Source organism: Bombina bombina, chromosome 8, assembly GCF_027579735.1.
Source record: "Bombina bombina isolate aBomBom1 chromosome 8, aBomBom1.pri, whole genome shotgun sequence".
Taxonomy (NCBI): Eukaryota; Metazoa; Chordata; class Amphibia; order Anura; family Bombinatoridae; genus Bombina; species Bombina bombina.
Genome location: NC_069506.1, coordinates 66,836,316 through 66,908,404, shown reverse-complemented (window position 1 = coordinate 66,908,404; position 72,089 = coordinate 66,836,316).

The window sequence follows — 72,089 nt, the reverse complement described above, 5'->3', positions numbered from 1 at the left end:
GAGTACGATTAAGTCCAGTGAACATTTGTTCAAAATTTGTTCAAATTTAGTGCAGTAGTCCTTATTGCTTGATAAAAGTGTTGGTCTTGTACTCATCCTCAATCCTCTAGGGATGCGTTTAATTCTGTAGTATTCTGCCAAAGTAGATGCATGCAGTTGATAAGACATATTTCTTTTAGCAAGTCTCTCATAATTATTCATATTGACTTCTGTCTGTGGTGTCCTCAGAAAGTCACGAGAGCCCCTTACCAGGGTAGTGATTCTGGCAGCTTCAACATCTGTGTATGCAAAAACCTTTGCTCCTTGAGAATCTAATGTGTCCTCCATGGCAGGGTAGGTGCAGGGATAATAGCAGTAGTAATCCAGAAAATAAGATTGAAATCCAGCACTCAGACCCAAGGTGTGTGCAAGCTAGCACAGGATCACTGCAAGGATCCAAACAGTATCCAAAATCTTCAAAGAATGCAGCAGCACCACTTCTCATATAAAAAATTCCTTTATTAAACACATAGTAGGAGCAGGTAAAATAGAACGACGTTTCGGGTGGTTATCCCTTAGTCATGTTCACATAATGTTTGTTAGACTTAATCACCTTTAAATAGCCATCAGTCAGATGAGACCACACCTTTCACCTTAATTACTTAGATATACATTTTTCTTAGCCTCTATTGCCATCTAGTGGTCTAACCCATATCAAACATACAATTTTATTATACAAAAACATATTTTTAAAAAAAGAGAACAATCACATTTGTTGAAGAGCAGATATCAAAAAATGTCAAAATATAAAATTATAAAATTAAATGCCAGAAAAGGAATTGTATAAAGATAAAAATCTTTTACTTTACAGGAATACACTTAAATCAAGTTCCCTATTCATACCATTGGGGATTAAGCAATCTAATTTATTGATCCAAAATGCCTCACGTTTTTTGAGAAGCAGTTCTCTATTGCCGCCACGTCTAGGGCTCTGTATATGGTCTATCACCTACCCTGCCATGGAGGACACATTAGATTCTCAAGGAGCAAAGGTTTTTGCATACACAGATGTTGAAGCTGCCAGAATCACTACCCTGGTAAGGGGCTCTCGTGACTTTCTGAGGACACCACAGACAGAAGTCAATATGAATAATTATGAGAGACTTGCTAAAAGAAATATGTCTTATCAACTGCATGCATCTACTTTGGCAGAATACTACAGAATTAAACGCATCCCTAGAGGATTGAGGATGAGTACAAGACCAACACTTTTATCAAGCAATAAGGACTACTGCACTAAATTTGAACAAATTTTGAACAAATGTTCACTGGACTTAATCGTACTCACGGTTGAGTATTTGCAGATGGCCATTGATGCCCAGACAGATGAAATCAAGGAGGTAGTCGCAAGCCTCAAACAATCCGCAGGAGATCTCGACATCGATAAATCTATAAAGGAAATAAACATGAAGATTATGGAGCTGAAAAAAGAGCTTGAAAATAAGAAGCGGATCAAATTCAACCGTGATGAGAACGATTACCTTACCGGAGCGGTTTACAGGTGGACCCGGGACCCAACCGGAAGCTCAAGAAACGTCACTTCCGGTGCGGCTCGTCGACGAGAACGGAGGTCACAGAAGACGGCTAGCAGCTCTGACAGCACCATGGAATCCACCTCAGGGGATTCAGATGTCGGAGGAGACGGGGCGGTAGGAGGCATCACCGCAAAACCAGTCCACAACAAGGTGTCACAGGTACCGCCAAGGAAGACACGCTGGGCGAACAAACACTAGTGCTGAACATCTCTAAGGTAGAACTCTCAAATGCCCAATACAAGGTGTTGGAGAAGGGACTTTCTTTTTGTAAACAAGATCATTGTAATTGGTTTAAATTAGATCAGGACCTTTACAAATTTAATAGAAACCTTAAGCTAAAATCCTTTTTTTCCAATGCTTATGATGGGTTTAAAAATCAATTGAAAAATGTTTCTACCCCTGATGATTTAGCTATTAAGAGTCTTGGATTGAAAAATAAGAGTGCATTTGTTCCAACTTGCTATGATTCAAGTATTGATGTTTTCATGAAATTGGTTAAGTCTGATTTGGATAACCTTAAGAAAAAATGTTGTAAGAAGAAATTACGTTTTTTGCCCAATATGTCTAAAGAAGATAGTCAAGCCTTACAAGCAATTTGCAATAATAACGAATTGATTTGCAAACAAGCTGATAAGGGCGGAGCCACAGTTATTTTGGATAGGGGGTACTATATTGGTGAAATTAAATCTCAATTAGCTAACACAGATGTATATATGCTATTAACCTCAGACCCCACATCTAAAATTGCAGTAGACATAAAAAGATGCATCCAGAGAGCATTCCAGAATGGAATTATTAATAATGAAACCAAAAATTATCTTATTAAAGAGGAATACACTATACCAGTACTTTACACTCTCCCAAAGGTTCATAAGAATCTAGGGACCCCCCTGGACGTCCCATAGTGGCGGGTTCTGACTCTATTTTTACAAATATATCCATATACCTTGACAGACTGTTGAGACCATTTGTAGCTCAGGCTATGTCTTTTATTAAAGACACTAATGACTTTTTATCTAAGATTGAGGGTCTGCCAGGAAATATGGATAAATGTATCTTGTATAGCTTGGACATTGTTAGCCTCTACACGTCCATACCACATAGCAGTGGGTTAGATTCTATCAGGTATGCTATTGGCAAAAGTAATAGGTTCACTGCTATGCAACAGCAATTTATTATAGAGTTAATGGAAATTATTCTGCACTGTAATTATTTCCTTTTTGAGGATTCTTATTTCTTACAAAAACAAGGAACTGCTATGGGGTCCAACGTCGCCCCCACCTATGCCAATATTTTTATGAATATTTTTGAGGAGAAATTTGTATATGAAAATGAGCTCTTCATTCTAGGTGGCGCCACCTGGTGGCGTTACATAGATGATATATTTGGCATTTGGTGGGGTGACGTTGGATCCCTACAACAATTTGTGAGTGAATTGAACAGGGCATCAGGATGTATTAAATTTACAATGTCTTGGAGTGAAGAATCTATTAACTTCCTTGATACTAAAATCTATAAAGATGGTTCCCTTCTAAAAACAGATATATTTAGAAAGGATACTGATAGGAATAGCCTCCTACACTTCTCTAGTGCCCATTCACCTGCTTTGGTGAAATCTTTGCCTTACAGTCAAATGTTAAGAGTTAAGCGAATAGTGAAAGACAAAGCCCTGGCTTTGCAGAGACTACAGGAGATGGGCATTAGATTTGTGCAACGTGGTTATCCCCCTGATTTGATTCAGGAGACTATTGATAAGGTGATACAACTACCTGACGAAAGGGTTAATACTGGAAATACCAATAAGAGAAAGGACCCTGACAGGATGGTATTTGTGTCTGAATACAATTCTTGCAGTTCAGAAATACAAAGGATCATTAGGAAACACTGGCATGTTTTGAGTGAGTGTAATCCTGAGGTACTAGCATTCCGCCAACCACCTATGCCAGCCTACACTAGACTTCTTAGTTTAAAAGACAAAATTGTTAAGGCTGACGTGGGTTCTAGTAAGAAATCCAAATTGGGGTACATTACTTCAGAAAGAAATGGCTGTTTCCCTTGTCTTAATTGCTCCAGTTGCAATAACATGATAAAATCTGATATATTCATCCACCCCCTTACGGGACAGAAATTTAAAATAAAGGGCTACTACAATTGTAATGCTAATTTTGTTATATATCTAATTAAATGTCCGTGTGGGTTAATTTATATCGGAGAGACGACCCAGAGGGTGAGAGATAGAATAATTCAACATAAATCCAATATTAGGACAGGAGATTTAAAGGCCCCAGTTGCCCACCATTTTTTGAGTAAAGGTCACTCTATTGCACAACTAAGATTTCAAATAATAGACCATATACAGAGCCCTAGACGTGGCGGCAATAGAGAACTGCTTCTCAAAAAACGTGAGGCATTTTGGATCAATAAATTAGATTGCTTAATCCCCAATGGTATGAATAGGGAACTTGATTTAAGTGTATTCCTGTAAAGTAAAAGATTTTTATCTTTATACAATTCCTTTTCTGGCATTTCATTTTATAATTTTATATTTTGACATTTTTTGATATCTGCTCTTCAACAAATGTGATTGTTCTCTTTTTTAAAAAATATGTTTTTGTATAATAAAATTGTATGTTTGATATGGGTTAGACCACTAGATGGCAATAGAGGCTAAGAAAAATGTATATATAAGTAATTAAGGTGAAAGGTGTGGTCTCACCTGACTGATGGCTATTTAAAGGTGATTAAGTCTAACAAACATTATGTGAACATGACTAAGGGATAACCACCCGAAACGTCGTTCTATTTTACCTGCTCCTACTATGTGTTTAATTAAGGAATTTTTTATATGAGAAGTGGTGCTGCTGCATTCTTTGAAGATTTTTCATAAAAATAACTCTGGTATTGAGAGTCCACAGAATGGCTGCGTTAGGCTCCAAAAAAGGAGCGTAGAGCATTTTTAACGCAGCTTTAACTCTCGATACCAGAGTTGCTTACGGACGCGGCCAGCCTCAAAAACGTGCTTGTGCACGATTCCCCCATAGGAAACAATGGAGCTGTTTGAGCTGAAAAAAAACCAAACACCTGCAAAAAAGCCGCGTTCAGCTCCTAACGCAGCCCCATTGTTTGCTATGCGGTAACCCTTCCTACGTCTGCACTTAACACTCTAACATGTACCCCGAGTCTAAACACCCCTAACCTTACACTTATTAACCCCTAATCTGCCGCCCCCGCTATCGCTGACCCCTGCATATTATTATTAACCCCTAATCTGCCGCTCCGTAAACCGCCGCTACTTACATTATCCCTATGTACCCCTAATCTGCTTCCCTAACATCGCCGACCCCTATATTATATTTATTAACCCCTAATCTGCCCCCCACAACGTCGCCTCCACCTGCCTACACTTATTAACCCCTAATCTGCCGAGTGGACCTAAACGCTACTATAATAAAGTTATTAACCCCTAATCCGCCTCACTAACCCTATAATAAATAGTATTAACCCCTAATCTGCCCTCCCTAACATCGCCGACACCTAACTTCAATTATTAACCCCTAATCTGCCGACCGGAGCTCACCGCTATTCTAATAAATGTATTAACCCCTAAAGCTAAGTCTAACCCTAACACTAACACCCCCCTAAATTAAATATAATTTTAATCTAACGAAATTAATTAACTCTTATTAAATAAATTATTCCTATTTAAAGCTAAATACTTACCTGTAAAATAAACCCTAATATAGCTACAATATAAATTATAATTATATTATAGCTATTTTAGGATTAATATTTATTTTACAGGTAACTTTGTATTTATTTTAACCAGGTACAATAGCTATTAAATAGTTAAGAACTATTTAATAGCTAAAATAGTTAAAATAATTACAAATTTACCTGTAAAAGAAATCCTAACCTAAGTTACAATTAAACCTAACACTATACTATCAATAAATTAATTTAATAAACTACCTACAATTACCTACAATTAACCTAACACTACACTATCAATAAATTAATTAAATACAATTCCTACAAATAAATACAATTAAATAAACTTGCTAAAGTACAAAAAATAAAAAAGAACTAAGTTACAAAAAATAAAAAAATATTTACAAACATAAGAAAAATATCACAACAATTTTAAACTAATTACACCTACTCTAAGCCCCCTAATAAAATAACAAAGCCCCCCAAAATAAAAAAATGCCCTACCCTATTCTAAATAACTAAAGTTCAAAGCTCTTTTACCTTACCAGCCCTGAACAGGGCCCTTTGCGGGGCATGCCCCAAAGAATTCAGCTCTTTTGCCTGTAAAAAAAAATACAATACCCCCCCCAACATTACAACCCACCACCCACATACCCCTAATCTAACCCAAACCCCCCTTAAATAAACCTAACACTAAGCCCCTGAAGATCTTCCTACCTTGTCTTCACCACACCGGGTTCACCGATCTGTCCAGAAGAGCTCCTCCGATGTCCTGATCCAAGCCCAAGCGGGGGGCTGAAGAGGTCCATGATCCGGCTGAAGTCTTCATCCAAGCGGGAGCTGAAGAGGTCCATGATCCGGATGAAGTCTTCATCCAAGCGGGAGCTGAAGAGGTCCATGATCCGGATGAAGTCTTCTATCAACGGCATCTTCAATCTTCTTTCTTCCGGATCCATCTTGCAGACCTCCGACGCGGAACATCCTGCTGGCCCGGCGGACTAACGACGAATGACGGTTCCTTTAAGGGACGTCATCCAAGATGGCATCCCTGGAATTCCGATTGGCTGATAGAATTCTATCAGCCAATCGGAATTAAGGTAGGAAAATTCTGATTGGCTGATGGAATTAGCCAATCAGATTCAATTTCAATCCGATTGGCTGATTCAATCAGCCAATCAGATTGAGCTCGCAATCTATTGGCTGTTCCGATCAGCCAATAGAATGAGAGCTCAATCTGATTGGCTGATTGGATCAGCCAATCGGATTGAACTTGATTCTGATTGGCTGAGTCCATCAGCCAATCAGAATATTCCTATCTTAATTCCGATTGGCTGATAGAATGCTATCAGCCAATCGGAATTCGAGGGACGCCATCTTGGATGACGTCCCTTAAAGGAACCGTCATTCGTCGTTAGTCCGTCGGGCCAGCAGGATGTTCCGCGTCGGAGGTCTGCAAGATGGATCCGGAAGAAAGAAGATTGAAGATGCCGTTGATAGAAGACTTCATCCGGATCATGGACCTCTTCAGCTCCCGCTTGGATGAAGACTTCATCCGGATCATGGACCTCTTCAGCTCCCGCTTGGATGAAGACTTCAGCCGGATCATGGACCTCTTCAGCCCCCCGCTTGGGCTTGGATCAGGACATCGGAGGAGCTCTTCTGGACAGATCGGTGAACCCGGTGAGGTGAAGACAAGGTAGGAAGATCTCCAGGGGCTTAGTGTTAGGTTTATTTAAGGGGGGTTTGGGTTAGATTAGGGGTATGTGGGTGGTGGGTTGTAATGTTGGGGGGGGTATTGTTTTTTTTTTTACAGGCAAAAGAGCTGAATTCTTTGGGGCATGCCCCGCAACGGGCCCTGTTCAGGGCTGGTAAGGTAAAAGAGCTTTGAACTTTAGTTATTTAGAATAGGGTAGGGCATTTTTTTATTTTGGGGGGCTTTGTTATTTTATTAGGGGGCTTAGAGTAGGTGTAATTAGTTTAAAATTGTTGTAATATTTTTCTTATGTTTGTAAATATTTTTTTATTTTTTGTAACTTAGTTCTTTTTTATTTTTTGTACTTTAGCGAGTTTATTTAATTGTATTTATTTGTAGGAATTGTATTTAATTAATTTATTGATAGTGTAGTGTTAGGTTAATTGTAGGTTATTGTAGGTAGTTTATTTAATTAATTTATTGATAATATAGTGTTAGGTTTAATTGTAACTTAGGTTAGGATTTCTTTTACAGGTAAATTTGTAATTATTTTAACTATTTTAGCTATTAAATAGTTCTTAACTATTTAATAGCTATTGTACCTGGTTAAAATAAATACAAAGTTACCTGTAAAATACATATTAATCCTAAAATAGCTATAATATAATTATAATTTATATTGTAGCTATATTAGGGTTTATTTTACAGGTAAGTATTTAGCTTTAAATAGGAATAATTTATTTAATAAGAGTTAATTTATTTCGTTAGATTTAAATTATATTTAATTTAGGGGGGTGTTAGTGTTAGGGTTAGACTTAGCTTTAGGGGTTAATACATTTATTAGAATAGCGGTGAGCTCCGGTCGGCAGATTAGGGGTTAATAATTGAAGTTAGGTGTCGGCGATGTTAGGGAGGGCAGATTAGGGGTTAATACTATTTATTATAGGGTTAGTGAGGCGGATTAGGGGTTAATAACTTTATTATAGTAGCGCTCAGGTCCGGTCGGCAGATTAGGGGTTAATAAGTGTAGGCAGGTGGAGGCGACGTTGAGGGGGGCAGATTAGGGGTTAATAAATATAATATAGGGGTCGGCAGTGTTAGGGGCAGCAGATTAGGGGTACATAAGGATAACGTAGGTGGCGGTCGGCAGATTAGGGGTTAAAAAAATGTATTCGAGTGTCGGCGATGTGGGGGGACCTCGGTTTAGGGGTGCATAGGTAGTTTATGGGTGTTAGTGTACTTTAGAGCACAGTAGTTAAGAGCTTTATAAACCGGCGTTAGCCCAGAAAGCTCTTAACTACTGACTTTTTTCCTGCGGCTGGAGTTTTGTCGTTAGATGTCTAACGCTCACTTCAGAAACGACTCTAAATACCGGAGTTAGAAAAATCCCATTAAAAAGATAGGATACGCAATTTACGTAAGGGGGTCTGCGGTATGGAAAAGTTGCGGATGAAAAGTGAGCGTTAGACCCTATTTTGAGTGACTCCAAATACCGGCGGTAGCCTAAAACCAGCGTTAGGAGCCTCTAACGCTGGTTTTCACGGCTAACGCCAAACTCCAAATCTAGGTCTTAGTCTTTACGTTATGCAGAATCTCACATGAATCAATTAGTGTTGTTTCTTCGAAGACTTGGTTGGAGGATCAATTACCAAAAAGTTCTTTGATTCCTCAGACAAAGGTAACCTTTTTAGGTTTCCAGATAGATTCAGTGTCCATGTCTTTGTCTCTAACAGACAAGAGATGTTTGAAATTGGTTGCAGCCTGTCTGAACCTTCAGTCTCAGTCATTCCCTTCAGTAGCTATGTGCATGGAAGTTTTAGGTCTCATGACTGCAGCATCGGACGCGATCCCCTTTGCTCGTTTTCATATGAGACCTCTCCAGATTTGTATGCTGAACCAATGGTGCAGGGATTATACAAGGATATCACAATTACTATCCTTAAATCCCAATGTTCGACTTTCTCTGACTTGGTGGTTAGATCACCATTGTATAATTTTAGGGGCCTCTTTCGTTCGTCCAACCTGGACTGTGATTTCAACAGATGTGAGTCTTTCAGGTTGGGGAGCTGTTTGGGGATCTCTGACAGCACATGGGGTTTGGAAATCTCAAGAGGCGAGATTACCAATCAATATTTTGGAACTCTGTGCGATTTTCAGGGCTCTTCAGTTTTGGCCTCTGTTGAATAGAGAACCGTTCATTTGTTTTCAGACAGACAATATCACAACTGTGGCATATGTCAATCATCATGGTCTCACAGTCCCAAGCTATGAAAGAAGTATCTCAGATACTTGTTTGGGCGGAATCCAGCTCCTGTCTAATTTCTGCGGTTCATATCCCAGGTAGAGACAATTGGGAAGCGGATTACCTCAGTCGTCAGACTTTACATCCGGGAGAATGGTCTCTCCACCCAGATGCGTTTTCTCAAATTGTTCAGATGTGGGGACTTCCAGAAATAGATCTGATGGCATCTCATCTAAACAAAAAACTTCCCAGGTACCTGTCCAGGTCCAGGGATCCTCAGGCAGAAGCAGTGGATGCATTTACACATCCTTGGTGTTATCAACCTGCTTATATTTTCCCACCTTTAGTTCTTCTTTCAAGAGTGATCTCCAAAATCATCATGGAGCAATCGTTTGTGCTGCTGGTGGCTCCAGGATGGCCTCACAGGTTCTGGTATGTGGATCTTGTTCAGATGTCCAGTTGCCAACCTTGGCCACTTCCATTAAGGCCAGACCTTCTATCTCAAAGTCCGTTTTTCCATCAGGATCTCAAATCATTAAATTTTAAGGTATGGAAATTGAACGCTTAGTGCTTAGTCATAGAGGTTTCTCTGACTCAGTGAATTACAGCTCATTCTAGTAGATCAGTCTCCACTTCGTGGGCTTTTATGAATGAAGCTTCAGTTGATCATATTTGCAAAGCAGCAACTTGGTCTTCTTTTGCATACATTTACTAAATTCTACCATTTTGATGTATTTGCTTCTTCGGAAGCAGTTTTTGGTAGAAAAGTTCTTCAGGCAGCTGTTTTCAGTTTGATTCTTCTGCTGATGTTTTAAGTTTTTCTTTTCATTTATGAGAATAAACTTATATTTTGGGTTGTGGATTAAATTTTTTCAGCGAAAAAATGGCTGTTTTTGTTTTATCCCTCCCTCTCTAGTGACTCTTGCGTCTTGGGTATTGGGTATTGCTATCCCATACGTCACTAGCTCATGGACTCTTGCCAATTACATGAAAGAAAAAATTATTTATGTAAGAACTTACCTGATAAATTCATTTCTTTCATATTGGCAAGAGTTCATGAGGCCCACCCTTTTTTATGGTGGTTATGATATTTTTGTATAAAGCACAATTATTTCCAAATTCCTTTGTTGATGCTTTTTACTCCTTTCTTTATCACCCCACTACTTAGCTATTCGTTAAACTGAATTGTGGGTGTGGTGAGGGGTCTATTTATTGGCATTTTGAGGTTTGGGAAACTTTGCCCCTCCTGGTAGGATTGTATATCCCATACGTCACTAGCTCATGGACTCTTGCCAATATGAAAGAAATTCATTTATCAGGTAAGTTCTTACATATATATTTTTATTTTTTGTAATTTTAGTGCTTATTATTTTTTGTAATTGTAGTTTTAATTTTTTTGCAATGTTAAGTTTTATTATTTCTAGTATTTATTTTTTCTAAACAAGTAATGTTTTTTTTTTTTTAGTTTATGCTTAGGTTTTATTTTTAGTTCACAGGTAATGTTATATTTATTTTATCTAGTTAGTTAGTAAATAGTAATATTGTAACTAGCTGAGGTTTTATTTTTATTTCACAGGTAAGTTTGTATTTATTTTTAAATAGGTAGTTAATAATTGTAACTTTACTTAAGGTGTATTTTAATTATGTTAAAGTTAGGGGTGTTTTTTTTTTTGTAAAATATATTCTGCAGTGCTGGCTCCCCCTTAGCCTTGAAACTCCCTGATCCACTCCAAACAGCTGTCTAACTCTCCCCCCTCTACCTATAAGACACCATCTTAGGTACTGGAAGCGGTCTTCCAGTACCCAGTTTGCTGCAGTTTTTGCTTTTCTATTTTTATTTTTAAACCCCATTTTTTTGTAGTGTAGCGACCCCCCCTCCCAGATCCCTTTCCCAACATTTATGCCCTCCTCTCCCTCATTCCCTTTCACTACAATTTTTCCATAGTGTAGTGGTCCCACCTGCTCCTGCCCCCTCACGTGCTCCCACCCCCTCACGCGCGCTCACAGGACCTCTCACTGGGCCACCCATCTGCCTCCCTGCTATCCCTCCCACGTCACCAACAATCTGCACCATTGCTGGCTGATGCAGAGAGGGCCACAGAGTGGCTCTCTCTGCATCAGTTGCTTAAAAAAGGGTTTTGCATGAGGCCTCAATATCGAGGCATTGCTACAATACCATGAAAGTGGCTGGATGCGATCACAATCGCTTCCAGCGCTTGAAACCCCAGATTACGTGCCAGGCATGTCCTTGATCATTAACGACCAGTTTTTGTAGGACGCGCCTTGCACATCCTTGGTTGTTAAGGGATTAATATAGCTGTGTTGGTCATGCAAAACTGGGGAGTGGGTAATAAAGGTAGTATCTATCTTTTTGAACAATAACAATTCTGGTGTAGACTGTCCGTTTAAGTAACCCCATTACCTAAAAATAACTCACAAACACATAATCACACTAATATATTCAGTACATACACACAACCAAAAAACAAAGCCCCTTGTTGTAATGGGTAACAATAATAATGTTATATAAATAAATCAACATACATTGTAAATGGGAAGGGAAACATAACATTCTTTGCAAAATGTAGAAGAAAAAAAAAAGTTTAAAATCTTAAATCCACAAAATGTGTTTAAATCCTATATAACACAAATGTTAGTTATTATTTAGTCAGTTTAGAATGTATTTGATGCATTTGCAAGCAAAGATCAGCTCCCTACTTTCATAACGGATGGTAGCTTGGCTTCATTTTTTTTAAAAGCAATATGTGCACAGGTGTAATGCTTGAGGGCAGGCGCTAGAAAGTAATATTTATTTGTAACTGAATGACAGTTTGTGGCACAAACAAATGTAAGCCTGTTAAATTGTATATTGTCATTTTTTATGTTTGAAACATGTTTTTTATAGCAAACATTTCCAGTTTCTCAAAAATAATTATAAACAACATTGCCTTTAAAATCATTGGGGCCATCATTTAATTAACCTGTCTTTGGTTCTAGTATTTTGAATGACAGATCCTAATGGCTAAGTACAGATGGGTGAATCTGACATATGAATTTTAGCACAAATGTCCCCCCTAACATTTGTTCTGCATGGCACGTTAGCATTTGAATACGTTTAAACATTAAATGTAACATTTTAAAATTGATTTCCTTTTGAGCATTTAAACATTTTTATTTTATGTTTGAATGTTACATTAAGTAGTAAGAAGTGAATACAGCGCCAACAAGAGGCCAAGGGATAAATATACTCACAGAGAGATAAAAGAAGATTATTTAATGAACCATGTTAAAAAGCATCAGTAATAAAAGACTATATATAAAAAATGTAAAAAGCACATATAAATAAAATTACAAATACAGGAATATCTTACAGAAGCGGCTCAAAGGGCCAAAGCTGATAATTACAATAAAAACAGAGGTAATAACAGGTGATCAGTGTGAGTGGTACACCAGAATAAGAGTGTATACTAATAAAACAGAATTAGCCTAAGTACAACTGTAGCAAGTGCATCAAGCAAAAAACTAATAAACAATAATACAAACAATAGTGTTCAAAATTAGTGTTACAAAAATAGTGTTCCAAAAAATAGAAAAATGCACTGCAGTGCAAAAAAAGGGGGGTAGCAAAATAATTGAGTGAGTGCAAATGGATATAAAAATGCTAGCTACTTAATCCAGTGAGGTTAAGATATAATTAAATAAAATACACAATATGCAATAACATAAAAAATAAAATACACAATATGCAATAACATAAAAAATAAAATATAAAATATAATCCAAAAAAGTGTTCAAAAAGTTGATCAACAAATGTTAGTGAAGAACAAAAATAAGTCAATCAAAACAAAAAAAATGGAAAAAATGGGTGATGAAAAGCAAGGTGAAAGGGAGGAAATTGATTCCTTCCAATGTTAGTTACTTTAACAGATCCAAATTCCTGAGTGTGGTTGCTGAAGTAGCTGATTGGATCCTAGCACCTGTCAGCTGCTCCTATGGTATCCTAAAAAGTGTCCCTGTAAAAAAAGAAATTCACAACATAGTGTATCCAATATGAGAATGAAGTAAAGATTAAAGTAATGCTTACCAATATGTCAACGCGTTTCTGCCCTCAAAAAAGGGCCTTTCTCAAGACTAGTCTTGAGAAAGGCCCTTTTTTGAGGGCAGAAACGCGTTGACATATTGGTAAGCATTACTTTAATCTTTACTTCATTCTCATATTGGATACACTATGTTGTGAATTTCTTTTTTTACAGGGACACTTTTTAGGATACCATAGGAGCAGCTGACAGGTGCTAGGATCCAATCAGCTACTTCAGCAACCACACTCAGGAATTTGGATCTGTTAAAGTAACTAACATTGGAAGGAATCAATTTCCTCCCTTTCACCTTGCTTTTCATCACCCATTTTTTCCATTTTTTTTGTTTTGATTGACTTATTTTTGTTCTTCACTAACATTTGTTGATCAACTTTTTGAACACTTTTTTGGATTATATTTTATATTTTATTTTTTATGTTATTGCATATTGTGTATTTTATTTTTTATGTTATTGCATATTGTGTATTTTATTTAATTATATCTTAACCTCACTGGATTAAGTAGCTAGCATTTTTATATCCATTTGCACTCACTCAATTATTTTGCTACCCCCCTTTTTTTGCACTGCAGTGCATTTTTCTATTTTTTGGAACACTATTTTTGTAACACTAATTTTGAACACTATTGTTTGTATTATTGTTTATTAGTTTTTTGCTTGATGCACTTGCTACAGTTGTACTTAGGCTAATTCTGTTTTATTAGTATACACTCTTATTCTGGTGTACCACTCACACTGATCACCTGTTATTACCTCTGTTTTTATTGTAATTATCAGCTTTGGCCCTTTGAGCCGCTTCTGTAAGATATTCCTGTATTTGTAATTTTATTTATATGTGCTTTTTACATTTTTTATATATAGTCTTTTATTACTGATGCTTTTTAACATGGTTCATTAAATAATCTTCTTTTATCTCTCTGTGAGTATATTTATCCCTTGGCCTCTTGTTGGCGCTGTATTCACTTCTTACTACTTGTGCATATTTTTTGGAGGTTGGTTAGGATCTCTGTTTGGATACAGCTTGGGGATTACCTTAGCGCTTGTACACACACCCTTTTTCACTATTGAATGTTACATTAACCCTTAAACTGCTGAGCCATTTCCACCCATGTGCTAAGCTGTTTTGGATTTTTTAGATGCTGCTCACATTTAGACCCTTCGGTAGATAATTTTTCAGCAAGAAACCCACACATATATAAAAAAAAAATCAGCAGACCATGCAGATTCAGACTATACCACTATTTTATGTATATAAACTATGAAAAATGAGAACTCAACAACAAAAAGCATAAAAAATATATATTCTATAACATTTATCAAAGAACAAGGTTGTAAAAAATAGTGTGTTTTAGTCTGTTGTAAATGACTGATGTGTATGAAGAGGCTCCCATGAGCCTCTATTTTAATAAATGCACATTTATACACACCAGGGGATTACTATTACCCCAGTAATCACCTGGCTATAAAAACCTGTTTAGGAATTTTATTTTAAAGAGGGGCTTCTGGGTGTTAAAACAAGGGGTCATGGGGAGTCTCTAGGTCTTTTTTATAATCTAAGTGCCTAGATCCCCCAGCCTGCAAACAGTGTTTGGATTTTATATTTTATTTTATACATATTGGTACTTTAACAATATACCCCCAAGACAGGTGATGACCTTTCAAATGGTGGGTCTTGGGGTTTTCTAAGACCCCCATCAAGCTCTCTTAAGTCCTTTGGAGCCGTGACATCTACTGAGAGCAAGAGTCAATTATGATCTTACCATCTGCACACACATCAGATTTTAAGTAGCTGTAGTAACTTTTTTTAAAAGGCCATCAAAATGTAAAGTGATTCTAGCAGAACCCACCCAAATAACTAGACAGACTAGCATTCAGGTGAAAACATGAAGTACCCTTTATTGGGAGAAACACACAACATTTATACACAAACTGATCTTGATAACAAGCCTTATCTAACCTTCACGTCTCCCACCATTCCCACCCCTCCAGACAGGCTCGCGCCTCCATTGTGTCCATTGTTCCCCAGTGTCCAGCGGCATAAGGATAGTGTATTCAGGGTGATCCCGGGGGAGCGGCTGCCCTTCCAGGGTGTTGTTGGAAAGCCCTTGGCCCCCAGCTGCTTCATGGCTGGGGGTCAGAGTTATGGGCTATCCAACGTACACCGGGAAGGCCTTTGGGAAAGGTTCCTGAGAGAGCTCACCCCTGAAAATCACCCCATCTCTAGTCCTCCCTGAGAGATCCAAATCCCCAAGAGAGCGTAGCTCTAGGACAAGTAGCCGCTGGAGCAATCTGAGTTAATGGGGACCGGGAATCTGAGCTGCTGTGGCCGGCCGGCAATTCCATTTGGCCAACAATCTGCTGAATAGGGCTCAGAAACCTTGGTTCCCTATGGAGCTCACCTCTGGCAATTGGTCCACCTCATACCCTCCCCATGGGGTACCAATCCCCAAAAGAGTGGAGCTCTGGGGCAAGGGGCCTCTAAAGCGGCCAGAGGTAAGGATCTCCGGAGGATGCTGAATGCGGCGGCCGGCCAGTAGGTCCAGGGCCCGGACAGTCAGAGAGAGATGGGTCGGTCAGAGACCAGCTCTTTCAAGATCAGGTTTACATATAAATCAAGGAAAACCAAAGCTCTGGGAGATCGCAGTTGCTCTGAGGAGCACAAAACCACTGAGAAACAAGAGGGGGTTGGTGGTAGTGGGGTAGGAGTTTAACCCCTGCAGCCCGGCATCCGTGACAATAGATATATATATTTACACCACCCAGCCCAGGTGTGTTCCAGACAATGTGATTGTGGTATATATATATATATATATATATATATATATATATATATATATATATATATATATATAAAGCTAGGGAGTATCATTCTGTACAGTCATGATTTGAGGCATAGTACTGCAGTGTTGGAATTCTGTATTTGAATATTAGAATCGAATGATTCAGCCCAGCAAAGCTAAACTGATTAGTGTTAGGACCCGTCTATTTTGGGACACCTTGTAAGTGGTGACTGGCTTAGCAGAATATGGCCATATTGTGTGACTAAGATCCCAACTTTATTTAAAAATTTAAAAGCATACAGGCAAAAATTTTTGCAGCATAAATATATTTTAATAATATTGCGTGACAATGATCCCAATTTTATTTTAACAATTTTAAGACTATTTAGCAAGCAAAAATATTTTCGCAGCATATATAAATATGTTATAAATATGTGAACTTAAGTGTTTGGATGTGCGCCAATATTGTTGTTGTTTTGTAATTATTTTGGTCACTTTGGCAGCACTCCCACAATATGTATAAATGTTTTTGGTGTGCTTAACCCTTGTTATTGTGTATATATATATATATATATATATATATATATATATATATATGTATCATACTTCAATAGGCCATTATATTTTTAATATAGTAGTAGTAAAACCATGCAGTACGGCCAAGTTCTGATCTATTATGAAGAATAAAACACAATTATCCAATTGTCTTAACCTGTTCTTTTTATATTTTGACACACCTACCTACTCCCCCAAAAATATTATCTAATCATAAAAAAATTGTAAGAAAAAAACAAGCCCTCTCTCTTCCATGACCCCCCTCCAGACTCAACATCCTGCCATTCTCCTCTTAAATAAGCTTCTTGCATACAATTAAAATGTCTAAATATGTATATAATCTGCTTTTTTAAATATATATCCAACGTACATTTTTCCATTTTGATCTCAGGAAATGAGGGAGCCTCAGTTTGTTCTACAAATAACTGGTTGACCATGTCCCTCTTAAAGGGACAGTCAACACCAGATTTTTGTTTTGTTTAAAAATATAGATAATCCCTTTATTACCTATTCCCCAGCTTTGCATAACCAACACAGTTATATTAATATACTTTTTACCTCTGTGATTACCTTGTATCTAAGCCTCTTCTGACAATCCCCTGATCACATGACGTTTTATTTGTTATCTATTGACTTTCATTTTAGCCAATTAGTGCATTGGCTGCCACAAGCTATGTGCATGATCACAATGTTATCTATTTGCTAACATGAACTAGCTCTCCCCTGTTGTGAAAAGCAAATAAAAAAGCATGTGATAAGAGGCGGCCTTCAAGGGCTTAGAAATTATCATATCAGTCTTCCTAGGTTTAGCTTTCAACTAAGAGTACCAAAAGAACAAAGCAAAATTGGTGATAAAAGTAAATTGGAAAGTTGTTTAAAATGATATCATGAACGTTTATTTTGGACTTGACTCTCCCTTTAGATCCCTTCTTTGAGATCTTTTGATCCTATATTTTAACAACAGTTTTATTCCAACAATAATTGATTTATTCCTAAATTCTTGAGATGAAGTCAGAAAAAAAATATGAGCAGATGTGAATTTAATGCTAGGTTTAGTTATTTTGGCTGCCCAATAGCTGAGTTTTGCCCAGAGTCTCGTTAAAAGACTTCCACTTAGGGCAAACAGCTTTATCAGGATCAGCACTCAAATGAGATAGAAAATAAAGGTGCAACAGATATCTTATATAAAATGTAAAAATGTTGATTTCTATATTTTTTTTTCTCATTCATGGTTTTAGCGGTTTTAGTTATTGACACAATTAATCACCTCCATTCTTCATTATCACAATCAATAATGCCCATTTAAGTTTTATGTAATGTGTTACTTCTTGAAATTTTAAAAGCAAATGATAATTGCTGTATTATTGTTTAACTGTAATTTCAGAATGTTAAAAAATAATCAAGAATAAAAAGTCAACGTTTTTGACCTTAACATTTAATGGATAAATATAGCAATTTTACAATTGATTCACTAAATAGCTGCTTTAATTCGTCTGTCAACTTTCATTTAACAAATGTTATGTTGTCTTTGCTATTCCATTATTAGGAATCTACAAGCAGTTTGCTTCTGACGAGTCATTTACAGCGCCTCTGGGATTAAGCTATTGTGCTCAGCTAATTTGAATATATTGATAGATAGTAAGGAAAGGTTAACTACCAAAGTTGGAGCTATATATATTTATTTACCAGTAACTACAATTGTTCTTTTCATTTAGCATAAATTAATATAAATATACTAAAAATAAAAATGATGTGCGTGTGACAGCCAATGTTGTTAAAATAAAATGATACACAATGTTTAATAAATTATGTTAAAGGGGCATTAAACATTGCATAAATGCTAGATAGACTGATGCATTCAAGGAAAATATGTCTGAGAATAGCATGTAGATGTATTTAGTTTCATTAGCTGTTTAATGACAAAATAAGTGTAACGTTTTAGTGTCTATAAAAAAATGGGAGCTGCCATGTTGTAACTTAGGTTACCTTCTCTGCTATGGCCAATTAGAGAAAGTTATAAATAGGTCACTAGAGTGTGCAGCCAATGTCTGTGTGGAATATAACAGTGTTCTGCACTTCCATTTCTAACAGGAACTGAAAAGCTCACAATTTCAGAATGGAATTACAGGAAAAGGGGACACAAAAAATAATGAAATCATATTACAGAGTTTTTTTTTATATATATACGATTTATCATTTTATATTACCATCTCAAAGTGTTTAATGTCCTTTTGATTATGTGTATTATCAAGGCTGGAATAGTCTAGTCCTGAAGTAGCAAGAAATTGAAAAAGTAGAAAAATAAATAAATAATTTTTCCATATTTTAACATTGAGCAGGCAGACTAGTTTCTTTTTTTCTCCAGACTTGTATTATTTTTTCTATTGATTAGTAAACAATAATGATACTCTTATATACAATATATATGTATGTATATATATATATATATATATATATATATATATATATATATATATATATATAAAAACACGTTTAGAATAAAACTTCACAGCAAAATCAGTTAGAACTAATTCATATATGTTCAATAATTGTTAACAATATATTTCTACTCAAATATTCAATAGTAATAATCACAGAGACCAAAAAGGATTCTGAAAACTGGAGTACTCCAGAAATAATATTTTAGAAAAACTTTCATTTGCTTAGTACTATATATAGATAATAGAACCCTTCATACATACTATTTAGAAATATCGGTATTACATAGGGACAGAGAAGTTTTATGTATATTAATAACACGTATGTTAATCATGATTTGATTTATCTATTTATTTTATAAATGTGAATGAAATAGGTAGAATAAATACTGCAAAGGGACAGTAATGCAACTTGATTATGTTTTATAAATACATATAGGCCAAACATTGTATTAGGATAAGGTATGCGGTACAATTTGTACTATATCATATTATACATTTACATTGTATTGCAACAGAAGCAATGCAATTAATACCGTAACACAATAGGCGATACTTGAATAACAGTGACGTAGTGTCACATGATACAAACAACCAATCAGTTTTGTTAGCATCACTAGGCAACATCCACCGAAACTTTTAAAAAATCAATGCAGTAATACCTGATATCTCCCCCTTCGATGTCTGGGAAGCACATAAATGTGTGATACGGGGAGAACTTATGGGTATCAAGGCAGCTATTCTTAAGAGGAAGCGTATTTACTTAGCATCCTTACTATCCAATATAGAAGTTTTAGAACAAAACCATAAAAACTCCCCATCTGACCACACGTTGCTTTTAGCATTACAAGCTGAACGAGAAAAATTATCCTCACACTATAATAAAGAACACAAAAGACAATCACTTAGACTACAACAAACACACTATGAAGGGAGGAATAAAGCTGGACGGTCCCTTGCGCGATACCTTAAACAAAAAGCACACAAATCCTATATTATGCGCATAAAAGACGATAAGAACACAGAACACTTTTCTTCCAAGGCTATTTCAAACACTTTCAGGAACTTCTACCAAAAACTATATAACCTAAAAGACATTTCCAAATCAAATCCTTCAGATCAGATGGTAAAAACCAATGCCATTAATACATATCTGTCTTCACTCCATCTCCCCCACTTGTCTCCCCCTCAAAAAGACCAATTAGAGGAACCCATATCAGCAACGGAAATTAAATTAGTACTAAAGGATCTCCCAAGTGGCAAGGCTCCTGGTCCTGATGGATTTAGCAATAAGTACTACAAACTGTTCCAGGAGGAATTGGTGCCACAGCTTACCCAATTTTTCCGCCATATAGATGAAGTTAAAATATTATCTCCAAGAGCTTTAGAAGCTCATATTATACTACTTCCAAAACCAAATAAATCACTGGATCACCCCTCGCATTATAGACCAATTTCACTCTTAAACTCTGATATAAAAATGTATGCAAAAGTCTTAGCAAACCGGGTGAACCGCCTCATATCAGATATAATCCATCGGGACCAGGTGGGGTTATCCCGCAACGTGAGTCCAAAGATAACACGGTCAGGGCCTTAAATCTCATCTACTTTGCACAAGATAAGAACATCCTGACAGTTTTACTGTCCATAGATGCAGAGAAGGCCTTTGACCGTGTTGATTGGGAATTTCTGCGCCTTACTCTGACCCACATGGGTTTTGGCCCTAAAATGCTAGATAGAATATTTTCCCTATACTCAAACCCTAACGCTAAACTGTTAATTAATGGAACCCTTTCTAAACCCTTTGCTATTTCAAATGGTACCCGACAGGGCTGTCCGCTGTCCCCTCTTTTATTTGCATGCTTTATCGAAACTATTGCGACCAAAATTAGGCAAAATCCCTATATTACAGGTGTGAAGATTGACAAACATGACTTTGTCCTTTCTCTTTTTGCGGATGACATACTGTTCTCATTGACTAACCCAGAAGCATCTATACCCCCCCCCTATTACAAGAATTTGAACTATTCAACTCACTCTCCAACTTTAAAATAAACTCCGCCAAATCTGAAGTGCTTAACATTAATCTAGATGGCAACACGTTACAGTCAGTTAAAAAGATAACCCCTTTACTTGGTGTAGACGGTCTCTACATTACCTAGGAATAGAGTTAGCAGCCTCAGCAGAAGTAACTTTTGAGAAAAATTTCGGTCTGATCAAAAAACATATCATTAGGGACCTTTCATCATGGCTATCAAAAAAATTATCATGGTCCGGTAGAATAAATGTCATCAAGATGCACATTTTTCCCAGGTTATTATATGTTCTTCAGGCACTCCCAATTCCCTTACCCAAAAGTTATATCCCCAGCTTACAGAAAGCATTTAGCGACTTTGTTTGGCACAGAAAACGACCGAGGATTAATGCTAAAATTATGCAATCTCCTAAATCCCAAGGCGGCCTAGGACTACCTAACATCTCTCTCTATAGACAAGCCATCTTTTTACAAAGAATAGTAGACTGGCATATACACTACTACCATAAGCGATGGGTACTCCTGGAACACTTAATATCTAACACCTCTCACTTGGGGAGACAGTGCTGGAGTTTGGAGACAACAAAAAACACTCATTCCCAAATACCACCCATGGTGACAGAAACCTATGCTATATGGGAAAATGCTCTGTCCCACAACATCTATATCTCATCCAAGCCATCTCCATTAACATCCCTCATTGATAACAAACAATTCTCACTTGGACCCAATACCATTCACATCATACCAGATAGTAACATTCGTGATCTCACTATACATATGATTTCATCCAATGAGAAAGTCCTCTCTCAACCTGAGCTAGTGGAAAAGGGATTCATATACTTTCGTAACTGGTATAGCTATCATCGTTTACATCAATACATTACCCGCCATGAACACTATAGAAACATGCTAAGACCCTTAACAAATTTCGAAGTTCTTTGTACTCGAACCCCCCCCCCTATCACACACTCTCTCAAAGATATATAAATTGTTATCCACTAACCCTCCAGGCTATATACCCCCTTTTATGGAGAGTTGGGAAGATGACCTGGGTGTTATTGTTCTCCCACAAAAATGCTTATCCATCTTTCAGAACATAACTAAATCATCAATCTCACTTTCAATAGTGGAAATTAACCTTAAACTACTTCACAGGTGGTACCTCACCCCTCTAAAACTCCACCGCTTATTTAATCACAGACCAGACCACTGTTGGCGTTGCGGCCACAAGGGCAGTGACGCGGCGCACATGTGGTGGTGGTGTAATACGATTCAGACTTTCTGGAGAACCACCATAGCGGAGATGGAGAAAATTTTAGAGACTACTTTCCTCCTAGACCATTAATATGGTTGCTAGGTTACCCACCTAAAATAAAATACAAGCCCTATTATAAATTATTTTATATTATGACAAACAGTGTCAAATACTTAATAGCCAAAAATTGGAAAAGTAGAACTGCCCCATCATTAGAAATGTGGTCCCGCCGGGTTTCGGAATTTCTAGATCTAGAAGAATACTTCTACATGGTAAACGATAAAATGGATACTTACGCAGAGATTAGTGCCACATGGGATCACTATTTAGAGACGGATTCTAGCAATAAGTTATATCCCTAAATAGACTATAGCAAATCCAATTTCATATACTAACTAACCTTAAAACAGATATATATTTTCTAAAAACTGAACTCAACATACTTATGTGGACAGGGTCATGCAGCATCTTCCTTTTTCCCAGATACCCTTCTTCGGGTATTCCCACTTTCACCCCCCCCCCTTTTTTTTTTCCTCTTCTTTTTCCTTTTTCTCTTAACCTCTATTTAATAGTAATATCTTACACAATCTTAGAGTATACTGAGGTTTATTTATTTTTTCTGTTATTGTTGGATATTATGTAAAACTCACTGACAGGATTGTTGTACCAAAGGGAGCTGCGTCTCCCATTTTGTAGCAAATATTCCCTTTTTTCTTTCAATAAAGTCAGTTAAAAAAAAAAAAAAAAAAAAAAATATATGCAGTAATAATGCCAGGTTCAATTTGAAGTCCTACTACCTCTGATGAAGAATAACTTATTTCTTCGAAAACCTGTAAGGATTTTTCTGTGGGACACCTGGCTTTTATTCACTCACATAGACGTATTAGTTACATGGTACACGGACAGTGTGGATCACTTTCGCCTCTCACGATTGGCCGCAAATGTGCAGGGGGCGGAATTGCACAAGCATTTCACCAGAAATGCTTGTGCAATGTTAAATGCCAACAGCATTAGCTATAGCGCCATTTGATAAATCAGCCTCGTTGGCTCAGCGGATGCTCATTTGCTTGCATGCTGAGAGTCACTCCACACACAGTCACAGGCTCCTCTGCTGATAGAGAGATTGTTCCTTCCATGTACTAACTCTTGTTTTGATACCTCATGTATAAGCGATATAAAAGCACACACAAAAACCCCACACTCACATACTTAAACCTCAGTCGTATGATTGAGGTTTAAGTATGTGAGTGTGGTTTTTTTGCGTGCTTTGATATCGCTTAGGTACTTTTAATAAACTGAATCACACTATTATATGCCCTTCTGCTTCTTTCCCGATTCGGTTTGTCGGGAGAGCCTAGACACTTCATATTGTGGGACAGAAGTTTCTCCCTACTCCAGATTTTCGACAATGTGGGATACGTCTCTCTCTCCTTATACTACGATTCCCTTACCTCATATTATTAAGGTGGCCTCTGTGAGTTGATTGATTGACTTTTTTCTATTTTCTTCCAAGTCTTCCTAGTTTGGAGTCTTTCATTTTATATGTATTTTGGGGCACTGTATAGTTTCCGATCATTATGTCTATATGCATATCACTTGTACTCATATTTTTATGTTGTAACACTCTATATATACGAACAAGAGTACTTTTATATGTATATGTTACTAATACTGTAATCCTTTGCTCACAAGTAGTGGTCATAGATTGTATTATTTAGTTCCTTATTGTAGAGGCGTTCTGTTTTTTTTTTTTTTTCTTTCTTTACACATTTTTTATTATAGCTATATGCTGGTAGTTTTGAGAATCTCACACGCATAGCTATTTCAACATTGTGGCTGCCTCTCTTTCTCATAGTTGATATCCAGACTTTGGGGTATATTTATTATACAGCGTAAACCTGTAAACAGTGAAGGTGTAAACCTTCAGATGCTGTTGTGTGTGTGTGTGTGTGTGTGTGTGTGTATGTATGCATGTATGTATGTATAAATATATATATATATACACCAAACAAAATGTTTCATTAAAGCTAATGTTTACATTCTCATAACGTGCTCATTCAAATGTACAAAGACCAGAAAATTCTAAATGTTACGTTTTATCAGTGTTTACCCATGTTTATACATAACTTCATTAAAGACATCACTGATTCAATTCCATAAAAAATCATTGACGATATTAATGAACTAAGCCGGAATAATGGCACAATAAATGCTGGATATAATGATTAATTAAAAGCAAAGATTAGCGGGGGCGGAGCCGGCATCCGGGAGGAATGGCCGCACTATAGATGAGCTCTGATGTTCACCTTCCTAAAAATCTACATATCAGGGGCATATTAGAGCTATTCCACTGACCATGTAGAACTGGTCTGAGGTCAAACTCTACAGAGAAGCATGTAACGCTTAGACATAATGACTACACTCTGGATGAGGCCAGCAAACTTCGATCCTACTTTGGGGCCTACTAAACTGCCGCCATTTTGAATCCCTGACAGGCTGTAGATAGACCGAAGGTGAATGGGAAGGATCAGCGCAGCTCAGGAGAACAGGCACAGAGACACGGACGCTGCATATAGCATCTGCCTTTGACCATAGGAGGACAGTCTTGGCCGCCTAACATAGGACCATTACCTGTATTCCCCACAACGCAACACCCGGAGAATTGTTACATAACATTAACATAACAAGGAGAGAACACAACAGCGCCGGAGGCGCAAGGAATCCCCCCGCACCTAAGTATTGAGGAGTTATCTCACAGCGTGACCGCCTGATCTGCCCTTTGCATCCCGGCAGCGGATTGTAACGCTAACCCCGTAGGATTTTCACCCGTTCTTACACCACCTCAAGAAGCCGCTTCAGGCGCGGCTAGGCTCACAACTCAGTGACCGGTCACCCTTAGCTCACCGCAGACCATCTCCTTGTAAGTAACCGCAGCATAGTCTGCTGGGGACATACACATCTTACTTGCACTAAATGTGAGCACACTTATTTGGGGGAAACATAGGATTAAACGAGCCATACCCTATTAACTGCAATTTTTTTTTGGCTTGGTGCCATTTGAAAAGATTCTTTATCTGTATAGTGGCGCGAAAACGCCATCTTTAGTTCCCATATAGCACAGTGTTGCTCTGTATTAGATCGGCTCTCCCCATAGTTTCTCACGGCCTGAGACAGTAAAGATTGCAGCCCAGATTAAATGAAGGGTTTTGTTTAAGTGTGGGTCCTAATCTATCAAGGCAGGGGTAACTGCTATTAATCTGCCAATTACTCAATCATTAGAGACTAACCACTTGGAACTTTTCCCTGTGCACTTGCCAACAGACATACTGTGCAGCACTTGCTCTCTGCTTACCAACTCTTAGCCACTAACTTAGAAGAGGCGGAGACCCTAGAGGGAAATAACCAGTTACCCTTGACAGGGAATACCATCTGAATCCACAGTTCCCTTTGGAGTTTCTGCAACCACCTAATTATCTCTACACCTGTCATAATCTCTAGAGACTGTGTACCACTCTAGCCACTTGCTGTATATGTGAGGATTTCTCATCTTAATAAAGTGTCCTTACAGTAACCCTACATAAACTATACACAGACTGCGCCCTTGCCCCCTCTCCCCCCTTTCCCGCGTCCACCCCCAGGATGCGGGTCATATCCTCACTCCTTTTGCCGGTCTCGCCCGGAGGTGGCATAGCCCCAGGAGAGGGGGAGTCACTCATCTATACTGCAGACTGGCAGTGGATTACTGGACTTTCCCATCTATACATTGGCATAAGAAAATTATGGGCTAGGGCGCCTTGCTTGGGAGGAGTGGGGGTGGCGTCTCCCCAAACTTCATCTATATCTGGTTCAGCGACCTCAAGCTCATATCATTAAATACAACTTCCTAGTTAACCTAGGAAACGCTCACCTATAATATGGCTCATTCTATCAAAAGAAAACCAAAGCACCAAGAAAACCCTAAGAGGACTCTTACTGATCGTTTTCACAGTAAAAACCTCTCGGACCCTGACCTCTCAGGGGAAGACTCTAGAGATTCTGCGACTCCAGCTGCAGATAATCCCAGATCTGAGGTATCTCGCAAAGATAAAACAACACTATCTCAGTCAACCTTCTTAGAATCTATTAGAATCTTAACTGATAAGATGGATACTCACTACTCATCCCTAAGGCAAGAACTCCGCCAATCTGTCAGCGAATTGAAAAGAGAGATCTCTTCCCTGGGTGAGAGAACTGAAATTCTTGAGAGAAAGCATGAGGATCTCGCAACTGACCACGCCAACCTTTTGGCCTACTCTCAGTCATTGGCAGAGCAAATGTCTGATCTTGAATCTAAACTCGCAGACAACGAAGATAGATCCCGTCGCAACAATCTCAGGATCCGTGGCATCCCGGAAGATGTCCCTGCATCAGACCTCCAACAATATTTGACCACACTGTTTAAGGTTATTATGAACTCTTCCACAGATCAGGATCTCCTGATGGACAGAGCACACAGGTCCACACGCCCCCGTAATTCCGTATATGACACTCCCAGAGACGTCATTGTACATCTACATTACTACACCACTAAGGAAAGGATCATGAGAGCCTCCTTCACCAATAAACCCCTCAAGGAACCATACAACAAATTGCAGATCTTCCCAGATTTATCCCCATACACACTGAACAAGAGGAGGTCTTTCCATCAGTTCACCCTAGCCCTCAGACAAAACAAGATTAAATACAGATGGGGATTTCCTGTTAAGTTGCACGTACATTATAAAGATTCCTCCCATACAGTCTCTTCTATGGAACAAGGTATGAAGCTCCTCACCACTTGGGAACTCACTGGCTCTTCTGGTCTACCTCCCAGGAAAAAGGGAAAAACGGGTGATCTGAACCCCTCAGCCTCAGAGTGGCACTCCAGGGTTCCCACTCCACCATCCCAAGACTCAGATCTCCCCTGAGATTCTCTTCAGAGTTATCCCCTACACTGATTGCCCTTCGCCTGGTTCTTTGCGAGAACATTTCTTCCGGAAACCCATCTAGTCTACTCTTCGGAGGATTTTTCAGAGAGGGGAGTGCACATACGGGTACACATCTTACTCTTCTCTCACTCCCTCATCCCTGATCCTCTCAGTAGGATGCTTGTTCTGAATATCCAACGGACAGGTAAGCCCAGAGCCCACATACGGGTACACACCTTACTCTATTTTTGGCTCACGGCTTCCTACTTCCCTATATTATTAAGATAAAAGTTTACTGTGACAAACTTATAGATCACAAGTTTATTCATGTGTTGTTGAATATCAGAAATGTTATTTACTTTTTTTGGTTTATGCTATTAAGTTACTGCATTTAGCCTCGGTTTAGTGCTAAAGAAAACTCCAGGTTTAATGTATACAGGCCTGATACAGACATTGTTTATGTAATATTATGTACCTTATTGCACCCTCTTTATCTTCACCACAATTTTTCTCCATAGAGGGCCTAGTTCATCTTTCCCCTAACGATATTTGCCCTTTATTGTCCTCTTTCACCAGTATATTTATATCAACTAAGAAGCTCTGTTAGAGCATATGCCGAGATCATATTCACTAGTAGATTAATGGCCAAGTCCCTAGAGCATAATCTCCTAATCCATGTGGAAGCATACAAGATAGCCTTAACAGAGAAAGAACCTGACTGCCATATATCATATGGAACATTATTTATAACTCTCAAATAGAACCTAATATACTGATATATAAACGGGTTTCTATGGAAATGCTGTGCCCTATGGATATACCTTATGTTGTTCATCACTATACTCTGAGTGAACCCTGTCCCTGCCTTTTGACTGAATATACAACAAATTGTTTCTTTGATGTATGCCCCTCTGTTTATAGAAGGTGACCTTTGTTTACTCCCTCCGCTTTCCGAACTTGACATTTTACAGGACTCCGCCCCTCATTCCCCCCCCCCTTATTCCACTGTGAGCGGCTCTCACCCGCTGAACTTCCTTTCCCTCTCCCCGCTAACTTGGTCCAAAAGTGGCCAAATAAAATCTAACCCCCAATTGCCTCAAACGTTGTCCCTTTTCCAGGTTAAATAATTGTATAAACTGCAATTTGGGGACCATTTCCATCATATATAAAAAAGAGGTTCCATTTCCATTACCATCTATTTCCACTCAGGTTATACTTGTCTAATAATTGTACTTTGGTTTTCTGGATTCTGGTTGTAAATTTCGTTGTTTATATTGCCAGTGAAACGAATACCTGACACTGTTCTTTATCATATAGATATGGTTCTGATTTTCTTCCAGAGATGTACAAATTTCATGCCCAGAATGGTTTTGTCTTCATCTCTCTGATATGTTTTGGGGTATATAATTACTGATATATCCTTATTGTCAATGGATGAATATTTACTGTAATGTGCTTTACAACCTCAATAAAAATATATTAAAAAAAAAAAAAAAGCAAAGATTAGCCTGAGAATTATATTAATTGCTTTAATATTTTTTTTAAAAAGTGTAAAGTTTTAGGGCCCATAAAGCAACGAGTGCGCCATGTTGTAACCCAGGTTTATTTCTCTGCTGTAATCAATCAGGAACAGCTATAAAAGGGTCACTAGAGTTGGCAACTAATGACTGTGGAATATAGTAAAAATTAACTGAAATACATTAGACACAGCACTCCATTTTAAACAACTTTCCAATTTTGTTTAGTTCTCTTGATATCCTTTGTTAAATAATAATCCTAACTGAGCTCAAGAGCATGCACGTTGTTTAAGAATATACAAAGTTGCATGGAGCGCCATTCACTGGAGTTAAAACTTGACTTTTATTTAATACTGTGTTAAAATACACATCTATGGATAATGTCCATACAGGTAGAAAAAGAAGAAAGAGTCCATGAGAACTGGCAAAAAACGGCTGACGTGTTTCGGCTCTCGCCGTACTCCTAGCCGTCGGTTAAAACACTCAATTAGCTGACTATTTAAATGAACTGCCTGTTCTTCTATTGAGTGATACTCTATTTGGGTTCACATTAGTTTTTATCCTTTACCAGTCTACTACATTCTAATTGCTTGGTAGTGAAAAATGCACATCAGGGGAGATAATAAATAAATAAACAAACAGATAAATAAACTCCTGAAAAGTGATGAATGTTAAATTTTGAAAAAACACTAAGCCAAGTTACTGCTGTAATATTGGCTTGTGACAATACTACTTGTTAATACTCTATTTTTTCACTATATAATGGGGTATATCATACTGCTTCAACTCTATAGTTTTTATTTATTCTTTATTTAAATCATCTGTGTCATTCCTGTCCTAATTAGCTGACTATAATCGACCCAACTCCATGTACTCTGTATTGACCTATTCCTAATTAACTATGTCATTTGTGTTTAATATGCTTGAAACACCGAACATCTTATCCATTCTTACATTTTGTCCCGTGTTCAATTTGGGTATATTTCTAACGTTTCTTGTACCAGTGTGCACTAATATAAACTCCACAGGCTTGTAATGTCATTGGTTGTTTAGACTGAGTTTACCAAAAGTTGATTAAATCGTATTCAGAATTGAGTCCATAAGGGTTTTTAGCCTTAAGATCCAATAAGTTTCTCATTCCCCCCAGATATCTTTCCCTATTACCTGCCCTTTTTGGGTTAGAACTTTTTCAATAACCGTCCACTTAAAGCTATTCACTTTTTTTTTTATTAGCATTCACAAAATGGTTAATTAGCAGAGCAGTTAAAGGGCCTATCCTGATATCTGACAGATGTTCCTTGATCCTAGTCCTCGCTTCCCTACTAGTGAGTCCTACATATTGTAGGTCGCATTCCACACATGTAATCAAATCGATAACTTGTGGAGTGTGAAGCACAGCCTCTTCTGGAAACTTTCTGTGGCCATGGTATAGAAAAATCTCTTTCCCAATTCTACTTTTTCACATGCCACACAAGAGGGATAATTACACTGATACATACTGTTGAAAGTCAGCCAAGAGGAACCATCTTTTTGGGGTTCTTTTAGCCTAGTGGGGGCTGCTCTGTTACCAATTGCTTTACTTTTTTGTATAAAAATCTGCAACCTTGTTGGATCACAAGTGCCAGATCATCATCTGCTGCTAACATTGAAAAAATGTTTTCTGACTATTTGACATATCTCTGAATATTGTTTTGAGTATTGAGTAGTAAAAGATAATTTGGGACTAGATGTTTCATATTTTGTGGCTAGAGTGTGTAACTAATGACTGTGTGGAATATAGTAAAATGTTATTTAGATACATTAGACAAAGCATACCATTTTAAACAACTTTCCAATTTTGCTTAGTTCTCTTGATATCCCTTGTTAAAGAGTAATCCTAACTGAGCTCAAGAGCATGCACGTTGTTTATCGCCATCTTGCAGGAGTGTTTGTTTGCAAGCACTGCTGCCATAGAATTCTAAAAACACTCTCAAGATACTATCAGCCTACATAGCTTTACTATTTGACAAAGGATATCAAGAGAACAAAACAAATTTGATAATAGATGTAATTGGCAAGTTGTTTAAAACTGCATGCACTGTCTTAATCACAAAAAGTTTAATGTTGATGTTATTATTCCTTTATGTTTAATTTTGACTTTACTGTCACAGTAATGTTTCTTAAATTTTCTTGTATAATCTGGTGAACAATATTTCATCTAATGTTAATTAAGTTATGTTGTTTTGTAAATTATTTTCAACTTACAAAAATGACTGTTGCTCTTTTTTCTGTTTAATAAAATATGTTAATGTGGGCCAATTATAAAAAAAAAATCCTTAAACATCCTTAGACACCAGCTTTGTGAATTAACATGAAGACGTTGCTATGAACTGGAAATGTTGCTTTTGCTAACTGTGGCTACCTATGAATAATAAAAAAGCAAATCAGCCGTATACTATCTTTTAAGTACTTCCAAATGCCTACTTTGATTACTTTCAAAGTTGAGGCAACATTAAAAAATACTTTTTGATTTTATATAATAAGCAAGTTGAAAAAGTTGTTCACGTTGATATGAACAAAGTTAATATGTTATAGTAAGGACCCCAACAACATTTATTTCAGTTCATTACCCAAGGGAGCTATTTAATCTTTTACGTGTAAGCACTTACACTGTTAATTCAAATTAAAGAACACCCGCAAAGACGCTTTTTGAGTCCACTGGCACTATATTTTTTTCAGCACTCGGGTAATGGTTTAACAGAAACAATTGTTTTTATTTGTGCATTGTGTATTCAATTAAATTGTCTCTATTAACAACTCCATGCCAATGTCTCTCCTACTCATTGCTATCTTAATATCTTCCTATTGAGTTCATGTCAGGAGGAAAATTGGATTCTAGTAATGACAGAATTAATTTTCCCTCAAATCTAAGCTTAGATTTCTTATCAAGAGAGAGGAAAGGGTAAGCTCTTCAACACTTATAAAAGCGATGAAACCATTTTCCACTCAATGCATCTTTTGTGCTCACTGTCGTGTGGTACTGTAAAGCACTAGGGAGAAAACAACATTAGCTCTATCTGTGTTCAAAAAAACATTATAGTCCATGAATAGGTCAGAAATAATATAGTCTTAGAGAAGATTATTGAACTGTTTCTTTTGTGTACTAAATTCAACGGATATAATGTTTTTATTGCATCATTTTTTATTCATTTTTTTTTTAGTTTATCTGAAATAAAAAAAATTTTCTGCCAAAATGCAACTTTTTTTTCACAATTATTATTATTATGATGATTATAATAATAACATGATTTTACTTCAAAGAGATCATGTCAGACTAATCTAATTGACTTCTTTGACTATGTAACCAAATTATTAGATCGGGGTGGAGCAGTTGATGTAGCATATCTAGAGTTCAGCAAAGCATTTGACACAGTCCCACACAACAAACTAATTCACAAACGGTATCTCTTTGGTCTGGATTTAAAAATTGTGAACTGGGTAGAAGGCTGACTTAAAGGGACACTGAACCCAAATTTTTTTCTTTCGTGATTCAGTTAGAGCATGAAATTTTAAGCAACTTTCTAATTTACTCCTATTATCACATTTTCTTCATTCTCTTTATTTATTTGAAATGCAAGATTATAAGTTTAGATGCCGGCCCATTTTTGGTGAACAACCTGGGTTGTCCTTGCTGATTGGTGGATTAATTCATCCACCAATAAAAAGTGCTGTCTAGAGTACTGAACCACAATAAAAACCTTAGATGCCTTCTTTTTCAAATAAAGATAGCAAGAGAACGAAGAAAATTTGATAATAGGAGTAACTTAGAAAGTTGCTTAAAATTTTTTAGACATGTGCAGCCGTGAAAAATTCGGTTTGGATCGATTCGAACCGATTCGAATTTCAGTTTGGATCGATTCGAATTCGGAAGAAATCGAATTAATTCGTTTAGGATTCATTCGGATTCGTGTGAAATTCGGTTCGGTTCGATTCGGTTCGAATCGATTCGGATTTTCGGAATTTCGGCACTGTTAATTGGGATGTGTTGTGTATTACACTAGTATACTGTACAATACTAGTATAATACATGGCCATCCGAATCCATCCAAATAAATTTGAATCAATTCGGATTTATTCGGTAGATTCGGCACTGCCGCAATTCGGAAATTCAAATCGATCTGAATTCCGAATTCGACAAAATTTGTCCGAATTTCGATTTGGATCAAACCGAATCGCACATGTCTATTTACCATATTTATCAGAGATATCAGTGAAGGGCTACAGAGGAAAGTATGTCTGTTTGTAGATGATACAAAAAAATTGTACTACACTTAGATGTTCTGGGGGGTGGGGGGGGGGTGATGGGTTAGACAAAATGAGAAATGATACAACAATTGGAAGATTGGACAAATTACTGGGAACTAAAGTTTAAAACTGCAAAATGTAAAAATATGCATTTAGGGAAGAAAAATGCAAACATTAATTACAGACTCAATGACACTTTACTGACTGTTACAAATGAGACTGTTACAAACAGGACTTGGGAATTATTATTTCAGATGATTTAAAACTTAGTAAACAATGTAGTAATGCAGCGAGTAAGGCTAGCAGAATGCTTGGGTGTATTGGTAGAGGTATTTGCAGCAGAAATAGTAAGGTTCTTATGCCACTTTATAGATCATTAGTTAGGCCTCATCTTGAGTATTGTGTGCAGTTCTGGAGGCCATATCTTTAGAAGGATATAAACAAACTGGAATCTGTGCAAAGGAGGGCTACCAAAATGGTACATGGTCTAAAAAATAAAACGGACCAGGATAGGCTCAATGACCTAAATATGTATAGCTTAGAGGAGAGAAGGGAAAGAGGTGATATGATTGCAACTTTCAAGTATATTAAAGATCTTAATAAAGCTGAGGCTGTGAGTATTTGACATAAAAAGAAAAAAAACAAGAACAAGGGGTCATGATCTCAAGCTGAAGGGTAGTAGATTCAGGAGTCATTTGCAGAAGTGCTTCTTTACAGAAAGAGTGATTGATTCATGGAATAAACTACCACAAGAGGTGGTAATGACAAACACTGTGGGGATATTCAGAATGCTTGGGACAAGCATAAGGCTATCCTACAAACTAGATAAGTGTATACCTTTATAAAATATTGGGCAGACTTGCTGGGCCTATGGCTCTTTTCTGCCCTATTTTCTATTAAAAATAAAAATAAAATTCTATCAATATATTTAGTACAAAGGGAATATAGAAATGTATAAAATACTAATATTTAAAATGTAATTTTAGCATTACATTTTAAAATATATGTCCAGAGTCAATGGATATAATATAAATACTTAAAGGGACAGTTAACACTTTGTAATTACAAGACATTGCTGTTGTGCTGCTAAAGAATAACAAATCAGCCAAGTCTTAACATTTAGGAAATAAATATATATATATATATATATATATATATATATATTTTCAATAGCTAAACGTCACCCACTATTATTCACCCACTTATTTGGAGGAGTCAATCTGGGCTTTAGTCAGCAGAAAGTCAGGAGAGCCACAGTCATAAAGTCAGTGTAAAATACATTTGTAGTTGTTATCATATTAGAGGCAAATATCTAGCAGAGTTAGTCTTGAAAAGTTGAGTATTAGAAACTTCTCAATTTTCCGAGCTAAATTACCTGAAAAGGGGGCAAAATAAATTAAAGGGACAGTAAATTAAAAATGAAACTTGAGAACAAAGCCAATTTGATAATAAAAGTAAAGTGCAACATTTATTACATTTGCATATTCTATCTGAATCATTAATGTTTATTTTTTACTTTTCTGTCCCTTTAAATTTATCATAAAATGTTTAGTTATTATTATATTAAAATGTGTTTATTTTCACTCTTCCAAACCGGCTGAAGTGTGTACAGCTTATTTTATCATGCAGTTTCTTTGACAAACATGTTGCACAATGCTTAGATCAGTTAAGGAATTTGTTAACATTTGTGATTGGCCAAAGCAAAACAGACAAAATGAACTAGATTATTAGGAATTGTATTCCTGGGGCCCGATCCGATATGCAGCATCGCCCGCAAAAGCCGGTGACGCCGAATTTTGCAGGGGGTTTGGTATCCTATATAAGGCGTAACATAGAAGTTACGCACGTATATTTCTGCCTTCGCCGTAGTTTTTTGGGCCATAGGCAGGTATACCAAACCCGCGCAGTTTGGTATCCAATATACAGCGTAAGGACTTACATGGCGAAAATGGAGAAATCTTACTCCATTTTCACCTCGCCACAAAATGCAGCCATAGTAAGCCTTATGCTGTCTATTGGAGCCCCGTAACTCCCTAAACTACCTGATAAATAAAACCTAACACCTAACGCATGCGCAATGTTTATCTACCTGTCAACCGCGATCCCCCGCCTTAATCCCTAATAAAGTATTTAACCCCTAAACCGCCGCTCCCGGACCCCGCTGCCACCTACATTAAAAGTATAACCCCCTAATGTGATCCCCCTACACCGTCGCCAGCTACATTACCTACCCCCTAAAGTGAGCCCCTACCCCGCCGCCATCTACCTTACCTACCCCCTAAAGTGAGCCCCTACCCCACCGACCATCTACCTTACCTACCCCCTAAAGTGAGCCCCTACCCCGCCGCCATCTACCTTACCTACCCCCTAAAGTGAGCCCCTACCCCGCCTCCATCTACCTTACCTACCCCCTAAAGTGAGTTCCTACCCCGCCGCCATCTATTTTAAAAATATTAACCCCTAATTTAATCCCCCTACACCGCCACTGCCTATATTAAACACATTAACCTCTAATCTAATCCCCCTACATCGCCGCCAGCTATATTAACTATATTAACCCTAATTATATTAGGGTTAATATAGTTATTATATTATATATATTAACCCTAATTATATTAGGGTTAATATAGTTAATATCGTTATTATATTATATATATATTAAGTATAATAACCCTATCTAACTCTAACATCCCTAACTACATTCTTATTAAAATAAATCTAATTAATATTAATATTATTAATTAAAATATTCCTATTTAAATCTAAATACTTACCTATAAAATAAACCCTAAGATAGCTACAATGTAATTAATAATTATATTGTAGCTATTTTAGGGTTTATATTTATTTTACAGGTAACTTGGTATTTATTTTAACTAGGTACAATAGCTATTAAATAGTTAATAACTATTTAATAGCTACCTAGTTAAAATAATTACCAATTTACCTGTAAAATAAATCCTAACCTAAGTTACAAATACACCTACACTATCAATAAATTAAATAAACTACAAATATCTAAACTAAAATACAATTAAATAAAGTAAACTAAATTACATTATTATTATTATTATTATTGTATTCTGATTTATATAATATGCATATATGTATATCAATCGCTCCATGCACCATACTAATAATTGTAAAATAATTTATAGTTTTTCTATGTATGAGCCTACCTAAAGCATACAATGTATAGTGCACTTTTTCTGACGATATTCCATTAGGGGATGCATATTAATATCATATATCTCCTATATTATTAACCTATACTTTGGCATAATTTATTACTAATATTCTCTTGTATTATTGCAGTGTACAATTGAAGGCAGTATTCTAGTATAGGATTTTCCTTTTTACTTTATATGTAATGCCGATAGATAACAGGCCTAATTGATTATGTACATACTGAATATAATATGTCATTTAACAATGAGAATTAACATATATATTAATTAATTAATTTTATTCTTTGCAATGTATATGTTTGGAATGATAACAATATTATCCATTTAAATTAATGACTCACTGGATTTAACTGGTCTGATTTCCAATATAGTGATTCTAAAGGTCTGTCCCTTTAATAATTAACTACCTGGGGCTCATACACCTAATGACAAGGGTGTGTTATAAATAGGCATGTAAATGTTGAACAAATCATGTCCATGAATAAGGCTGATATTTGCTGAAACACGTAGGACGTACTTCTATTTTGCTCCAGGTTGCTGGGACAATTTTTGTATTTTGTGTTTTACCTTTTTTATTTTGCACGGTTTTCCAATAAATTTACAAGTTAAACATACACCTGGGAGGTTTACTGGATTTTTTTCTGTATTACTTGCTGTCTACCACCAGCTAAAACCTCAGCGTTTCCAGGACAGAAGGCATAGTATCCGGCTTATGGACCGGCAGATGGCGTCATCACAATACGCCTGAGTGTGTTAGCAGGCATCTACAGAGGCGGGAGTACTTCACGAAGCCAGAGTTTTGTTTCACCGCAAAGTTCAGCAAGACGGCAGCCAGAGGTGCTTTGTACCGGCCCGGGGACCCACGGAGTGGTGAACGATCCGGAGGCTGAATAGGCTGTTTGAACATTTGCTTAGAACTACTACGCTGGTGAGTCTGGATAAAAGTATTTTACATTTCTTAAGGATTACGGCCATTGGGTATATACCGCATTGTCTTGAGCTGTCTAAAAGGGGAGTGTTTGTTTTTTGTCTACTTGCTTTGACCGGCTAATTTTTCCCCTGACGGATCGACTGGCATATAACCTCACTACCTAACACACAGTGTCCGGAGCTCTTTGTTTATACTTCATACATAGTTTTGATAATAGAGAGCTAGCATTATGGATAACTTGGAAAACCGTGAACTTTATTCCCTTAGACCTTTGTCACATATTGAAATGGACAGACTTACGATTGAGGATACTTTTGTCAATCAGAAGGAGACTTTATCTATGAGTGACATATTTTTACATATGGAACGTACTCTCATTAAAGAATACAAAACATGGTGGGACAAACGTGCCCTAGAGAAATATCTTATAATGGATCTAATTCCCAGGGGGTTACGTCTAAATAAATATCCCACGTTTCAGATACATGACTCTACCTTTATTGCTAAATGGAATGCCATCTTAACGAACTGTTCAAGGAGACTAATGGAATTAATTATATCTCACAAGGAAACTGTCTTGCAAAAAACTAGAGATGAACTGTCTGAATTACAAACACAACTTAATGATTATGTGTTGCACCCCAAGTATGGGGATATGGACGCTTTGTTAAAAGAATCCATAGATAAGTTTAAAGTAGAGTTGGATAATTTTAAACTAAAAAAATTCATTAGAGACAGTGAAGATCATACTAATGACAGGGTCTACACTTGGCACACACGCAGTAATCCTGTCACTAACAATAGATCTAGATCTAGATCTAGAAATAGAGTCAGGACAGTCTCACCAGTTGAAAAGCATGTAACATTTATAGAACAACCCTCTGATGAGAATACCTTATATCAGGGCAATACTGAAATATTTAAAAGCATACTGCCAGCACCAAGTGAACAAGTTGTAAAAGTACAGGTAACATCAGGATTGAACCTATAGTTACCAGATACATTAGTAACAGTAATAAAAACACATCTAAAAATACTGATGTGGCAACATCAGATGATTTGAGGAGGCAGGATTTTTTGAGGGATAGTGATACTTCTAGCCATACACCACAGCAACATACAAACATGAATGACAACACTAATCAGCAGGTTTTTCAGGCAGATCCCAATACCAGGGAAAGAGGAGGAAGTGTAGGAAGAGGAGCAAGAGGCAGAGGGGTAAGGAGGCAAAAGAGAGGAGGAAGAAACAAATATGCACTATGAATGTAATTAATATTTCCAATCAAGTTCTTAATAAAGAGGAGAAGGAGGTTTTGAGTTTTGGTTTAGGTTATGTACCAACTAATAAATTTAATTTGTTTAATATCATTGTAGACGTAAATAAACTGGTTCATGATCTCACATTAAGGAAATTTTTTTGGAATAAGGATGAAATAGACAATACTAGGGATCTAAATTCTAATCACTCTAGTGTTCCTCTACCAAAGATACATGACATAGTAGATTTCACAGAAGCATGTGACCTACTAATGGCGCATGATTTAGCCAAGGAATCTGTGATAGATGAAATCCCACTTAAATGCACACATGGAGGATACACACCAAAGTCTATATTCTATCCAACTAGAGATAGGGGTCCGTTTTTAGAAGCTTTTCATCATAGAATTGAAGAAGATCTCATTGCACTTTCTAAAGACACTAAACACCCCTATCCAAATTTAAATGAAAAACAATATAAAGCCCTTAACAATTTGAAATCTAGGGAGGATATTGTAATAAAGAGAGCAGACAAGGGTGGATGTGTGGTGGTGCAGGATAGACAGTCTTACTTAGAGGAAGCTTGAAGGCAACTAAGTGATACTGATGTCTATGAAATCCTTAGATTTAATCCAACTGAGAGATTTAGGCAACAGCTTGAATCACTGTTGGATGATGGATTGGAGATGGGGATTATAGACCAGGGCACTGTAGATTATCTCTATGTTTTAAATCCTGTTACCCCCATATTCCATCACCTCCCCAAGGTTCATAAATCCTTGGAGGAGGTGAAGGGAAGGCCCATTGTGGCGGGTATAGGATCTCTTTTTGAAAATATTTCGACATGGATTGAATCTTTACTTCAACCAGTGGTATTTAGTCTCCCATCATATCTTAAAGACACCAAACATCTTTTGGGATGTCTAAAAGAGATATGCTGGACTGATACAGCAGAATGGCTGACTATAGATGTAGTTAGTTTATACTCCACTATTCCTCATAAAAAGGGTCTAGAAGAAATTTCATACATGCTGGACAGATTCAGTAATTATGATAGTCATCTTAAATCTTTTGCGATCCAAACTCTAGATTTTTTATTAACTCACAACTTTTTTCAATTCGAGGGAATTTTTTATCTCCAAAGACGTGGCACAGCGATGGGGGCGAAATTTGCCCCGGCTTACGCCAACCTATATATGGGTTGGTGGGAAGCATGCCACGTCTTTGGAGATTCAAATCCCTTCAGGGATTGTATTACTATGTATAAAAGATACATTGATGACCTCCTGTTCATTTGGACAGGAGGTCAATCTAGACTAAAGGAATTTATTGAATACCTCAACTCTAATGACGCCAATTTACAGTTTACTTATGAGAGTAGCAAAGTATCTATTCCTTATTTAGACCTTTTACTGATGGGTCAAACTGACACCCAACAGGTAAAGACAACTTTATACCGAAAACCAATTGCAGCCAATGCCATATTACATGGCCGAAGCAATCATCCAAAACATATGGGCTTTGGAATTGCTAAAGGACAATTTATAAGGCTGAAACGGAACTGTTCCGATAATGAAATCTTTACAACAGAGAGCATAAGAATGAGAAATGATCTATTAGAGAGAGGATATCATATAAAAACAATTGATCGAGCTCTCTTAGAAGTCAGTAGACTAGATAGAGAAACCCTCCTTCTAGACAATAAATGTTTAGTCAACAAACAATCCTTTGATAGCTCCAAACCTACATTTGTAACCACATATAGTGCACAGTTTAATGCAATATGTGATATTGTGAAAAAGCACCTTCCTATCCTGACTGCTGAAGACAGTCTTAAAGATCTGGTACAAAAGGGTTGTAATTTTGTTTCCCGTAGAGCTTACACAATTGGTAATGCTGTTTCTCCGAGCTTACTTAGAACCATACATAAACCAAGTAATAGCTGGTTAAATGTAAAAGGGCATTATAAATGTCATTACAGCAACTGTATTGCCTGTGGTTTCACAAAAGTCACTAAGAATTTCCAATCATATACCACACAGAAGGTTTATGAGTTGGATACTTATACCAATTGCCGTTCTGTCTTCATAATCTATTTGATAGATTGCGTGGAATGTAAGAAACAATATATAGGGTGCACCTCCAGGGAATGTAGAAACAGGATTAGAGAGCATCTAAAAAACATTGAGCATGATATTGAATGCTCTGACCTTGCTAGACATTTTATACATGTCCACAACAAGATGGTGAACAGTCTGAAATGGCAAATCATTGACTTTATCAAACCTGCCATACGTGGCGGAGACAGAATATCTAAACTCTCACACAAAGAGGCTTTCTGTATTTTCAAAATGAAAACCAGGATCCCAGATGGCTTTAACATAGTAGGTGATGTCATTAATTTTTGGAGGCATTAAATATACAGGAATTATACATACGATACTTTAATATCTATTGTTCTGCAGAAATTGTGCCCTTTAATTTAAGAAGGTTTTGGCCATACAATAGAGATGGATACATGAAAACACTGCTCAGATAGGTCTATAGTCATACCTTCTTGTAAAGTGCTAGTAGAGTGTATTAGATTATTTATTATTTTTTGCTTTAAGGAAATCTGGATGTTAGAATTAACAAATATGTATTCTGATTTTTATAATATGCATATATGTATATCAATCGCTCCATGCACCATACTAATAATTGTAAAATAATTTATAGTTTTTCTATGTATGAGCCTACCTAAAGCATACAATGTATAGTGCACTGTTTCTGACGATATTCCATTAGGGGATGCATATTAATATCATATATCTCCTATATTATTAACCTATACTTTGGCATAATTTATTACTAATATTCTCTTGTATTATTGCAGTGTACAATTGAAGGCAGTATTCTAGTATAGGAATTTCCTTTTTACTTTATATGTAATGCCGATAGATAATAGGCCTAATTGATTATGTACATACTGAATATATGATGTCATATAACAATGAGAATTAACATATATATATTAATTAATTTTATTCTTTGCAATGTATATGTTTGGAATGATAACAATATTATCCATTTAAATTAATGACTCACTGGATTTAACCGGTCTGATTTCCAATATAGTGATTCTAAAGGTCTGTCCCTTTAATAATTAACTACCTGGGGCTCATACACCTGATGACAAGGGTGTGTTATAAATAGGCATGTAAATGTTGAACAAATCATGTCCATGAATAAGGCTGATATTTGCTGAAACGCGTAGGACGTACTTCTATTTTGCTCCAGGTTGCTGGGACAATTTTTGTATTTTGTGTTTTACCTTTTTTATTTTGCACGGTTTTCCAATAAATTTTCAAGTTAAACATACGCCTGGGAGGTTTGCTGGATTTTTTTCTGTACTATTAAATAGTTAATAACTATTTAATAGCTACCTAGTTAAAATAATTACCAATTTACCTGTAAAATAAATCCTAACCTAAGTTACAAATACACCTACACTATCAATAAATTAAATAAACTACAAATATCTAAACTAAAATACAATTAAATAAACTAAACTAAATTACAAAAAAAACAAACACTAAATTACAAAAAATAAAAAGATTACAAGATTTTTAAGCTAATTACACCTATTCTAAGCCCCCTAATAAAATAGTAAAGCCCCCCAAAATAAAAAAATTTGCCTACCCTATTCTAAATTAAAAAAGTTAATAGATCTTTTACCTTACCAGCCCTTAAAAGGGCCTTTTGCGGGGCATGCCCCAAAGAAAACAGCTCTTTTGCTTGTAAAAAACCCCCACAATACCACCCCCCAACATTACAACCCACCACCCACATACCCCTATTCTAAACCCACCCACCCCCCCTTAAAAAAACCTAACACTACCCCCCTGAAGATCTTCCTACCTTGTCTTCACCCAGCCGGGCAGAACTCTTCATCCGATCCGGGCGGTCTTCAATCAAGCGGCAGAGAAGTCTTCCCAACCAATCAGCCAATCGAATTGAACTTGAATCCGATTGGCTGATTGAATCAGCCAATCAGATTTTTCTACCTTAATTCCGATTGGTTGATCGGAATTCGACGTACGCCATCTTGGATGACGTCATTTAAAGGCGGCGGAGGAGCGAAGAAAGAAGATTGAAGATGCCGCTTTGCTTGAAGACCTCGCCGGATGGAAGAAGACTTCTCTGTCGCTTGATTGAAGACATCGCCCGGATGGAAGAAGACTTCTCTGCCGCTTGATTGAAGACATCGCCCGGATAGAAGAAGACTTCTCTGCCGCTTGATTGAAGATATCGCCCGGATCGGATGAAGAGTTCTGCCCGGCTGGGTGAAGACAAGGTAGGGAGATCTTCAGGGGGGTATTGTTAGGTGTTTTTAAGGGGGGTTTGGGTGGGTTTAGAATAGGGGTATGTGGGTGGTGGGTTGTAATGTTGGGGGGTGGTATTGTGGGTTTTTTTACAGGCAAAAGAGCTGTTTTCTTTGGGGCATGCCCCGCAAAAGGCCCTTTTAAGGGCTGGTAAGGTAAAAGAGCTGTTAACTTTTTTAATTTCGAATAGGGTAGGGAATTTTTTTTATTTTGGGGGGCTTTATTATTTTATTAGGGGGCTTAGAATAGGTGTAATTAGCTTAAAAATCTTGTAATCTTTTTTAATTTTTTGTGATTTAGTGTTTTTTTTTGTAATTTAGTTTAATTTATTTAATTGTATTTTAGTTGAGATATTTGTAGTTTATTTAATTTATTGATAGTGTAGGTGTATTTGTAACTTAGGTTAGGATTTATTTTACAGGTATATTGGTAATTATTTTAACTAGGTAGCTATTAAATAGTTATTAACTATTTAATAGCTATTGTACCTAGTTAAAATAAATACCAAGTTACCTGTAAAATAAATATAAACCCTAAAATAGCTACAATGTAATTATTAATTACATTGTAGCTATCTTAGGGTTTATTTTATAGGTAAGTATTTAGATTTAAATATGAATATATTTATTGCTTTTAATATTAAATTTATCAATACATTTATTGGACAAACAAAAAGAGTACATCTTCAGGAACCTGGCACCACCTAGTAGTAATCTAGGGGAAAAATTAAGCAACAAGTCCCGGAAACAGCTTGTACCAAGTAAAAATTTAAACCTATAATCCATAACGTATTACTGAATAGAGAAAAGGGCTCAGTTAGATAAATGAAGATGTTGGGAGTACAATGTGTCTACCAACACAAATAACAAACAGGAGAAATAACCCCAATAGTACCCCATCCTGCCTCAAAGAAAATGGACATTATTATTAAGAACTTAAAAAAAGTATAATAAAAATGTGCTAAATATTTTACATTCCAATGTTCTTTACATGATAGAAAATGTTCTTTGTATTTTTAAATATATATATATATATATATATATATATATATATATATATATATATATACACACAGAATATACACATACACACACACACACATATATACATATATATATATATATATATATATATATATATATATATATACATATATACAAATAAATACGTTTCACAGATGTCCAAAGTCCAGTGAGTGCTTTATTCTGCTTGTTGATTTTATATATATATATATATATATATATATATATATATATATATATATATATATATATATATATATATATACAGTATGTATACATACAGGTGTTGAAAAAGTTGCCCAAGAGCTAGTGGCCCCATGAAATTCTACCTAATTAAAATAAATACAAACTTGCCTGTAAAGCTAGATACAATTTAACTATTAGTTATATTGTAGCTATCTTAGGGTTTATTTTATAGGTAAGTATTTTTAATTAGGAATAATTTAGGTAATGATAGTAATTTTATTTAGATTTATTTAAATTATATTTACGTTAGGGGGTGTTAGGGTTAGACTTAGGTTTAGGGGTTAATAAATTTAGAATAGTGGCGGCGACGTTAGGGGCGGCAGATTAGGGGTTAATAAATGTAGGTAGGTTGCGGCTACATTGGGGGAGGGAGATTAGGGGTTAATAAACATAATGTAGGTGTCAGCAATGTTGGGGGCAGCAGATTAGGGGTAAATAAGTATAATGTAGGTGTCGGCGATGTAGGGGGCGGCAGATTAGGGGTTAATAATTATAAGATTAGGGGTGTTTAGACTCGGGGTTTATGTTTGGGTGTTAGGTGTAAACATAAAATGTGTTTCCCCATAGGAATCAATGGGGCTGCGTTACAGAGTTTTTTGCTGCTTTTTGGCAGGTGTTAGACTTTTTCTCAGCCGGCTCTCCCCATTGATGTCTATGGGAAAATTGTGCACGATCACGTATGACCAGCTCACCGCTGACTTAAGCAGCGCTGGTATTCGAGTGCGGTATGGAGCACAATTTTGCTCAACGCTCACTTCTTGCCTTTTAACGCCGGGTTTGTAAAAACCTGTAATACCAGCACTGTAGGTAAGTGAGCGGTTAGAAAAAACTGCACGTTAGCACTGCACAGCTCACAACGCAAGACTCATAATCTACCCATTTGTATACAATTATATACTAATAAATATTTTAAACTTCTCATATCTAAAAAGAGAATATTCTTGTTCATGTGGCAGCAAGCTGAGGCAGGAATAATTACACACATACATATATAGCCAGGGATATACACACACTCAGATATTTATGCACACACACACAGATACACACAAACACTCTCACAAACACTCTCTCACACAAGCTCTCTCTTACACAAATTAACTCTAACACAGGAAAACAGGTTATAAGGGAGGTGCTAAAAGCCAAAGGTATCAACACTTAAAAGATTTATATATCTGAATTTATTAAAACACATATATAGATAAACAACACATATAAAAGGGACGTCTCCCCAAAGAATATAAAATCAGATAATATGCACTGCTTAATGCTAAAATCCTAAGCTGGTTTAAAATCTGAATATATACTTCATCTAGCATCCACAGGTCTAAGAGCTCTATTGTTAAACCACTTGGTATGTAAAACACTAGTAAGCATATGTGACAATTCGTGACAAATAATCAAGTCTCTATTCCATATAATAACTTAAGGATAAAAGTCAGTCTTCACGATAGTACATCTTCCGTTATGAGAAAATCAATAAATAACCACCAAGCTGCCAATCAAAAACAGTTGCTAAACACTTTTTCTTATTTCTTTTCGGAGGATTTGTATTCCAAAAAGTTCTTACAGGAACATGGAGTGTTACTTCAGCCAATAGAATGCGAGCTCAATCTGATTGGCTGATCCAATCAGCCAATCGGATTGAACTTGAATCTGATTGGCTGATTCAATCAGCCAATCAGATTTTTTCTACCTTAATTCCGATTGGCTTATAGAATCCTATCAGCCAATCGTAATTCTGTGTTAGGACGTCGGAAGAAGAGGATGGATCCGCGCCGGAGGTCTTGAAGATGGAGCCGCTCGTCGTCGGATGGAAGAAGATAGAAGATGCCGCTTGGATGAAGATGTCTACCGGTCCGGATCTCCTCTTCTGCCCGGATAGGATGAAGGCTTCTGCCCGATGATGGACTTCTTCAGCCGCCACTTGGATCAAGACTTCAGCTGGAGGATGGACGTCTTCAGCCCCCGCTTGGGCTTGGATCAAGACATCGGAGCCTGGACCGATCGGTGATACCCGGCGTGGTGAAGATAAGGTAGGAAGATCTTCAGGGGCTTAGTGTTAGGTTTATTTAAGGGGGGTTTGGGTTAGATTAGGGGTATGTGGGTGGTGGGTTGTAATGTTGGGGGGTATTGTATGTTTTTTTTTCCAGGCAAAAGAGCTGAATTCTTTGGGGCATGCCCCGCAAAAGGCCCTTTTAAGGGCTGGTAAGGTAAAAGAGCTTTTCTATTTTTATTTTAGAATAGGGTAGGGCATTTTTTTATTTTGGGGGGCTTTGTTATTTTATTAGGGGGCTTAGAGTATGTGTAATTAGCTTAAAATTGTTGTAATATTTTTCTAATGTTTGTAAATATTTTATTATTTTTTGTAACTTAGTTCTTTTTTATTTTTTTGTACTTTAGTTAGTTTATTTAATTGTATTTATTTGTAGGTATTGTATTTAAATAATTTATTGATAGTGTAGTGTTAGGTTTAATTGTAGATAATTGTAGGTATTTTATTTAATTAATTTATTGATAGTGTAGTGTTAGGTTTAATTGTAACTTAGGTTAGGATTTATTTTACCCGTAATTTTGTAATTATTTTAACTAGGTAACTATTAAATAGTTCTTAACTATTTAATAGCTATTGTACCTGGTTAAAATAAATACAAAGTTGCCTGTAAAATAAATATTAATCCTAAAATAGCTACAATTTAATTATAATTTATATTGTAGCTATATTAGGATTTATTTTACAGGTAAGTATTTAGCTTTAAATAGGAATAATTTATTTAATAAGAGTTAATTTATTTCGTTAGATTTAAATTATATTTAACTTAGGGGGTGTTAGGGTTAGACTTAGCTTTAGGGGTTAATACATTTATTAGAGTAGCGGCGAGGTCCGGTCGGCAGATTAGGGGTTAATAATTGTAGGTAGGTGGAGGCGACGTTGGGGGCGGCAGATTAGGGGTTAATAAATATAATATAGGGGTCGGCGGTGTTAGGGAAGCAGATTAGGGGTACATAGGGATAATGTAGGTTGTGGCGGTGTACGGAGCGGCAAATTAGGGGTTAAAAAAATATGCAGGGGTCAGCGATAGCGGGGGCGGCAGATTAGGGGTTAATAAGTATAAGGTTAGAGGTGTTTAGACTCGGGTTACATGTTAGGGTGTTAGGTGCAGACTTAGGAAGTGTTTCCCCATAGGAAACAATGGGGCTGCGTTAGGAGCTGAATGCTGATTTTTTGCAGGTGTTAGGTTTTTTTTCAGCTCAAACTGCCCCATTGTTTCCTATGGAGGAATCGTGCACGAGCACGTTTTTGAAGCTAGCCGCGTCCGTAAGCACCGCTGGTATTGAGAGTTGCAGTGGCAGTAAATTATGCTCTACGCTCCCTTTTTGGAGCCTAATGCAGCCCTTCTGTGAACTCTAAATACCAGCAGTATTTAAAAGGTGCGGGGGGAAAAAAGCCAGCGTTAGCTACGCGGGTCGTTACCGACAAAACTCTAAATCTAGCCGTAACAGATTTATGTTCAGTCAGATGTCTACCAGATACGGACCCTCATCCACCCTTTAAACATTGGATTTTATTAAGCTGGGGAATCAGGCGGCTGGTATCGTACTTCGCTGCTCTAATTTAAAGGGACAGTCTACACCAGAATTTTTATTGTTTTAAAAGATAAATAATCCCTTTATTAACCATTTCTCAGTTTTGCATAACCAACACAGTTATAATAATATACTTTTAACCTCTGTGATTATCTTGTATCTAAGCCTCTGCAAACTGCCCCTTTTTTCAGTTCTTTTGACAGACTTGCAGTCTAGCCAATCAGTGCCTACTACCAGATTACTTCACGTGCACGAGCACAGTGTTATATATATGAAATATGTGAACTAACACCCTCTAGTGGTGAAAAACTGTTAAAATGCAATCTGAAAGAGGTGGGCTTCAAGGTCTAAGAAATTAGCATATGAACCTCCTAGGTTAAGCTTTCAACTACGAATAACAAGAGAACAAAGCAAAATTGGTGATAAAAGTAAATTGGGAAAAAATTTAAAATTACATGCTCTATCTGAATCATGAAAGTTTATTTTGGCCTAGACTGTCCCTTTAACCACCATGTGCCCTTGGAACCCCGCAGTACTGCAGGCTGTGGATTACCGAGGGAGTGACGCATAGCGACAGAATCAGGCTGGTTATGTCTTTGAAACAGGAGGTGAAGGAATAAATAATGCAACCACTTTCACATCTATAGCCGTTGCCACAACTCCTGAGGGAGAAGGAGGGCTGGACCGGAGCGAAAGATTATGCAGAGAACCTAACTACCGATGGAGTACATTGCATTACTCTTGAAAGAGCTGTCTAATCGATTAGACCAACATTTCTCGGCTTGTATTGATGCACTGCATGATGGAGCCAACTTACCTCTCTCTGATTCACATGATCAGTGCATAGATGTCTTTGCAGCCCGGTTCAGCGCTGTGGGGCCCCAGTGTTGTTCCCGGGCGGAGCCCATATGGAATTGGCAGCACTACAAGGGAGAGCGATTGAGCATAGCATGGCTCTCATTGAGGAGGTACTGGAAATAGCTGAGATACCTCTTCCAAATAGCTTTGCAGAGGCGATGACAGATGGAGAAGCAGATCCAGTTTCAGAAAATGTGCAGCAGCATGACCATCTAAAAAGTCAGGTCGGTCTGTTTACACTCCGGGTGGACAAGAGCGTACACAGTACACAAATATAAGGAGTCGATGTCCTCAGACGGCTGGGATATTCTTATGTCTCATCGCTATCCACATGGGATATGAATGATTCTGCTCCCCAGTTCACTCAGAGTACATTGGTTATTACAATAAGATCTGGGGTAGGGTAAAGGAGTCTTATCCTTATGGAACTGTCACCACCAACTTGAGACTCTGACTAATTCAAATTAGATCCCATAAATGATGATCTGAAGATCGGAAATAAAGGGACTAATTCCTTCTCAACTGTTATAATAAGGGTTTTGTCTCTGTGGAGCTATGGTACAATAAATATTAGGCTAAACGGTTGAGGGCTGTTATTAAAATCTGGGTATGAGGGTTATTGTTCTATGAGTGTGTATGATTTCCATTCCCTACTGCACTATAACAGTTAAACGTATATTTCTAGTTTGCTGAGGAGAGGTATATAATTACTCTTTTTATTATCCCTTCATATTATGAGTAACCTTCCCCCCACATCCCTAGTGTCTGCTCTGAATCTCCCCTTAGGGCAAGTCATACAAGACATTTTGTGTAGCTCAGAATATAAGTGGACATCAGTCATTTCACACAATGGGAGGCCAATAGAGAGAACTATGCTGGTTTTATTTTATTCTACTAGCCCAAAAGGGAGGAATTATTTTTTGATCTTTTTGCAATAGTTACAGTACTGTTCCTCACCTCATAACTAATGTGATCATGCAGCATATCTGTAGTAGAGATAGGGTACTTTCATTAAATATACTAGGGGTTACAAAGCTAGTTGCGATTTTGGGGTTGTATTCTTCAAACGGACCTACCTTATCCTGAGTGCTACCCAGATACATTATTAGGTTGGGAACAATATGCAGTGCCTGCTACTCAGTGCCATTTACAAATGTTATTCTTGTTTATTTATATATCTGTATGTATGTGCATGAAGGGAAATATCCGTTTGTATTAAATCACTGGTTTTAGTCTTTGCCTAGTTAAGTCCCTCTAAGGTGGCTCTCCCTAGCTCAGGTGAAAGTTTTCTCATAATTCAGTTAAAATATTTATAATCAACGTTTGTTCTTAGTGTGGCGTTATATAGTCCTTACTACTTTATACCATTTTCTCCCCTCCTCCCCCCTCACAGGACTAAGTTTTCTTAGTCCCTAGTCACCCTCTTTGGTGACTATTTAGCGGTATTAACCCGCTCCTGGTATTAATTGTGTCTTATATTTACTCCATGGAAGCTAATGTTACAATTAATATGTTATACAGTACCTTTCTGAGAAAAATGAACCTTTCAACTAAGACAATTCTCTGTGTATTCTGGATTACAGTTTCATCCTAATAGGCAGCGGATCCGGATAAAGAGGTACTACAGTAATATCTTACAAAAAACAAAAAATTATAAGGTATCAATGTAAATCACTCCATATATATGTTTGGGACAGTTTAGCATTGCAGTATGTTATGCTTGATATAAGAAAGATTATCATGATCTACTTTTGTTATTAGATGTGATCACCTGGAAGCTACTTATGTCTCTGTATATGCTTGATTATTGTATTGCTAAAATACCTTAATAAAAAATTTTGATTTAAAAAAAAAATATATATATTTAAAACTCACTTTGGGTTTAGCGTTGTTGATCTAAGGAGTGTCGGGTAAGCAAGCAAGCAATAAGTATTAGTTGTCTCTTTTTTTATCAGAATGCTCCATTTAAATCTATTGGGAGATAAAGTTAATGCGGTCATGATATCCAAAGTCCTTAAAGTTAGTGTGCATCAGGTTTTGCTTGGGCGCAAACTCCTTACTTTTAGCTTGTAATACGCACACTAACCTGCACGCTTTAAAATCTTACTTCTAGCAAAGTTTGTGCTCGAGTGAAAAAAAAAGTCATATTACCACTTGTAATCTAGGCCATTGTTACCATACCCAAAGAGCAATAATACCCACAGCCCACATGTCAGTCTAACATGAGGACTGTAAGTATTCTTTTGCTTTGTGTAGCCGTCTTAAGTGAAAAAACAAAAGGTATTGGTGTTTTCATATAATTGAAATAATTTGTATAACACGTTGAAATGTATTAAAGGGATACTGAACCCATGTAATTTTAAGCAACTTTCTAATTTACTCCTATTATCAATTTTTCTTTGTTTTCTTGCTATCTTTATTTGAAAAAGAAGGCATCTAGGCTTTTTTTTCTGTCAGCACTCTTGACAGAACTTTTTTATTGGTGGATGAATTTATCCACCAATCGGCAAGAACAACCCAGGTTGTTCACTAAAAATGGTCCGGCATCTAAACTTAGTATGGTGTCTTAATGTTGTCCTTGCAGCAGTCCATTAATAGTATTTCATTATGGGTAGACTTGATATATCTTTTGTTTTGTAATCTCACACATATATGTACTTAAATGTTTGGTTAATAGTGCAACACACAAAGATCTGGATTTGCACTATGTCACAAATAAACCCAGATCCAAAACAGCTGAATGCCCCTAACCATGGCAAATGCCTTAATGTGCATGTCTAATTTGTAGCTGCAAATTCTTCTCCAGCATTTAATATATGCCAAGAAATCTTACATCTTTGAGTAGCTCCAACCTTGGGCTGTCATGTGTAGGGGGGTTTTAACGGAGCTCTTAAAAATATAACAATTTTCTCTGTGCTTCCAAAGTGTTCTCTGCCAGCTTGTCTAGCTATTATGGAATATCAGTACCTAACCAAGTGTTTGTAATGCTTTTTTTCAGGATTACCAGAACGATCTTTATTGTGTAATTTATCAAGATACCTAAAGGACTCCAGCTTAAATTTTAATTCCTTTAAAACATTAAATTCAGTTTCCAACACAACTGAAAGATATATTTTCTGGTTCAAAATGGACTGAAAAAAAGTAACTGCAGTGCTCAGAATGCAAGAGTAATTTATTTTTCTAACCTCAAAGACAAGCTCCAGATTTATTGGCTAAATCTAAAGTAGTAGCTTCTAAATCTTAAATAGTGTCTCTGCATCCATGTATTGACTCGATATTACACATATACATACACCAGATCACTGCAGCTTATGCTTTATTTGCCTTCTGACATCCCTGAATTATTTTTAATCAAATAATTTCTAGCAAAGTACTAGATACTGATAAACAGTAACTTCTGAAAAATATATTAGCGTATGGTTTCTCATTATCATCATATTAAAAATATTTGAAAACTGTGCCAATTTCTGTAACCATTTCCTGGACCTATGTTTTTCAGGCTTAAAGGGATACTGAACCACTTTTTTTTCTTTCCTAAATTCAGATAGAGCAGGCAATTTTAAACAACTTTCTAATTTACTCATATTATCAATTTTTCATCATTCTCTTGGTATTCTTATTTGAAAAAGATGGAATGTAAGCTTACAAGCCGGACCGTCTTTGGTTCAGCAGCTGGATAGCACTTGCTGATTGGTGGCTAAGTGCAGTTACCAATCAGCAAGCGCTATCCAGGGTTCTGAACCAAAAATGGCTTGTAAGCTTTACAGGTTAAAAAAAAATAAAAATGAAGAAATGAACAGCAGCCAATCAGCAGTGCTGAGGTCATGAACTCTTTTACTGTGATCTTATGAGATTTGACTTAACTCTCATCAGATTTCATAGTAAACTTCCTTACACTGAATAGGGAAATAAGATGAGTGTGCACGTAAGCTCGCTCCTTCTGCTGTCCCGGGACAGACATACTGATTTGTTGATTAGAAGCCCTTCACAATGGGATGTGGCTACTGAAGAACTTTTGAGATAAAATATCTTTCTTTTTTACATAGAGATGTTCAGGTGATATTTTCTAGTCGGCTTTTTACAGCTATGCTGCATCGCTTTCAAGTGTTTAAACATTTGGGTATGCCGGCCCTTTAAGTATATATGTTGTACAAAGTGACATTTTAAGAGCAGAATATCAGAACATAGAAATCCTGAAGATGGAGTATGTTCCCATGATGTATCAGTTCATTTTGAGAAATATCACAAAAAGGGTCTGAAAGGACTTAAAAACAAAGGTCCTGGAACTGTTAGAAAGACATATTACAGGAGGGGATCCTTTTTAACCCTAGGAAAAAGAGAAACCTACTGGATACATACATTGGGCACTGTTGATCCATTGGGTTTAAATAAGGTATTTGATTGTGCAGCCTTTTTGTGATATTCTTCAGAATAAGTAAATATAGTGATTTTAGTTAAGTTGGGATTGAGACACAAGGAAAATAGTGAATATGGTTTTACTACTTAATAGTAGGAGAAGGAAATTTATTCTAAAAAATGTTATTGTATTTAATTATGTTTCCTATTTTTTATATGTTTGTTCTGACTCATTTTTTTAATGCATTAAAGGTATATTAAACCCATCCAAAGATGGGCCGACTCGTAAGCTTAAATTCCTGTTTTTTCAAATAAAGATACCAAGAGAACAAAGAAAAAATGATAATAGGAGTAAATGATAAAGTTGCTTAAAATTGCATGCTCTATCTGAATCAGAAAATAAAAAAAAATAGGTTCAGTATCCCTTTAAGCCTGGAAGAAATAGGTCCAGGAAATGGTTACAGAAATTGGCACAGTTTTCATGAAAAAACATACTCTAATATATGTTTCAGAAGTTACTGTTTATCTCTATCTAGTACTTTACAAGAAATTATTTGATTAAAAATGATTCATGGATGTCAGAAGTCAAATAAAACATAAGTTGCAGTGATCTGGTGTATGTATATGTGTAATATAAAGTCAATACATGGATGCAGAGATACAATTTAAGATTTAGAAGCTACTACTTTAAATTGAGCCAATACATCTGAAGCTTGTCTTTGAGGTGCAAGCGCTACCCAGGTGCTGAACCAAACATGGGCCAGCTCCTAAGCTTAGATTTCTGCTTTTTAAACAAAGATACCAAGAGAATGAAGAAAATTTGATAATAGGTGTAAATTAGAAAGCTGCTTAAAATTGCCTTCTCTATTTGAATCATGAAATAAAAAATGTGGATTTCATATCCCTTTAATTGTGAATTTTATGGGATATATTTTCAATTTAATTTATCGAAGTTTATGAGCCCAAGTTTTTATCCAAGTTAGTAAACAAAATCTGTGGACGATGGGAGCATAGAAAAGTCTAACAGTAAAAAACGTGTAATGTAACACTGGGGAACAGGCATGTGTTAAAAGCCATGTATGTTTATAAAAGAAGAGTGTTGGATGCCTCTGACTAATCAGGAAGTGCCTGAAGGAAACGCTCACTCGCCCGTTTGTGCCGTTGACAATTTTGCTTTTAATTGCAGCGTTTGCATATTGAGCTCTGGTTACATGAGAGTGAGAGGATGGTATTATCTGGGACCCTACACAAATGAATTCTTGAGAAAGACCGACAGTGTCAAACAGGATAGTGGATCTGAGCATATTACCTGAGGGAGACACAGGATTCTAAAGAAGTCCACATGGGACATATGGTACCAGTCTTAGAAGAGTGTTTGATTAATTCACCTTGGCTACAAATGAGGTTTCTTCTTTTGAGTGAAATTATTTTAGTAAATAAAGTAAATAAAGAGTGTTTTTTTACATTTACTTTATATACTGCATTTAGATTAGCTCCTTCTTTTCTTTGTGTTACTCTAGAATATGGTTTTTCATTTCATATATGTGAACAAAGACCTTGAATTTATCAAGATTAAAGTGAATGTAAATTTTTATGAATCAGTGCCTGGTTTCATTCATCAAAATTTAAATTTCACTGCTTTTTTTAAAAATACTTACCTTTTCTTTCTGCAAGCAGCTCCAGCGCTTCCTCCGCCCGTCACAGGCCTCTGCCGGCATCAGAAATGACGATTCCGGCCTTCCACCAATCACGGCGTTGCTTTAGGCAATGATTCCCCCGGGGGGGAAGCCATGATTGGAGGGTGCCGGAATCATCATTCTTGACGAGGCTTGCAGAAAGAAAAGGTAAGTATTTTAACAAAACCACTTTAAAGTTTCATGAATGAAAGTGGCCCTGTTTTAAATAGGATTATTAAAAACCGGGCACTCATTCCTCAAACTTTACATTCACTTTAAGTATTTTATTTAAGATTGGGAAGAATTATTATGCTAGTTCTGAACAATGAAATCACAATTAATCAATTTGACTACATGGGGCCTTAAAGGGATAGGAAATGTTTTTTTTTCTTTCTTTCATGATTCAGATAGAGCAAGCAATGGTAAAACACCTTCTTATTTACTTCTTTTATCAATTTTTATTTGTTCTTTTGGTATCTTTTGTTGAAAAGCAGGGACATAAGCTATTTGGAATAGCACTAGATAGCAGCACTATTTATTTCATGTAAATGGCAAGAGTACACGAGCTAGTGAAGTATGGGATATACATTCCTACCAGAAGGGGCAAAGTTTCCCAAACCTCAAAATGCCTATAAATATACCTCCACCACACTCACACCTTAGTTTTTACAAACTTTGCCTCTTATGGAGGTGGTGAAGTAAGTTTGTGCTTGATTTCTATGATTTCTTCCATGATAAGCGCTTCTAAGCATTCTGAAGCCCAATTCCTCTCAGAGTACAGTGTTTGTCAGAGGGATGTGAAGAGAGTATCGCCTGTTGATTTTTATGGTTTCACTCATGGTAAATCTTTTCAAGGGTTCTCTGTTATCGGTCGTAGGGATTCATCTACTACCTCCCTTTTCAGATTGACGATATATACTCTTATACAATTACTGCTGCTGATAGTTTCCAGTACTAGTTTGGCTGTATGCTATATGTGGATGGGTGTTTTTCGGTAAGTATGTATCATTATTTTAAGACACTCTCAGCTATGTTTGGCGCTTTTTGTTTTAATATAAAGTTTTAAATATATCTATTTACTTATTTTTGCCATGAGTCAGGTCTATGTGTATTTCCCTTTGCAGTCTAACAGTTTCAGTATGGGAATCTTATTTTAAGTTTTAAGTTATTTTTTACCTGGGGTTTAGTCCTTTTTTTTTTTTTCAAATTTGACTTGCTTTTCCTTATTTTCGCTGGCAAACTAGCCGCTAGATTTGGAGTTTTGTCGGTAACGACCCGAAAAACTAACGCCGGCTTTTTTCTGGCCGCACCATAAAAATAACTCTGGTATTGAGAGTCCACATAAAGGCTGCGTTAGGCTCCAAAAAAGGAGCGTAGAGCACTTTTAACGCAGCTTGAACTCTCAATACCAGAGTTGCTTACGGACGCGGCCAGCCTCAAAAACGTGCTCGTGCACGATTCCCCCATAGGAAACAATGGGGCTGTTTGAGCTGAAAAAAAACCTAACACCTGCAAAAAAGCCGCGTTCAGCTCTTAACGCAGCCCCATTGTTTGCTATGGGGAAACACTTCCTACGTCTGCACCTAACACTCTAACATGTACCCCGAGTCTAAACACCCCTAACCTTACACTTATTAACCCCTAATCTGCCGCCCCCGCTATCGCTGACACCTGCATTTTATTTTTAACCCCTAATCTGCCGCTCCGTAAACCGCCGCTACTTACATTATCCCTATGTACCCCTAATCTGCTGCCCCTAACACCGCCGACCCCTATATTATATTTATTAACCCCTAATCTGCCCCCCACAACGTCGCCTCCACCTGCCTACACTTATTAACCCCTAATCTGCCGACCGGAGCTCACCGCTATTCTAATAAATGTATTAACCCCTAAAGCTAAGTCTAACCCTAACACTAACACCCCCCTAAGTTAAATATAATTTACATCTAACGAAATTAATTAACTCTTATTAAATAAATTATTCCTATTTAAAGATAAATACTTACCTGTAAAATAAATCCTAATATAGCTACAATATAAATTAAAATTATATTATAGCTATTTTAGGATTAATATTTATTTTACAGGCAACTTTGTATTTATTTTAACCAGGTACAATAGCTATTAAATAGTTAAGAACTATTTAATAGCTAAAATAGTTAAAATAATTACAAAATTACCTGTAAAATAAATACTAACCTAAGTTACAATTAAACCTAACACTACACTATCAATAAATTAATTAAATAAACTACCTACAATTAACCTAACACTACACTATCAATAAATTAATTAAATACAATTCCTACAAATAAATACAATTAAATAAACTAGCTAAAGTACAAAAAATAAAAAAGAACTAAGTTACAAAAAATAAAAAAATATTTACAAACATAGAAAAATATTACAACAATTTTAAACTAATTACACGTACTCTAAGCCCCCTAATAAAACAACAAAGCCCCCCAAAATAAAAAATGCCCTACCCTATTCTAAATTACTAAAGTTAAAAGCTCTTTTACCTTTACCAGCCCTGAACAGGGCCCTTTGCAGGGCATGCCCCAAGAAGTTCAGCTCTTTTGCCTGTAAAAAAAAACATACAATACCCCCCCCAACATTACAACCCACCACCCACATACCCCTAATCTAACCCAAACCCCCCTTAAATAAACCTGATCGGAACAGCCAATAGAATGCGAGCTCAATCTGATTGGCAGATTGGATCAGCCAATCGGATTGAACTTGATTCTGATTGGCTGATTCCATCCATCCAGAATATTCCTACCTTAATTCCGATTGGCTGATAGAATCCTATCAGCCAATCGGAATTCGAGGGACGCCATCTTGGATGACGTCCCTTAAAGGAACCGTCATTCTTCAGTTGGATGTCGCCGGAAGAAGATGGGTCCGCAGTGGAGGTCTTCAGGATGGAGCCGGTCGTCATCGAATGAAGATAGAAGATGCCGCTTGGATCAAGATGGTTGCCGGTCCGGATCGCCTCTTCTTCCCGGATAGGATGAAGACTTTGGACCCTCTTCTGGACTTCTTCAGTGGATGTCTAGCCCCCGCTTGGGTTGGATGAAGATATCGGAGCCAGGACCGATCGGTGATACCCGGTGAGGTGAAGACAAGGTAGGAAGATCTTCAGGGGCTTAGTGTTAGGTTTATTTAAGGGGGGTTTGGGTTCGATTAGGGGTATGTGGGTGGTGGGTTGTAATGTTGGGGGGGGTATTGTATGTTTTTTTTTACAGGCAAAAGAGCTGAATTCTTTGGGGCATGCCCCGCAAAGGGCCCTGTTCAGGGCTGGTAAGGTAAAAGAGCTTTTAACTTTAGTAATTTAGAATTGGGTAGGGCATTTTTTATTTTGGGGGGCTTTGTTGTTTTATTAGGGGGCTTAGAGTAGGTGTAATTAGTTTAAAATTGTTGTAATATTTTTCTTATGTTTGTAAATATTTTTTTATTTTTTGTAACTTAGCTCTTTTTTATTTTTTGTACTTTAGCTAGTTTATTTAATTGTATTTATTTGTAGGAATTGTATTTAATTAATTTATTGATAGTGTAGTGTTAGGGTAATTGTAGGTAGTTTATTTAATTAATTTATTGATAGTGTAGTGTTAGGTTTAATTGTAACTTAGGTTAGTATTTATTTTACAGGTAATTTTGTAATTATTTTAACTATTTTAGCTATTAAATAGTTATTAACTATTTAATAGCTATTGTACCTGGTTAAAATAATTACAAAGTTGCCTGTAAAATAAATATTAATCCTAAAATAGCTACAATATAATTATAATTTATATTGTAGCTATATTAGGATTTATTTTACAGGTAAGTATTTATCTTTAAATAGGAATAATTTATTTAATAAGAGTTTATTAATTTCGTTAGATGTAAATTATATTTAATTTAGGGGGGTGTTAGTGTTAGGGTTAGACTTAGCTTTAGGGGTTAATACATTTATTAGAGTAGCGGTGAGCTCCAGTAGGCAGATTAGCGGTTAATAATTGAAGTTAGGTGTCGGCGATGTTAGGGAGGGCAGATTAGGGGTTAATACTATTTATTATAGGGTTAGTGAGGCGGATTAGGGGTTAATAACTTTATTATAGTAGCGCTCAGGTCCGCTCGGCAGATTAGGGGTTAATAAGTGTAGGCAGGTGGAGGCGACGTTGAGGGGGGCAGATTAGGGGTTAATAAATATAATATAGGGGTCGGCGGTGTTAGGGGCAGCAGATTAGGGGTACATAAGTATAACGTAGGTGGCGGCGCTTTGCGGTTAGCAGATTAGGGGTTAATTATTGTAGGCAGGTGGCGGCGACGTTGTGGGGGGCAGATTAGGGGTTAATAAATATAATATAGGGGTCGGCGGTGTTAGGGGCAGCAGATTAGGGGTACATAAGGATAACGTAGGTGGCGGTCGGCAGATTAGGGGTTAAAAAAATTTAATCGAGTGGCGGCGATGTGGGGGGACCTCGGTTTAGGGGTACATAGGTAGTTTATGGGTGTTAGCGTACTTTAGAGTACAGTAGTTAAGAGCTTTAGAAACCGGCGTTAGCCCAGAAAGCTCTTAACTACTGACTTTTTTCCTGCGGCTGGAGTTTTGTCGTTAGATGTCTAACGCTCACTTCAGAAACGACTCTAAATACCGGAGTTAGAAAGATCCCATTGAAAAGATAGGATACGCAATTTACGTAAGGGGATCTGCGGTATAGAAAAGTCGCAGCTGAAAAGTGAGCGTTAGACCCTATTTTGAGTGACTCCAAATACCGGCGGTAGCCTAAAACCAGCGTTAGGAGCCTCTAACGCTGGTTTTCACGGCTACCGCCAAACTCCAAATCTAGGTCTAGGCTCGCAAGGGCGCAATAATGCTATTATTTATTGCGTCATTTTAAGCGCAAAACTTTATGGCACGAATTTTCATATACAGTGGCGCACGTTTTGTAATTTGCTGCATCTTTGTTGACATTAAGTTGTTGGCGCAAAGTCATGCTTGTTATGACACAAGTTGCGTCATTTCCGGATGTTGGTCGGCGCCAACATTTTTTAATTACTATTTGCATTGTGCGTCATACTTGCCGCCAGATATTTTTTAGTTATTTTTTACCCCACTTGCTTTATGCTTTTGCTCTCTTTATATTCTAGAGCAGTGCTTTCCAAACTGTGTGTCGGGACACATTAGTGTGTCGGCAGCAGTGTGTAGGTGTGTCCCTGCATCAACACAAATTGTTTAGAATTAAAAAAAAAAAATGGTTTCTGACTTTCTGCCTGAATGCTACGCATATCATGTAGTTGACACGTGATTGATACCTAGTGGGTCACAGATTATCTTAACCTATTGGCGCAGCTCAGCGGCAACTGAAACTATTCCCATTGGCGGCTTTGGCGGCACATTAGCTCCTGACTGCACGTGTAGTCTCCTCAATCGGCTTGTGACTACATGTGTAGTCAGTGAGTGGGACAGCAGTGCGTTTGCAGTGAGTGCCATAGTCTGTCAGACTCACAGAGCTCTAAGGGTGGCATCTTAAATGCTGAGCTGAAGTCAGAAGTCAAAGGGTTGTCTTTTTTTGCAACTAGCTCCCAGTAGTGCATTGCTGCTCCTGCTCTTGATATATGGATAGGAAGTGGAAGCTTAAAAATGCTTGATGATGAAGTGCAAGTGTCTTTATCTAACATTCCACCAAATATTCAGAAACTGTGTTCATCCCAGCTATTGGTGTTATTAAACTTTTTTTTATTTCTTGAACATACATACTGTTACTTGTAAATACATTTTATTATTATATAATTTATGTATCTGTTCGTATCTCTTAAAACAAAATAGTTTAACCTCCTGTTTGCTAGTACAACTGATTTACTGTGTCGCAAAATGATGTTGGTCTAAAAAGTGTGTCACCAACATGAAAATTTTGGAAGCTCTGTTCTAGAGGGCTATGCTGTTTGCTTTTCTGCCTATTTAGCATATGCATTTTTTTCCCATTCCTGAAACTGCTATATGAGGAAATTGGATATTTGTTTAAATGTTATTTTTTTCGTTTACATTTTTGCAAAGATGTGTCAGTCTGATCCTGCCTCAGAAGCTACTGTAGGAACCATGCTGCCTGAACACAGTTCTACCAAAGCTAAGTGTATCTGTTGTAAGCAAGCTTAGATTATATCTCTGGCTATATTATGTAACAGTTGTCATGATAAGTTTTTGCATGCCGATAATGTTTCTTAGTACTAGTACAGCACCTGTTGTTCCCTCAAAATCTAATGTACATGATATCCCTGTTGATATAAAAATGATATTGCTGATGCAATTCAGAAGGCTATGTCTGCTATTCCACCTTCTAATAAACGGAAAAGGTCTTTTAAAACTTTTCATAAGTCTAATGAAATTTGTAATGACCGACAACATTTCCTGCCATGCAGTGCTCCAGATGCCTACCTAAGTATCTCTTCAACAAAGAATACCATGGGAATGAAGCAAATTTGTTAGTCAAAGTAAACTAGAAAGTTTTTCACATTGTATGCTCTATCACAATCACAGGTTTTTTTTTTGTTTGTTTGTTTTGGGTTTCATATCCTTTTAAATTTGCAAATAAGATGAATATTTGCAGACAGGAACTATCTGGAAAAAAATCACTAACTTATAAAGCCTGGAAGGGGTTTATTCCAAGTGATAAAAAAGGAGCATTTCCACCATATGTTGCATAGTATATTGTTTTAAATAGAACATGCTTTAGTTGAAGTTTTTATGTGTCCTTTAAATAATTTTTCAAATAGGTTTTTGAATCTTTATAAATAGAAAAAAAGAAAAAAGAGGTACTTATTATTAGCACTATTGCCTCTAAAAATTATTGTATATAAAACTAATGGAATTAATAAAAGAATATAGAGGAGATACATTAATTAAATTAGGTAATGATATTGATGAACTAGAGCTACAGTTGCAAAAATACAAATTAGACAAAGACTATCTGGAAAAGGAATTAAAGATAAAAGAGATGATGAATAAGACTAAAAAAGAACTAATAGATTTAAAAAAGAAAACATTTGAAAGAGATAGAGAGGATTATAAACAATTTGAAGGAATAGAGGGAAACAAATATTTTAGTACACATTTTTGGAGAACAAACAGATCTATAGAAAAAAGTGGAGTCAAAAACTCTGCCACTGTTAGTGAAATAGAAATAGATCAAGAACGGGATGGTAATACACCTTGGAGAATATCTCACCATAACCATAGACGATCCATTGATCATTTTCAAATAAACACTGATAAGATGAACCAACATAGAAATAAAATATCTGCACCTCACAAAGGTATTAGAGACACTAGGCAAAGTGAGTATCACAATTCCAACGAGTATGGTCGTGACAATAGGACTAATAGATATAATAAAAATTATGAAAATCAATACAACTATAGACAAAATATCTATCCAGCAAATGAAAGACAAAGAAGTCATTATAATCATTGGGATAGTGATCATAATAATAGAAGATTTCACTATTATGAAAATAGGAATGTACATTTTAGGAATTACGATAGACAAGATAATGAATATAGGAATTTTCAGCCCCAAAATAAACCAAGACGGAATGGGAATTATGAATCCTATAATAGGTTTGAACCATTGAGACATTTAGATACAGAAATTAGGACAAACAAAGGCAATCAAGAAGTATATACAGATAAAAAAGATTTTTTAGAAGTAGGACAAATGACCAGAGAACCAATACCCCCAGATAGGGAAAACAGGAATCAAAGAAAGAGAAAGGAATCAGAAAGAGAGGATCAAGAGGAAAACTATTATGTAAAACCAAAAGACAAGAAAAAAAAGTAGAAAATTCTAAATATAAAAACCCAATAGAAAAGAATACATTAGGACTACAAGATGAGTCGACCAATGAAAATATAAGTTATAAAGGTATTTATAATTTAAGTAAAATAAGTTTAAGTCAAGAACAAAATGAAGTTTTAAGCAAAGGTTTATCCTTTGCTCCTAGTAAGAAAATTAATAAATTTAATACCTATATAGACGTGCAAAAATACATCAGATCTCTCACTTTAAAGAGATATTTTTCAAAAACACCAGTTGAAAAAACAATTATAGAAGATAATATTCAACAGACAAATAAAATAAAACAGTCAGGCCTCAAAAAGAAATCAACATTCTATCCTAAACATGAAAAAGGCCCATTTCTAGAGACCTTTGAGAAGTTGGTAACAGATGACTTAAAGAAAATGAAAGAACCAAAATTGAATCGGAATGATTATAATTTAAACAAAAGAGAAAGAGAGGCACTAGACACTTTGGAACAAAATAAAGAGATAGTTATCAAACCTGCAGACAAAGGAGGGAATAGTTATACTCAATAAAGAACATTATGATAAAATATGTAGAAATCTTATAGATGACACCAAAACGTATAAAAAATGTGTAAGGAATCCAACTATAAACTAGAATTAAAAATGATTCTTTCTGAAGCAAAAAATAATGGCATTTTAAATGATAAAGAATTAGAATATCTTCTACCACAATATCCGAAAATTCCTCTATTTTATATTCTACCCAAAATTCATAAATCCATAATAGATCCCCCTGGTTGACCAATAGTATCAGGTATAGGGTCATTAACTTCAAACCTGTCGGAATATGTCGATCTCTATCTACAAAAATATGTAACAAAATTGGAGAGCTATCTTAAAGATTCAAAAAGTGTAATTAGACTCTTAGAACATAATACATGGGATGAGAACATGTGGCTTGTTACATGTGACGTAACGTCACTTTACACATGTATACGACACAGAGATGGTTTAAGGGCAGTAGAACAATATCTGGAAAATGATAAGGAACTAATAGTACAACATAGAAATTTTATTTTAGAAAGTATTAAATTTATTTTAACGCACAATTATTTTTACTATGAGGATAATTTCTATGATCAGATATGTGGTACCGCGATGGGGACCAGGTTAGCTCCTAGTTACGCAAATCTTTTTATGGGTTCTTGGGAAACCGATTTTTTAATAAATACAGCAATTGGAGCGAACCTGGTCTCCTTTAAGAGATACATAGATGATATACTACTGATATGGAGAGGTAGCAAATCTCAGTTTGAGTCCTTTTTTAATAAGATGAATGAAAATGATATGAATTTAAATTTCACATACGAGATTAGTAAAGAAAAGATAATATTCCTGGATTTAGAAATCTTCATTGAGAATAATAAAATTAACACAAAAACATATTTTAAACCAGTCGACAGTAATAACTATATACACGCAAAAAGCTGTCATTTACATACATGGAAAAATAATATACCAAAGGGACAAATATTACGTATAAGGAAGAATTGTACTAACGAAAAAGATTATCTTGACCAGTCCACTATCCTTAAAAATAAATTTACAGAGAGAGGTTATAAAAGTGACGCTATCGATAAGGAGATCAGTAGAATACAACAGATAAACAGAATAGACATTATACAAGGGTCAAAGAAAGAAATAATAAAAAAAGAAAAGAAACCATTTGTGCCATTAGTTACCCAATATAGTAACAATCATAAGGAAATAGAGAGGATAATAAAGAAACATTGGAATATTTTAAAACTAGATGAGAAATTAAAAGGTGTGATAGGTGAAGCTCCAAATATAGTCTATAGAAGAGCAGATAACCTAAAAAATAAATTAGCACCAACAGATTTAAGAAGGAAAAGACATAAAAAAATGACAAAGATCTTCTTGGTAAAGACCTAAAAGGTTTCTTTCCATGTCTAGCTTGTAAAGCATGCAGACACTCTGAGAAAAAGAAAAAATTATATTAAAATGTTACTGGTAAAGAATATGAAATTAAATCCTTAATAAGATGTACAGACAGAAATATTATCTACCTTATCAACTGCAAATGTGGAAAACAATATATAGGAGAGTCTACAAGACCCGTGAGAGAAAGAGTGAGAGAACACATTTTATCAATAGAAAATGCCACAGAAAAAAGAAATGAAGATCTCCCTGCACCAAAACATTTTTTAACTTACAACAATTGTAATCTAAAGCATTTTAAATACATAGCCATTGATAAACTGGACCCAGATTGGAGAGGTGGTGATGTACAAAATGAGCTTCTAAAATTAGAATATAAATGGATATATGAGTTAGAGACCAAATACCCAAAAGGATTAAACATAGATTTCCATTGACCCCCTTTTTACACTAGTATTCATTTTTTAAAAGAAATTTTTAAAAAAAATTTAATAAAATTTTATAAATTAATATAGAGATTTAGAAAATAGACATAGACTTCCATTTGATTCTCCTTTTTAACACACTAATTAAAGTTATATAAAGTAGTTTATATTAATTTTATTTTAATAATAATTTATGAAATTTTAATAAATATATTTTATTCAATATTATAAAGATTATTAAAGATTTTTATGTCAGACCATTATTTACATCATTTTGAAGAACCACCAAAATGGCAGACACACAAATTAAATCAAATATTAGTAATTCATAATTAGTTAGAATCCATAAACAATGTTAATAATAGATATCCATACTCATATGAAGCTTTTTTTAAAAAAAGCTTTTTATAAACTTTTAAAAATAATAGAGACAGAAAACATGTAGTTGCCACTGCTACTACTGTAGCTTAGTGGTGAAATCAATACCCCTTAAACCCATAGGTCATGAGTTCAATCCTTGACTTTGACAAAATTTAATTACCTTTTAAAAATTTAATTTTTAATAAAAATTATTTATAACTTGATCTCTACTCTCTATTTTTTACTCTTCTTACTTTCAAAAGAATATATTATGTGAAATAAACTCATTACACTATAAGTGGTTAACCAATTGTAGCCGAAAATAACAGACTTAAATCTTTAAGGTTCTTGAAAACGATCAATTTATAACACACTTAGGTGTAGCATAATGGAGAGAGCATCTTCCTCCCAACCAAAAGATCACAAGTTCGAGACCCATCTAGGAAATTATTTTTGAAAAAACTTTTGATAAATACTTAAATAATTAAGTTAAAGAATTTTTGACAACTTGTTATCAACATATAACTGCTAGACATTTCTTTTTGGTTTTTGTTTCTATTTTCTCCAATACAACACTAATAGACTAACGCTTTTATATTTTTTTATATATTTTTTAGTAATTAACACATATATAATTATACAATTAGACACGAAACAGAAACTCATAAATACTGGACAAATGGGGCAAACAGCATATCGCTTGAGAAAGGCTGCAGTAGCAGCTGAAACACGTATCATTTATTCTTTTCCAAATTTGTAAGAAATCGATAGTCTGGGGATATCCGCTTTGAGGATACCGAGTCACTTTGAACAAGAGAGTGACGGAAGACTACTGAGGACGGACCATCCTGTGTTGAGAAACATATTGCCGCCAGCGTGATTTGAGACGCTGCCAAAAAGTAAGCGGAGGTCTCTGAATAATCATCGGATACTTGGAAACACGTCCCTGCTCCAAAGTAAGACTTTTTTTCAACTTGGATTTAACCAAAAATAAAGGTTAATACTACAAAGACAGCTTTTACCGGTAATAGCAGAACACAATTTCAGAGACTTAAAATATACAATTTGTCCCTATCTGGATATTATAGTAACATTGGAAAAGGAACTTTTTGCCTCATCTTGTCACAAAGTAAAGCAACTATCCACAATTTCTACTATCCACAATTTCCAATATACAATACCTACACCGATATATACCATATACCATACACAAAATATAGATAGGTTTTGACTAGATCACGCACACACATATATATATATTTTTTATCTATTGTAGACATTGCTCGAATGGTTCCCTTAGGTTACTGATGCAATGTGTCCAATTCATTTAAAATATATTTTATAGTGCATAATTTTCTGATTGGCCAATCTATAATTATTTATTTTTATTTTTATTTCTCTTTTTTTATATTATTTATTTTTATATATTTTATCTCCAAATATATTGTTATAGTCAGGACTATTTTATGTAACAGTTGAGATTTGTCATATTTATTAAAGGATCAATATATAGTATAATTTATTTCTACTATTAAAAGTTTTGTGTAATAAATTACAATTTTAAAATCCAATCTGTCTCTCATATATTACAAATTGTTTATCATCAAGTAAATAGTTTAGATGTGTAATTTCCACTTTTAGACAATTTTTTTGGCCTGGTTTCAGGTTTAATTAAATAGGCGCAACCTGCTTTGTGTTTTTTCTATTATAATCACAAAAAGGTTGCTAAAAATTAATGTAGCCACCCATACTGATAAAGACACTGCACTCAGGTACTAAATCAATAATACATGACGAAGCCGTATTGGTGAAACGATCGTTGGCTCATCACAACATCTCCCCTAGTCCTGACTACTAGTTTAGGGAGGAGGATCGCATTACTGTGGATGCACACTAGGGATGGGCGAATGTTTCTAAAAATTTGAAATTTAAAACAAATTTATATACATTCATCGTTCGAATAGAATTTCAAATGTTTATTCTAGCATTCTATTTTCGAATTTTCGTTTTCAAATTTTTTAATAAAATTAAAAAATATTCGTTAGAATAATAGAATGTTTAGCTATGTATTCATTCAATTTTTGAAATGTAATATTCAAATTTGAATGTGACTTTCAAATTCAAAATAGTATTTCTAGTCCAGAACTATGTTTAATAAATGTAATATTCGAATTTGAATGTCACATTTGAATTTGAAATAGTATTTCTAGTCTAATACTGTGTTTTAAATGTAATATTCGAATTTGAATGTGACATTCAAATTCAAAATAGTATTTCTAGTCTAATACTGTGTTTTTTAAATGTAATATTCTAATTTGAATGTGATATTCGGATTTGAATGTGACATTCAAATTCAAAATAGTATTTCTAGTTTACAACTGTGTTTAATAAATGTGATTTTTGATTCGAATGTGATATTCAATTCGAATGTGACATTCAAATTCAAAATAGTATTTCTAGTCTAATACTGTGTTTTATAAATGTAATATTCAAATTCGAATGTGATATCCGATTCGAATGTGATATTCAAATTCAAAATAGTAATTCTAGTCTACAATTGTGTTTTATAAATGTGACATTCGAAATTGAATGTGACTTTCGAAAACTGTAAATAACATTCAAAAATCGAATTTTTAAGAATATTCGTTCTTATCAACATTCTATTATGTAAATCGAATTTCTACAATAACATTTGTTCTAACATTCAAATTCGAATATAAACATATTCGCCCATCCCTAACGCACACACACAGGAAACAGGTGCAACCAAGGCTTGTCTGCTACCCGCTTCACCCGTAAACCGCTTAGAAATGACCGGAGCACTTGTCTGGTAGAGCGTATTGGAAGCACTCCAACTTCTCTCCTGTTGCGGACCAGGTGGTTTATCACACTACCGTAACAGCGTTGTGAGAAGAGCTCACACTGTCAAGGTACAACCGGAGCTAGCCGGGGGTGTTTTGCGAGGTCGGTTTATAGCCTGTCTGGTGGTAGTCTTCACGAAGACACCTATTGCATGCAGCACTTCAGCGTGTTTTGTTCCACTTCATTTTACAGTAGTATGGCGTTTTCAGCAGTTCTTCAATAGAGAGCGTAACCGGCAGGATTATTTCAAAAGTTTGTTTCCCAGTCCTGTGGAATTTGTATCGCTGGGACACCTTTGGGAAAGTAACTCCTTTTTGTCATCATTGATGATCAGTGGTAATTGTATCCTCTCCTCCTGCACACATACTTTGTTTATTTTGATAGGATGTTTGGGGTTTTGTTTGTTTGTTATTTTTGTTTCCTCCTTGGCATAATAAATTACTTGTATTATTGATTTAGTACCTGAGTGCAGTGTCTTTATCAGTGTGGGTGGCTACATTAATTTTTAGCATCTTTTTTGTGATTATACATAATAATTTTTAGAGGCAAGAGTGCTAATAATAAGTACATCTTCTTTTTTCTTTTTTTATATTTATATATTTAAAATTTACTTAAGCACCAGTCATTACTTGATTTTTTGCCCTATTTAACACCAGTGCCCTGGATTAGGAGTCTAATTTCACAGATTTTTGAATCTACAAATAAGAAATATGTGCACAAGCAATAAATTACAACATGATTTACAAACTTTATAATATACATTGAATGCAGATAGTAAACAAATCCACGAAAAATATCCTTACTTTTCTATAACTGTTTTACTGTTAAACTATAATTTATATTGACTTGAGCATGTCTTGTGTATATGAGAAGAAAGGTTTTATAATACACTTTGATTTACTTCTTATACAGTCTTTATAGTCCTTTTATCAGGTGAATATTGATTTAACAATTTTATGCTTCAAAGTTAAAGGATTACTTTCCGTTATAATTTTTAAGCCAAACAACTAACATATTAAAGTTAATAAACATTAATTAAAACCTACTGACCTATATTTTCTCCAAAACAAAGTTTCATATCGTTCTAAAAGTTATATCTTTTATTTGCCGATGATGTCACGTTATCCTGCCCACTATTTTCAGCACTGCATGTTCAAAATACTTAAACCAATGAAATTGTGTTTAAAGCGCCATTTTGAAACCTAGGTATTGTAAACGGATTGGTACAGAGCAAAGGATAACCGCGGAGTGGGTTTGGAAAACAATTACATTTGCAGACAAATACGGTAGAGATATGTTAATGAAATGCTATTGATAAAAAGCGTATTTGGGGTAGTTAGTAACAGGCATAGAAAATATTTACTTACAGTGGCCCTTTAAAAGAATTATTTAGAAAATGTTTAGAGGGAGGTATGTTTTTTTTTTTTTTTCCAAAGCCATGGACACAAACTATTAAAAGAAACTGAAGTTTGGTGATAGTAAAGAAAACTCAATATCAGTATTCCCTCTAAGGAAATGTTTAGTGAGCGACCCAGCAGTGAAATAGGGAACTATACCTTGCAGTCTGCATTGTGTAGTGTTTTTTTAACTGTAGCGTGTGATTCTCTAATTGACTGTTTTATTGCTGGGTCGCTCACAAAATGTGGCCTTAGAGGGAACACTGCTCAAGATAGGGACGTGGAAGTCACCATTAAACTTCCACTATCTAAATAGACTGTACAATTTAAAAAATCTATATCTATTACATCTTTCTCTTGGTCTTCATGGTTAAAACATGGTCATTTTACGATAGGGCACGCTGAAGAAGTCTCAAGATCGCTCATGTGTATTAAGGACTATGAGCAGAATATGTAGAAGTGCTATATGGATGTCTTCTATACAAAGATAGATGATCTCTCAGCTTGTGCTCAAACACTCTTCTTTTTAAACAGTGCTTCTAGCTATACAGGTGTCTTTATGCCATAGTTTGCCATAGAGGTTTACCATGAAGTGCACTCTAAATATTCCTCTGCAGGTTGCGTGTATAACATTGTTACACACACTTCTGTCACAATGCAGACACCTGCACTCACCTGAACCTACTTCAGTATGCCCTGATTGAATTGTGTCAAGTTTAAATAAAAGAGGTTAAAGGTAGGAAAGGGCGAATGTCTCTAAAAATTCGAAATTTTTAACGAATTTTTATACATTTGTTCATTCAATTCGAATTTCAGATGTTTATATAACATTTTAACATTCTATTTTCAAATTTTTGTTTTCGAATTTTTCAAAAAAATTCGAAAAAATTTGTTCGAATAATAGAATGTTTAGCTATGTATTCATTCAATTTCGAAATGTAATATTCAAATTCGAATGTGACTTTCGAATTCGAAAGTAAGATTCAAATTCGAAATAGTATTTCTAGTCTACAACTATGTTTAATAAATGTAATATTCAAATGCTACATTCGAATTTGAATGTCACATTCGAATTCAAAATAGTATTTCTAGTCTAATACTGTGTTTTTAAATGTAATATTTGAATTTGAATGTGACATTCGAATTCGAAATAGTATTTCTAGTCTAAAACTGTTTTAGAAATGTAATCGTATTCGAATGTGAATTCAAATTTGAAACAGTATTTCTAGTCTAATACTGTGTTTTATAAATGTAATATTCGAATTTGAATGTGACATTTGAATTTGAAATAGTATTTCTAGTCTAATACTGTGTTTTATAAATATAATGTTTGAATTTGAATATGACATTCGAATTCAAAATAGTATTTCTAGTCTAATACTGTGTTTTTTAAATGTAATATTCGAATTTGAATGTGACATTCAAATTCGAAATAGCATTTCTAGTCTAAAACTGTTTTAGAAATGTAATATTCTAATTTGAATGTCACATTCGAATTCGAATGTCACATTCGAATTTGAAAGTGACATTCAAAAACTGTAAATCACAGTCGATAATAGAATTTTTAAGAATATTCGTTCTTATCAACATTCTATGATGTAAATTGAATTTTTACAACATTCGTTCTAACATTCGAATTAGAATATAAACACATTCGCCCATCTCTAGTTAAAAGGACAGTCTAGCCAAAATTAAACGTTCATGATTCAGATAGGGCATGGAATTTTAAACAACTTTCAAATTGGCTTTTATCTTTAAATTTGCTTTGTTCTCTTGGTGGTATTTTTGAAAAGCTAACTTAGGTAGGCTCAAACTGATTTCTAAACCGTTGAAAACCGCCTCTTAGCTCAGAGCATTTTGAAAGTTTTTCACAGTTAGACAGTACTAGTTCATATGTGTCATATAGATAACTTTGTGCTCACTCCCGTGGAGTTATTTAGGAGGCTGCACTGATTGTCTAAACTGCATGTCTGTCAAAAGCACTGAGATAAGGGGCAGTCTGCAGAGGCTTAGATACAAGGTAATCACAGAGGTAAAACAAATATTAATATAACTGTGTTAGTTATGCAAAACTGGGGAATGGGTAATAAAGGGATTATCTATCTTTTAAACAATAAAAATTCTGGTGTAGACTGTCCCTTTAAGGGGGAGACGTACCAAGCAGCGAATGCTGCTATTTCCCTGCATAGTTCACAGATCGCCAAAAACTGTAGTTAAGACCGCTGCTCCTTAACTCGTCCACCACCTTTTAGTTGGCGGACTGCAATCATCCTGATCAGATACGATCGGGATGATTAACACCCCCTGCTAGCGGCCGATTAGCCACGAATGTGCAGGGGGCGTCATTGCACAAGCATTTCTTGTGAAATGTTTGTGCAATGTTAAATGCTGACAGCATTTGCAGGGCCGACATGATTCGATATAGCAAATCATGTCCGCCCGGGGTTTGATAAATAGACCCCTAAGAGCTAAATGAAAATGTATTAACAAAAGTAAAATGGATTTCTTTTTTTTTTATTGTACACTGCATCTGAATCATAAAAGCTTACTTTTGACTTGCATTTGATTTTATTACGTATTAATATAAATTTTATTATGAATTAACCCCTTAATGACAACTGACGTACCAGGTACGTGCTGCAAAAACTAGCAGTTAGTGACAATGGGCATACCTGGTACGTCA